Source organism: Hyla sarda, chromosome 4, assembly GCF_029499605.1.
Source record: "Hyla sarda isolate aHylSar1 chromosome 4, aHylSar1.hap1, whole genome shotgun sequence".
NCBI lineage: Eukaryota > Metazoa > Chordata > Amphibia > Anura > Hylidae > Hyla > Hyla sarda.
Genome location: NC_079192.1, coordinates 76,764,041 through 76,836,129, shown reverse-complemented (window position 1 = coordinate 76,836,129; position 72,089 = coordinate 76,764,041). Strand labels below are relative to the sequence as shown.

Here is a 72,089-nt window from a genome sequence, read left to right as displayed (position 1 = left end):
GTCGACCACCGCACGATGCAGCGGCCGACACGCCCCCTCAATACATCTCTATGGCAGTGCCGGAGATTGCCGAAGGCAGCACTTCGGCTCTGCCTTAGAGTTGTATTGAGGGGGCGTGTCGGCCGCCGCTTCGTGCGGAGGTCGGCACACCCCCTTCCCGCGGGCTGTCGGGTCCCCTTACAGGAAATCGCAGGGGGCCCCAGCGGTCAGACCCCCCGCCATTTCAAACTTATCCCCTATCCTTAGGATAGGGGATAAGTTGTTCACCACTGGGTTCACCACTGGACTACTCCTTTAAATGAGTACTGGGCCCCCCCGCGATCTCCTGAACAGGACCCAGTCAGGAGTGCGTGCCGTCTAGAGGTAGCTCCATTAAAATGAATAGAAAGGGGATAGGGATACGTTAATTTTGGCCACAGTACTCCTTTAAGTAAAGACATATGCCCAACCTACACAACGTGTGACTATAATTGCCAGGAGTCTTATATGTTCTGCTTTCTTACAAGATGTTCAGAGCTACCCTTAGTTATGTCAGGCATTTACCAGTACTAATTCTTCATAACTCATACATAAAAATATGCTGGGAAAATGTATGCCCTATACAGAATCTAGCATACTTTGTTTTTCTTTTTCAAAAACGGATTGGATTGGTATATTTTTATCCATTCTTCATAAAACTTTGAGTGCTTATTTATGTTCCCCAGAGGATGTAAAGAAATATGCAAAGTGTATAAACACTGTGATGGGTGACTCTTTTATAGCTTGCTTGTATCCAGGGCAATGACAACTTTCAACTTAATTTATTGGTCAATAAATGTGTTTGTTTTTTTCTGAATTTTCTGTCATTTTCTTGATGTAAACCACCTAAAACAACATAAGGAAACCTAAGAAGGTATACTAAATAGCCATACTTTATCAAGAGTTTCGACTACTCAAATTCAGACTGGTGTAAATGTGGGATCCTGCCACTGGCATCACCACGGTCAGTAGGTATACATGTAAAGAACTGGTGGCCCTGTTTTCAAATAGTCCTGGAACCCTGTGCATGCTTGCCAAGTACCGTATTTTTCGCCGTATAAGACGCACTTTTTCTTCCCGAATACGGGGAATACACACCTATTGCGGCGGTCCCTGGGGCGGTTACCTGCCTCCTCGGTGTCTGCTCCATGCCGGGATCCCCTGCATGGCCGGCGCTCTCCTTCGACGTCATCACGTCGCCGCGCACGCCGTCCTGTCATCCAATAGGAGCGGCGTGCGTAGCGACGTGATGACGGCGACGTGATGACGGTGAAGGAGAGCGTGTATCCCGGGGAAGAAGATGTCTGGAGCGTCGGGGACACCACGGGGACGCGGCGACAGTGATGGAGCGACATCCAGGGCAGTGGTGACGATCGGTGACGGGTCCGGAGTGGCGGGGACACATGAGTATTGCCTCCTATACTAGTGGTCTTCAACCTGCAGATGTTGCAAAACTACAACTCCCAGCATGCCCGGACATCCAACGGTTGTCCAGGCATGCTGGGAGTTGTAGTTTAACAACATCTGGAAGTCTGCAGGTTGAAGATAACTGTTGGGTTCAGAATCTTTTTTTTTTCTAGATTTTGCACCTTTAAAATTGGGTACGTCTTATATGCCGGTGCGTCCTACAGTTTTTCATTTGTTTGGTTTAACCCCTTAACGACGCAGGACGTATATTTACGTCCTGCACCGGCTCCCGCGATATGAAGCGGGATCGCGCCGCGATCCCGCATCATATCGCTTCGGTCCCGGCGCTCATCAACGGCCGGGACCCGCGGCTAATACCACACATCGCCGATCGCGGCGATGTGCGGTATTAACCCTTTAGAAGCGGCGGTCAAAGCTGACCGCCGCTTCTAAAGTGAAAGTGACCCGGCTGCTCAGTCGGGCTGTTCGGGACCGCCGCAGTGAAATCGCGGCGTCCCGAACAGCTGACCGGACACCGGGAGGGCTCTTACCTGCCTCCTCGGTGTCCGATCGGCGAATGACTGCTCTGTGCCTGAGATCCAGGCAGGAGCAGTCAAGCGCTGATAACACTGATCACAGGCGTGTTAATACACGCCAGTGATCTGTGTAAGAGATCAGTGTGTGCAGTGTTATAGGTCCCTATGGGTCCTATAACACTGCAAAAAAATGTAAAAAAAAAGTGTTAATAAAGGTCATTTAACCCCTTCCCTAATAAAAGTTTGAATCACCCCCCTTTTCCCATAAAAAAAAAATAAAACAGTGTAAAAAAATAATTAAATAAACATATATGGTATCGCCGCGTGCGTAAATGTCCGAACTATAAAAATATATCAATCATTATTTAAATGATTGAGTTCTGTAGTAAACGTTTTACAGCTGTCATTTTAGGGCCATAAAAATAAGTGCAAGGTCCTTATTTTCCGCCAAATAAGGGTAAAAAATAATAATAATAATAATTTCATGTTTTTCATGTGTCTTTTGGGTCACTTTCATAAAGTCTGGTTTACAAATAGCATTTGCTGTATCGAAAGAGAAAATAAAACAACAACAAAAAAAGAATTAAAAAAATGTCTGGAAAAAAACACTTCAGCAAATGACAAATATGACCCAGAAAGACCGACTGAAATGTTCTGCCCCATTGACACTGCTGAATTTCCCTTGCAGCAGACTCCCAGTGTTTTTCATTGGATTCTGCTGCACTGTGCACACGGCAGAATTTTCATGGCAGAAACATCTGCTGCAAAACTTCAAATTCCAGACTCCACAGAAAGAATGAACATATCAATACTTTCTGCGGAATCTGCTTGGAAATGCTTTGCATATACCGTATTTTTCGTCCTATAGGACGCACCGGCGTATAAGACGCACCCAATTTATAGGTGCAAAATCTAAAAAAAATTAAGATTTTGAACCCAATAGTGGTCTTCAACCTGCGGACCTCCAGATGTTGCAAAACTACAACTCCCAGCATGCCCGGACAGCCGTTGGCTGTCCGGGCATGCTGGGAGTTGTAGTTTTGCAACATCTGGAGGTCCGCAGATTGAAGACCACTGCAGGAGGAGGTAATACTCACATGTCCCCGCCGCTCCGGACCCGTCACCGCTGCCCTGGATGTCGCTCCATCCCTGTCGCCGTGTCCCCGTCGCTCCGGAACGTCTCTGCTGCCGGCCGGGTATCCTCGCTCTCCGTCACCGCCATCACATCGTTACGCACGCCGATGCACGTACGCGACGACGTGATGATGAGGAAGGAGAGCGTCAGCCATACAGGGGATCCCTGAACGGAGAAGACACCGAGGAGGCAGGTAAGGTCCCCCCCGGTGTCCTGTAAGCACTAACCAGGCTATTCAGTCGGGCTGTTCGGGACCGCCGTGGTCAAATCGCGGCGGTCCCGAACAGCCCGACTGAACAGCCGGGTTAGTGTCACTTTCCCTTCAGACGTGGCGGTCAGCTTTGATCGCCGCGTCTGAAGGGTTTATACAGGGCATCACCGCGATCGGTGATGTCCTGTATTAGCCGCGGGTCCCGGCCATTGATGGCCGCAGGGACCGCCGCGATAGGGGTGTATTCGCTGTATAAGACGCACCGACTTTTTCCCCCCCAGTTTTGGGGAAGAAAAAGTGCGACTTATACGGCGAAAAATACGGTATATGTGGAGATGTCCTTTCCGAGCGGTCCTAGCGCTGACCTCCTGCTACCTGCGGAATGTCCAGCCGGAAATATTTCTGCACCAATTCTGCACAAAACTGACCATCCCACTGATGCTTGTACTAACCCACATTATTTGTATAAATATGCCCCTTATGCCAAAGGCATGGCCGTTCCTCAACCTAGAATAAAAAATAAAAAACATGCACAGATGAAACATCATACAGGGCTAAAGTTCACACAAACATGAGGAAAAAAACCACACATACATACAGGGCTGTGCATGCAAATGTATTCAAACAGCAGTTTTAAGGCACACTGCCAAACAAAACACGTGGCCATATTTAAAGAGAACCTGTCATGATCTTGTTATATTTTATAATCCACCCAGGTCACTGCCCCCATCATGATAAACCATCCCCTTCCTTTATTTTTATTATTTGTTAGTTTTCTACCTTGATATTGCTCTGTATTTTCTGCTCAGTCTCAGCCAGTTTCATAGACTGGCTGAGACTGAAGCCATACAGGGGAGAACTTCCTCTAGCCCAGAGCAGTTAAGTGTGAGATGAGCAATGATTGGCTAAGGCTGCACATATCCCCCTCAGCACTCCAGACTGCATTTCCTGATTTTGGACTTCTGCCAGGTCAGCCGGAATCCAAATTCTGTGCAAGAGATGGGGGGAAAATGGGCTCTGGACAAGTAGGGAGACACCTAGTGGCATCTTTTTTAAACACAAATAAAACATAGAAAACGTCATTTTTGTTAATCAAAGTACATTAGAAAGATTTTTTTTATTAACCATAAGGAGTGCAATAGCAAAAATTAGTTTTTTTCATCCATTTTTGCGTCCATTTAACCCCTACCCTCTCGAGCCATTTTTCATTTTTGCACTTCATTTTTTTCCTCCTCCCCTTCTAAAATTCATAACACTATCAATTTTCTACCTACAGACCCATATGAGGGCTTGTTTTTTGCACCACCAATTTTACTTTGTAATACCATTAATCATTTCACCACAAAATCAATGGTGAAACCAGAATAAAAATATTTGTGGTGCAAAATTGAAAAACAAACGCCATTTTGTAAATTTCAGAGGCTTCCGATTCTATCTAGTGCACTTTTCAGTACAAATGACACCTTATCTTTATTCTGTAGCTCCATACGGTTACAAAAATACCTATTTTATATAGGTTTTATTTTAATTACTACTTTAAAAAATTATAACTACATGCACCAAAATTAGTATGTTTAAAATTGTCCAGTTCTGAGCCCTGTAACTTTTTTATTTTTTCATATATAGGGATGTATTAGGGCAATTTTTTTGCACCGTGATCTGAAGTTTTTATCTGGACCATTTTTATTTTTATGGCACCTTTTGATCACGTTTTATTCATTTTTGCTAGTATATGAAGTGACCATAAATACACATTTCTGGACTTTGGAATTTTTGTACGCTTGCGTTTAATTAACATTATATTCTAATAGTTCAGACAATTACGCACATGGCCATACCACATATGTTTAGGTTTTATTTTTTTTTACATTTTTATATTTGAAAAATGGGAAAAGGGGGGTGATTTCAACTTTTATTGGGGAAGGGGTTAAAGGGGTATTCCAGGGGAAAACTTTTTTTTATATATCAACTGGCTCCAGAAAGTTAAACAGATTTGTAAATTACTTCTATTAAAAAATCTTAATCTTTTAAGTACTTATGAGCTTCTGAAGTTAAGGTTGTTCTTTTCTGTTTAAATCCTCTCTGATGACACCTGTCTCGGGAAATGCCCCGTTTAGAAGCAAATCCCCATAGCAAACCTCTTCTAAACTGGGCGTTTCCCGAGACAGGTGTCATCAGAGAGGATTTAGACAGAAAAGAACAACCTTAACTTCAGAAGCTCATAAGTACTGAAAGGATTAAGATTTTTTAATAGAAGTAATTTACAAATCTGTTTAACTTTCTGGAGCCAGTTGATATATATATATAAAAAATTTTTTTCCTGGAATACCCCTTTAATGCATCAATGCTTCTCCATAGGAGAGCATTGATCAGTGTTATCGGTGCTGTGCTGCTCCAGACTTGGAGCAATTGAACACCGATCGGACAACAAGGAGCAAGGCAAGAAGCCTCCCGTTGTTCTCTCAGCTGTGTTTCTAGCCAAATCCACAAGTAATAGCCCAATAAAGTCAATGGGACTTTATATTTCCTGACAAAACGAGTTTTGAGTTGAATTGGCACAGAATTGACGTTGGATTTTCTCCTGATCACACCACCAATTTTGCACTGAAAATACGCCCAGAATTCTGTTAAAATAAAACTTCTGTGAGAAGGTCACCCGAAATTGCATTGAAAAGTGATCTTCTATGGGAGTGGTCTTCTCAAAGAAAATGGTGACTGTGCATAACATATGGTGGATGTAAAATCTGTCAGAGAAAAGTCTAGTGTAGAGAAATAGATTGTCTTCTATGGCAGGATTGTTAAGATATCATTACGTTTATGGACAGCTAAACAATAGAGCTTAGTATAATTTCTATTCAACCTTTTGAAATGTAAGTTCTTCTTTTGTATTCCACTGAATTGCTCAAAAATAGATAAAATGCTATATTGTTAAAAAAAATCCAGTTATAGTGATTGTACTTTGAGGATAATTAGGAAAAGCCAGGACACACAATTACCACACAAGGAAAAGCCGAATAAAGGGGAGTTCTTCATTTACATATGATTGTGGCTCCAAGTTGTCTTGATTGGGGACTGGACCTTTATCCAAGAAACCAAATGTCATTCCACTTAGTAATGCACAGGTGTGAATTGTTCCTTTTATCTGTACTCGGATCATTTACTGATGCTACTTCACAGAGTCTCTCACAGCAGGAGACTTTAATGGAAGCTATTCGCTATACTTAAGGTGTCCATACACATTAATAAACGTAGGCTGAAGGTTGAACTGTTGAACGAATGATCATCTGATGAACAGTCAATTCAAAGACACAGCCGTACACATTTTTTGTCCTCATTGGACATTACAAAAGGTCAAATCTGATCATTGGCATTGAGCGAAGTATGAATGATCTTTCTGGGAATAGCCTGAGAATATTCTTTTCTGAAAAATTGTTCATGAATGAACTTTTGTCCAACTATCAGCTGAAAATTCCGAACATGTCCGCCTTCTTTTCAGATGATAACAGTCTGCCATCGGTCTTCTATTTAACTCCCTCTAAACCTGATAGATTTAATATGGCGGCGCCAATTACTGATGATGAAACTCACTGTGCTTGTGGTGGTGAAGGCAAAAGTGGGCCAAATGGTTACTCCAGGTTCCCCATATGTTTGCCGGGACTGGATGCATGTGGTCAGTATTGGTGGCATAAAATCATAAGTGGATCTGGCTTTGGCTCAGTGGAGGTGGAAAAACATAAGAAAGGAAAAAGAAGAATGGCAAGTTGTCAACAGGAACATGAGGATGAAGGTTTAGAACCGTTTTCACATGTGGGTAACATGGATGTGTGTTTGCGTCCATAGTACAGATGCAAATCTCAGATCAACCAAGGGTCTAGAGACCTGGACTAAAATAGTGCTGACTGTATGTACCATTGTTCATTTTAATGGCTCCCAGTTCACAGTTGTCCTTGGTAGGAGATGTTATTACCTCTTACATAATTAGCAACAGGATAGACAACTTGTGTTTAGTTTTATGCCGACTTATTACCCAGTGGCGCACCTACTGTTTGGCTGCAGGCTGCCAAATTGTAGGTATGGTAGAGGGAAGAAAAAGACGGCCAATCAGAGACAACGTCAATTGGGAGTCACTTGATTTTACTGTATGGGAAGCGGGAGATAGGGCATCAACACATGCCTGCAGGGTGGGAGGGGAGTGGTCTTTGAGTGCTAATACAGCACTCCCAAGGGGCACTAGGTTAGCGTTTGCATGCAGTAAATTTGTCTGTAGTATGTTGCCCTGAGCTGCAATCAGTACAAGAATGCTGCCCAGGTACTTTTGAAAACAGAGATGAATTCTCCACTACGACAACCCAGCTAGAATTTGAGTTTTATCCTATTATGTCCAAGTCTAAAATGCAGCCGGTTGTTTACATGACCAATCTGTTGATATGCCTATGTTTGTTATAGTAACATCAAACCTTAAAGGGGTACTCGGCTGCTCAGCGTTTGGAACAAACTGTTACGAATGCTGGAGCCGGCGCTGCGAGCTCGTGACCTCATCATAGCCTGCCCCCTCATAACATCACACCCCGCCCACTCTACACAAGTCTATGGGAGGGGGCGTGACAGCTGTCACGCCCCCTCCCATAGACTTGCATTGAGGGGGCGGGGTGGGACATAATAAGGGGGTGGGGCTATGAAGTCACAAGCTCCCAGCACCGGCTTTAGTGTTTGGAACAGTTTGTTCCAAACGCTGAGCAGCGGAGTACCCCTTTAACATTCATATGGGTTTACAAAGCATTGGAGGAAAGGCATTGCTGACATGTTTCCTTCTGGCTGCACAGGCGGTGTGAAGTTCAGAATCCTGTAATATAAGAGTAAGGCTTCTTTCACACTGCCGTTAGGACATGGCAGTGTGATGGCCATCAGGGGAGAATAGCATGAGAAAAATTACTGCATGTGCCGTCTTTTTCTCCTGCAACTCCCACTACAAAATAGCGCAGCCCGACGGACCCCATTATAGTAAAAGGGATCCACCGGGACCCGTTATTGCCCATTATGTCCGATAATGCCCGTTTAAGCCTGAAAAAAAAAGAGCCTAATGGCTGTTTAAATAAGGGGCACAACGGCAGTGTAAAAGTGGCCTAAATAGCTTATCCACAGCCATTAAACATTAAAATACTAGAACCACAAAATTAAAGTGTAATGGCGGATGAGAGGATACTGTCTTGTGGGAGTGTAGGGTATTTAGAGTGTTGCTGTTCAGAATAGTTAAGGGCACTGTTAACCCTTGTCACTCGTGATGCCAGGGTGAGGGTTAAATGCTGTGTTTCTTGATAGGCCTATTTCCACTCTTCCCAAGAGCAATAGGTGATGCAGTAATAAAGGATTGTCCACAACCGCTGTTAAATGAAAACTTGCAGGAACTTTTACTGAAGAATTTCTGTACATGTAGTAATAGTAACAGTCCAGATAACAGAGTTTCTATGCATATTCATATAGCTGAGCAGCGATTGACAGTCGGTTGGGATCAGATAAGCTCAATTTAGCTTCTTAAGGATTGTATAGCAGAGATCCGCTGGATTTAGGGGAGTATTTAGGTCCAGTGATCTTGCGATGAGTAGCGGGGAATTGCTTAGTCTATCCGCTATGTTAGAGGCCTAGGCCGCAAGGCTTTGGCCTAGTAATTTGTCTTGTAAGCTCCGGAGGTCCTACCTCTTCCAGAGTCAGCCAGCCAAGAGAGCGATCATGGCGCAGGTCCCTTATATGGGCAAGGGCCGGCCGTTTTCGATTGGTCCGTAACAACTGTCACTCTCCGTTACAGTGCATTGTGGGTGAACACGTCACGGGAACCTCCAAAGGTCGTGTAGCAAAACCATAGAGTTCTAACCTAATCACGTGACCCGCAGGTCCTGCTACTCTCCGAACAAGTAGATAACTAAATATATACATATATATACTTATACTTATATTTATATTAATAAGAACTGCTATATAGTCATCGACTAAGTGTGAGGTGACAAGGGGAAAACTACAAAAGAGGGACCCGGACATCCTAGGGACTCTGACTATGGGGAGCTCTATACAGGTAACGTATAAAATATGGTACCGGGACACCACAAAAGCATTATATTGTGTAGGTCTCCCTTGTGCCAAAACAATCAAGGCATGGGCTTCACAAGACTTTTAAAGTTGTCCTGTGGTACCTGGCACCAATATGTTATATGCAAATACTTAAAGTCCTGTCACATAGGGAAAATGAATGCTACAAAGTGGTGTACTTGGTCCAATGATGTTGAGGTACCCAAAGATTCCAAGCAGAACATTACCCCAGACCATCCAACTGCTTCCACCAAGTTGTTTTTTTCCTATAGTACATGCTGGTGCCATCTTTTCCTCATGTAAGTGACACACACATATCTGGTTGTCCAAGCAACGTAAAAGAATACATCCTTCATAAGATCAGGTGGTCTTCTTCCATTGCACCATCATCCAGTTCTGATGTTCACAGGCCCACTTTTGGTAGTGGTAAATGGTAAGTCTTGACACTGACTCCAGCAATGCCATCCCATATATAGTAAGGTGAAATGCCGTGTGTTACGACACCTATCAAAGTAGTCATTTTCTTACCAAGCTACAGTTTATTTTCTGTGGGATCATACCAGACAGGATACCCTCCACTCCCCATGAGCATCATTGAGCCTTGAGCACCCATGATCCTGTTACCAGTTCATCTGTTGTCCTTTTTTGAACCAAATACTGATAGCATCTCACAAGACCAGCAGTTTTGGAAATGCTTTGACCAAGTCAGCTAGTTTACCAATTTTACTGCTTTCAACTCCAAGAACTATCCAGACCATTGACCATTGTCAGAAGATCATTTCTAATTACTTCTCCTGTCAATGGTTATATTATGGCTGATCGTGTATATTAGTGTGAGATAATGGCTTCTGCATCTGTAGAGAAGGTCAAGAGATTAATGCCCATGTGTCCGTTGTCCAATAGTTTGGTGTCCTGGTCTCAGGAGTCCATTACTGGTCGTCTTTCAAGCATTGTTTTCTTTCCACCTTACAGACATGTGAAGCTTATGAAATGGAGCTACTGTCTTTCCTCATGATGTTCTGTTTCGAGAAGCGCGTTTCACTTCACTTCTGCCAAATGACATTCTGGCTCCAGTTTGATGGAACCTATTCCATCATCTCAGTAGGCATCTGCCCCTGCTGCCCACAATCAAAACAGACATCGTAGCCACTTGATATTAACACTTGATATGTTGAAACCCAATGATTTTTTTTTTTTTTTGCTGCTGTTTACATGGTAATGATAACAAAACATTGCAATCCAGACGCTCCGGCATATAAGACGCTCCTAATTTTATAGGATAAAAATCTAGAAAATAAAGATTCTGAACCAAATACAATGTAAAGTATAGGACAGTGATCTTCAACCTGCGGACCTTCAGATGTTGCAAAACTATAACTCCCAGCATGCCCGGACAGCCAACGGCTGTCCGGGCATGCTGGGAGTTGTAGTTTTAGAACATCTGGAGGTCCGCAGGTTGAAGACCACTGGTATAGGAGGTAGTACTCACGTGTCCCCGCCGCTCTGGACCCGTCACCGCTGCACAAGATGTCGCCCTCCATCGCTGTCGCCGCGTCCCCGGGGTGCCCCGTTGCTCTGGAACGTCTCTGCTGCCTGTATCCTCGCTCTCCGTCGCCGCCATGACATCGCTATGCATGCCGCTCCTAATGGATGACGGGAAGACGTGCGCGACGACGTGATGATGACGAAGGAGAGCGCCGGCCATGCACGGAGCAGACACCGAGGAGGCAGGTAAGGTCCCTCCCGGTGTCCTGTAAGCTGTTCGGGACACCATGATTTCACTGCGGTGGTCCCGAACAGCCCGACTGAACAGCCGGGTTTGTGTTATTTTCGCTTCAGATAGGGTGGTCCGCTTTGATCGCTGCATCTGAAGGGTTAATACAGGGCATCACCGCGATCGGTGATGTCCTGTATGGGCCGCGGGTCCCGGCCGTTGATGGCCGCAGGGACCGCCTCGATTAGCTGTGTATTCGCCTTATAAGACGCACCAACTTTCCCCCCCCCCCAGTTTTGGGGAAGAAAAAGTGCGTCTTATACGGCAAAAAATACGGTAATTCCTGAAGACTGCACATCACAGATGATTCAGAGATTAATCACTATCTTGTATTGTTCATAGTTTCTACCAATGCTAAGGAACATCTAAGCTTACTAATATAAGGTGCACTTTCTGACTGAGGAGGCTTTGTTTATTGTGAACTGCTTGGTGAACCAATATTGGATGAGAAGATGTCTCGTGTAATATACTTTATGTACAAGAAGATAGCTGTCAGGATTCGGCAGGCTGGAGGTGGATCCTCTGTGTCAGAGAGGGATTGGCGTGGACCGTGTCGGTGGACCGGTTCTAAGTTGCTACTGGTATTTGCCAGAGCCCGCCGCAAAGCGGGATGGTCTTGCAGCGGTGGTAGTAACCAGGTCGTATCCACCGGCAACGGCTCAACCTCTCTGACTGCTGAGATAGGCGCGGTACAAGGGATTAGGCAAGAGCAAGGTCGGACGTAGCAGAAGGTCAGGGCAGGCAGCAAGGATCGTAGTCAGGGGCAACGGCAAGAGGTCTGGAACACTGGCTTGGGATACACAAGGAACGCTTTCACTGGCACAATGGCAACAAGATCCGGCGAGGAAGGAAAGGGGAAGTGAGGTTATATAGGGAAGTGCACAGGTGAACACACTAATTAGAACCAGGCGCCAATCAGTGGCGCACTGGCCCTTTAAATCGCAGAGAGCGGGTGCGCGCGCGCGCCGGGACAGAACAGACAGGGAGCGAGTCTGGTAAGCGGGGTGGGATGCGAACCGCGAGCGGGCGCGTCCCGCATCGCGAATCGCATCCTGGCTAGGGACATTATCGTCAGCGGGTCTGACCGGGGCGCTGCAAACAGGAGAACACTGCGAGCACTCCGGGGAGGAGTGGGGACCCGGAGTGCTCGGCGTAACAATAGCCTTAGGATATAAAGTACAGAAATCTCCTGCAGTGTTGTAGTAAAATTCTAACTGATTAGATGTTTCCCAACCAGTGGGCCTCCAGCTTTGGATAGGGGATGAGATGCTTAGGGGTGGAGTACCACTTTATGGTTACAAACAGGGAGATATCTGCTTCTCACACTACAGATGATCCTACAATAGTATTCCGTCAGGTAGCACAGTAACTAAGGGGGAGATTTATCAAAACCTGTACAGAGGAAAACTTGCCCAGTTGCCCATAGCAACCAATCAGATTGCTTCTTTCATTTTTCACAGGCCTTCATAAAAAATGAAAGCAGCAAGCTGATTGGTTGCTATGGGCAACTGGGCAAGTTTTACTCTGCACAGGTTTTGATAAATCTCCCCCTATGTCCGCAAGCTTTAGCGTCAGATCACAGCTCCCACCCAATTTTCTTCTTCTTCAGCTTCCAGACACTGATGCAAGAAAAATGTCCTGGTATCTTTGTGTAGCCTTCAGGTGGTAAAATATAAAGGGGACACCATGCAAAATTCTGACCTCTCACTGGACCTAAAGCGCAAACATTATTCCCTTCTACTGTTATAGCAATCGAATACGCACAAAAACGCTTTGTATATATGATTATCAGATGTGATCCGGGATAAATCTTTGTATCTACAAAGAACATGGAATCTACACATGTATGTTGTGAATGTATTATGTATGTATAATGTACTGAAGTGCAACCCCTTCACGAGGGACTATAACACCAGTCCTACTCCTGGGATTATGGTGTGTGGTACCATAATGTTTGGTAGCCAGAACACACTAGCAGCTCGGTGTTACATTGATTTGGTTGTAAACCCAGTGGTACAGCCATTTCTCCAAAGTGTCCCAGGAGCCATCTTTCAACATGACAACGCCGCATGTTGCTGATGCTACTGTGAGCAGAATGCATATCCTAAATGTGCTATCATGGCCTGCAGTGTCTCCAGACGTGCCTGTGGTGTCCTATGGCTTCGGACTTGCTCAGGCAGACCAGCGGCACAGGTGTTGGGCCCACTGAGAGATTGATTATGGTTTCTACTGTGTTTTAGCAGTTTACCAAAAGTTAATATATTGTCATTATTATCACATTATGTTATTTCTATATATGTGATTTATATGTGTTATTGTACCTTTAAGAGAGGAGCAGAGCAATCCATGTGACCCTGTATGCCCAATGGGAACCCCTAAATTCTTGGCCATATAGTGTAGTGGGGGAGAGGAGTTGGCCCAGTTGAGAGTTCAGTTGTTCCTGGGCAGCAGTGAGGTAAATGTGTGAGGTGTGTGGAGAAGCTCTAAGGGAAGGCCCAGATCAAATCTATCTTATACAGTCATTCCGCAAGGATCACCCGCATGGTGGAAGTCTATACCCTGGCGGAGAAAGCTACAGGACCTTGACAGAACCTTAGCTACCTGGATCAATCTTCCATTCTCCCAAGTCTGTATCAATGTATTGGGAGAAAGCACCAGAAGTCCCAGCAATGCAACAGGGCTCCCAAGGGGTTACACTGCATCCTCTCCACTCTGCACCAAACTGTCTGTGTATCAAAATCTGCACCCTGCTCAGTAAAGACAGTTATCCGTAACCTGACGTCGGTGTGTTTCTTTACTCCATGTGTCTGGCCCAGGAGAAGCTGTGTCCAACCTCGGACCGTGTATAGGATAATGGTGCCCTGGTGTCATGAAGTGATAAAGGTATTTCCTAACCCCATGGCTACCACATGCCTCCCATTGAACACATCTGTGATGTTATTGGTTGGCAATTGCAAGGATCTGCCACCTGTGGATCTTGATGATTTATGTGCCCAAGTGCATTCAGCCTTGCGGAAAATTCCTCAACCATTGATAGCATGCCAAGGTGTGTATGCAGGTGTAGTTCTGTGCAACGCACACATTTATACATACACATGGGTTGTTGCCCTCCTACGGCCTCCTCCACATCTCCTGATGTACTGACCTGTCTCCTGGTAGCGCCTCCATGCTCTGGACACTACGCTGACACAAACCTTCTTGCCACAGATTGCATTGATGTGCCATCCTGGATGAGCTGCACTACCTGAGCCACTTGTGTGGGTTGTAGACTCCGTCTCATGCTACCACTAGAGTGAAAGCACCGCCAGCATTCAAAAGTGACAAAAACATCAGCCAGGAAGCATAGGAACTAAGAAGTGGTCTGTGATCACCATCTGTAGAACCACTCCTTTATTGGGGAGTCTTGCTAATTGCCTATAATTCTCACGTGTTGTCTGTTCCATTTGCACAACAGCATGTGAAATTAATTGTCAATCAGTGTTGCTTCCTGAGTGGACAGTGTGATTTCACAGAAGTGTCATTGACTTGGAGTTACAGTGTGTTGTTTAAGTGTTTCCTTTATTTTTTTGAGCAGTGCTTGTGTACACACACACCACACACACACACACATAGACGCACACACACACATAGACACACACACAGACACGCACACACACATAGACGCACACACACACACATACAGACACACACACACATAGACACACACGCACACCCACATAGACACACAGACACATAGACACCCACATAGACACACACACACATAGACACACACACACACACACACACACACAGACACACACATAGACACACAGACACACACACATAGACACACACATAGACACACAGACACACACATAGACACACACATAGACACACACATAGACACACAGACACACACACATAGACACACACACACATAGACACACACATAGACACACACATAGACACACACACACATAGACACACACGCACACCCACATAGACACACACATAGACACACAGACACACACACATAGACACACACATAGACACCCACACACACACAACACAACACACCCACATAGACACACACACATAGACACACACGCACACCCACATAGACACACACACATAGACACACACGCACACCCACATAGACACACACACATAGACACACACGCACACCCACATAGACACACACACATAGACACACATACACACAGACACGCACACCCACATAGACACACACACACACACTCCATCACAGATTTATAGACCATCTCTGATTCTGTCACCAAGCGGAGAACTCACATACCTACACCTCCATACTCTGAAAGGGTTAACACGTGACACCGCCCACGTCCGTGACGTAACCCTCCCCCCTTCTGTCCTTGTCGTCCCCCCCTCGGCCCCGCCCACTCTGCGGAGTCACCACTCGATCGGTGGCTACTAGGAGTTGGATCCGGCCACGTCACTCCTGCCAACAGAAAACCACGCCCTCCTCCGCTTTCACCAATCAGCGGATGATTACCCCGCCGGGGGTGGGCCGATCGCTAGGGGAGTGCCCAATAGCGACGCTCTCCGTGACTGACGGCCATGGAGGGGACCAATGGGAAGAGTCAGGTTGCTATGATGACGTCAGGTGCACGGTCTGTGGTCCTTATGTAGGCTCGGTGACGCGGGGACTGGCTGCAGACTGGATAGTGACATCTCACAGAGGAAGAGCAAGCATGTGCGGTGAGTATGAGGGCACGGGGGCACACACTGCACTTCCTGCCCGCCTGGCATGGAGCACTGACAGCTAGGGACTTACCGTCTTTACTGTGAATGGCTTCTCTGTGCTGTGACTTATGCTGATCATTCATGTGCTCCGGGTGATCTGATTCATTATAGGCGTGATCTACATCACTACAATGGCGATCTACTATAGTATGATGGCGATCTACTACAGTATAATGCTGAACTGCTTTATTATAATGGTGATCTACATCACTACAATGGCGATCTACTAAAGTATAATGGCGATCTACTACAGTATAATGGTGATCTACATCACTACAATGGCGATCTACTACTGTATAATGGCGATCTACTACTGTATAATGGTGAACTGCTTTATTATAATGGTGATCTACATCACTACAATGGCGATCTACTAAAGTATAATGGCGATCTACTACAGTATAATGGTGATCTACATCACTACAATGGCGATCTACTACTGTATAATGGCGATCTACTACTGTATAATGGTGAACTGCTTTATTATAATGGTGATCTACATCATTACTAATGATGTAGATCACCATTATACTGTAATAGATTGTCATTGTAATGATTCATTACAATGGTGATCTACATTAGTATTAGGGTGATCTGATTCTCTATAATGGTCTACATTAGTAGAAGGGTGATCTGATTCTCTAGAATGGTGATCTACATTAGTATTAGGGTGATCTGATTCTCTAGAATGGTGATCTACATTAGTATTAGGGTGATCTGATTCTCTAGAATGGTGATCTACATTAGTATTAGAGTGATCTGATTCTCTAGAATGGTGATCTACATTAGTATTAGGGTGATCTGATTCTCTAGAATGGTGATCTACATTAGTATAAGGGTGATCTGATTTTCTTCCATCTTCAAATGATTCTCCGTCCTTACAGTCACAATTATAGATGTATAAGTTCCCAAATATTTACATGATGTTTTGTTCAGGACACGTTCATATACTGGCCTGTAGACCAATTCATTGTATCTGTCAGTGTTCCCCAACCAGGGCGCCATTGGCTGTTGCAAAACTCCAGTTTCCAGCATGTGGAGCGCATATAGTTGGGTTTAATGCTCCAATTCTCTCTTTTCCATCTTACACTGGGTTCACTCTGCACTTTTGTATCTGTTTTACTGTTTCCATAACTGTAAGTTTAATTTTGCTTTACCCCTTAAGGACCAGGCCCATTTTATTTTTGCATTTTTCCTCCTCGTCTTCTAAAAATCACAACTCTATTATATTTTCATCCACAGACCAGTATGAGGGCTTGTTTTTTGTGTGATCAGTTGTCCTCCGTAAATCAATCATTTTACCATAAAATGTATGGCGCAAGCCAAAAAATACTATTTGTGTGGGGAAATTAAAAAGAAAAACGCAATTTTGCTAATTTCTTTTCACGCCGTACAATTTACGGTAAAAATGACGTGTTCTTTATTCTGTGGGTCAGTACGATTAAAATGATAAACATGATAACATACTTTTCTATTATTGTTGTACTTAAAAAAAAAATTGCAAACTTTTTTGACGACCTATAACCTTTTCATTTTTCCATATAAGTGTCGTTATGAAGGCTCATTTTTAGCGCCATGATCTGTACTTTTTATTGATACCACAATTGTGGTTATAACACTTTTATTATTTTTTTTATTAATAAATATATATATATATATATATATATATATATATATATATATATATTTTTTTTTTTTATGAAATGTGACAAAAAAGTAGCAATTTTGTGCTTTTTTATTTTTACGTTCATGCCGTTCACCGTACAGGATCAATAACATTATATTTTAATAGTTCGGACATTTACGCACGTGGCGATACCAAATGTGTATTTTTTTTTATTTTTTACACTTTATTGGGGGGAAAATGGGGGGGGGGGGAGGAAATTTTTATTGGGGGAGGGGATTTTTCACATTTTTATTAAACCTTTTTTTTTTTTACTTTCATTATTACACTTTAATAGTCAACATAGGGGACTATCTATAGCAATCATTTGATTGCTAATACTGTTCAGTGCTATGTGTAGGACATAGCACTGATCAGTGTTATCACTCATCTTCTGCTCTGCTCGATCTCAGACCAGAGCAGAAGACCCCGGGAGACGGACGGATGCAGGTGAGGGGACCTCCGGCCGCCATGCTGGAAGATCGGATCGCTGCGGGCGATCCGATCATCCATTGAAACTACCGCACCTCTGCAGATGCCATAATCTGTATTGATCACGGCATCTGAGGGGTTAATGGCGGACATCCGCCCGACCGCGGATGTCGCCATTACCAGCAGGTCCCCGGCTGCTGATAGCTGCCGGGTCCGGCCGCACATGACGCGTGCGTTAAGTACCACGGCACCATGATGTACATTTATGTCCATTGTCGTTAAAGGAGTACTCCAGTGGAATTTATTTTTTTTTTTTTAAATCAACTGGTGCCAGAAAGTTAAACAGATTTGTAAATTACTTCTATTTAATAATCTTAATCCTTCCAGTACTTATCAGCTGCTTTATACTACAGAGAAATTTGTGAAGTTCCTTCCAGTCTGACCACAGTGTTCTCTGCTGACACCTCTGTCCATGTCATGAACTGTCCAGAGCAGAAGAGGTTTTCTATGGGGAATTGCTCCTACTCTGGACAGTTCCTGACATGGACAGAGGTGTCAGCAGAGAGCACTGTGGTCAGACAGAAAAGATATATTTAAAAAGAAAATTACTTCCTCTGTAGTAAACAGCAGCTGATAAATACTGGAAGGATTAAGATTTTTAAATAGAAGTAATTTACAGATCTGTTTAACTTTCTGGCACCGGTTGATTTAAAAAAAAAAAAAAAAAATCGTTTTCCACCGGAGTACCCCTTAAAAGGAGTACTATGATGCATTTTATTATTATTATTATTTTTTGTTAACTCTCTGTGCCTGGGCTGCAAAACCAAACAAAACAAACTCTAACTCACCTTCCTGCATTCCCCCCGTTGCGACGATATCGGCATGTTTATCAATAAAATAATCCTCTTTTATAAAAACAAAAGGTGAGCAAAGCTCCCAGGCTTCGTTTCGGGTCTGATTTGGTGAAGGAGTCAGACTGTGAAATTCAGAAAGTGCCCCGATTGCCCATGCAAAGTATATAGAAGAGCAGGGACTCCTATCAAAGGCTGGTGTACAGTACACTGAACGGATGTGCACATACAGCAGTAGTCTCCAAACTGTGTACCTCCAGCTGTTGCAAAACTACATCTCTAAGCATACTTGTAGTTTTGCATCAGTTGGAGGTCCACAGTTCGGAGACCTTGGCCATATAGCAATGTTTCCCAACCAGGGTGCCTCCAGCTGTTGCAAAACTACAACTCCCAGCATGCCCGGCATGCTGGAAGTTGAAGTTTTGCAACAGCTGGAGGCACCCTGGTTGGGAAACCCTGCCATACAGCATTGCTGCTTACTGATCAGTATACAGGAGCAAGGAAAAACCAAAACAAAACTTACTTTATTTGTTTGCTTTTGTTTTTATTTCCCTTTGGGGGGCCTATTAACTAACCCTATTACTATAATAGACATATAATTATATTGGATCATTATAACATAAGTGGATACAATTATGTGTAAACTTAAGGTCCAAAAATTGTGTTTTATGACCGACATAGATGTAACAAAGATGGCCTGCTTCAAAGTGTACTGAACTGCTACCCCTCAATGCAATACAGTTAAAAGGTAACAGATGGGAGTCATTTTCCATATGTAACCTAGACATCAATGTCCTTTTGCAGAGTACCACTTTGGGTTTCTATAGGTTGTATATACATTTTGTCTCCTTCATCACGACTATTGTGGTTCTAGAATGGACACATCTTCTCTACTTAAAGGGGTATTCAGAGTTGCTTTTTTTTTTTTTTTTTTTTTAATGGGAAAAACATAAAAAAAAAAAAAAAAAAAAAGAAACATACCTACTCACTCCTGCCACTGCTTTTCTCTTGGAGTCGGTCCCATTACACAGCGCTTGCAGTGTTTAGGGTTGGTGTGTGTGTACTGCCTGCTAGCCAATCAGCGGCTAAGATGGGACACTGCTGCAGTTTCTTATTGGGTACAGCACATATACTGCCAGCTCAGCCAAACACTGCCATTGCTGTGCATCAGGAGCGGCTCTGAAAGTACTGTGGTGGGAGTGAAGAAGGTAAGTATATCTTTTTTTTTTTTTTTTTTTATTATTATTTTTTTCTTGCATTAAAAAACTAATGGGTTAGTTGTTGGATTTAAAAATAAAAAAAAAACTTTAATGGGTTAGTTGTCAGCTGAATAGACTGAATGTTGCCCTGTGCAAGAGATCCAGCAATCGCTCATTCTTTGGTCGCTGGCCCTAACAAATATGCTTGGTCGGTTACATATCTCTGTGTGTGAACAGGAAATGTGCGACTGAGGCCCCATTCACACTACAGGTATCATCCTGCTTTTTTACTGCCGTTGTTTTACAATAACGGATGAAAAAAAATGGATGATAACTGATGACCATCATCCGTTATTTTTAATGTTTTTTTTTTTTCCTTAAAAAACCTGATGTTGTTCATGTTACATCCGTTTTTTTTAAATCAGGTTTTTAACCCTTTTTTTGTAAAGCTGTACTGAACATGCTCAGTAAAAAAAAACGGATGTAAAAAAAACCTGACTATAACGGATGTGTATTTATTTTTTTGGAACATCCAGTTCCCATAGACTTCAATGGTAAATTTTAACTTCCGGTTTTTCACAATTTTTTTTTTTTTTTTTTGCCAGACCAAAAATATGTGCATGCACCGTCTTTTGTGCCGGCAAAAATAATAGACATTAGTAAAAACGGACATACCTGATGCAAAAGGATGGCCAAAAAATTCCATTGACATGAATGGGATTTTTTGATGGCCGTTTTCAGGACTTTTTGCCGGGAGTAATAACAGAGGTTTTGTACAGGATGATACCTGTAGTGTGAGAGGGGTCTGACAATGGTGTAAGTGAAGGGCCATATCCTACAATCATTGAGCCCTGGGGAATGCTTATTAAGGGTCTGTTCACACATACGGTGCTTATATTTTATGTGCAGGATTTGAAGCTGTGTTCGGCCATTTGGTTTACATTAAAATCTGCAGCTTCAAATCCTGTGCAGGATACTCTACGTGTGAATATACTCTAAGCAAGCGTCAATTTGCTAGATCGACTCTGGCATTGGTCTGCCCGTCTAGGGCTACATGACTACTTTGGTTGCGCAACGTGATTGCATTTTGGCACCACATCTAGTGATTGTGTGCCGACACCGACCTGATGCGGTTTAATCCTGTTGAATTTTTCACGAATCACAAGCAACTTTGCCAAAATTAATCTCCATGTAAGTCACATGTGACTGCGATCTGACCATTTTTTTTTTTTAATAGCCATAAGTAGGTTGCAGATAAATATTTTGCTTTAAAGGGGTATTCCAGGAAAAAACATTTATTTTTTATTTTTATTTTTTTTTTAATATCAACTGACTCCAGAAAGTAAAACAGATTTGTAAATTACTTCTATTAAAAAAATCTTAATCCTTTCAATAATTATCAGCTGCTGAAGTTGAGTTGTTTTCTGTCTGGCAACAGTGCTCTCTGCTGACACCTCTGCTTGTCTCGGGAACTGCACAGAGTAGAAGAGGTTTGCTATGGGGATTTGCTTCTAAACTGGGCGGTTGCCGAGACACGTGTCATCAGAGAGCACTTAGACAGAAAAGAACAACTCAACTTCAGCAGCTCATAAGTACTGAAAGGATGAAGATTTTTTTTTATAGAAGTAATTTACAAATCTCACAAAGGAGGTAGTGCGGCACTGCGTGAGTGTGCTGGATTAGGAATGGCAGGTGGGAGTTGGTGTAGCTGTAATGCCTCTGGTGGTGCTCAGATACTATAATAAGCAAAGTTCATGATATCCGTGAAGAGAAATGAAAATATCGGCACTCACCAGTGTGGCTGCAGGGTCTTCTTTATTGAGACATACTCACATGCGGGGTATCAGACACGTGTCATCAGAGAGCACTTAGACAGAAAAGAACAACTCAACTTCAGCAGCTCATAAATGCTGAAAGGATTAAGATTTTTTAATAGAAGTAATTTACAAATCTGTTAACTTTCTGGAGCCAGTTGAGATATATATATTATATAAAAAAGTTTTTTTTTCCTGGATAACCCCTTTAACAACCAACGTGGCTGTGCATCCCTGTCCTGACCCCCAGTCGTTGCTGCTCTGGCCAGTTTTTGGGTGCAGGAAAGTGTAAAAAGAGCCACGTTGTAGACTTTGCTGGAAAGGCAGAGACGTAATTGCTCCTTTATCTAGATCCTGTTTCCCAGGATGTAGGGTTAGTTCTGTTTACCCTGCACAGACGCTCCCCTGTCCTACTTGCCTAAAGTCTCATGGACCTAAATGAGAAGGTTTAATAGGATTTTTGGGCAGCAGAGCACAGGGGTAAATAATATCCGGTGATATTGTAGTCCAGTGTTTTCCAACCAGCGTCCCTCCAGCTTTGTAAAACTACAACTCCCAGCATGCCCGGACAGCCGTTGGCTGTCCGGGCATGCTGGGAATTGTAGTTTTGCAACAGCTGGAGGCACTCTGGTTGGAAAACACTGTTGTAGTCTTTGCACTCGTTTATGCTATTCAGATCGGTTTTTGCATTTTACAGGTTTATTTGGTGTTTTCTGAATGTACATTTGCTGATAATGATGTTAATGGCGTCTAACTAGATTTGTCTCTGTTTGGTGAGAAGTCCCTGTAGGTGGTCTCCATAATTGGGCTCTGTTTACTATTTATTTTGTGTTGTTTGTTTGTGTTGACTGCTCATTGTCATTGAAATGGCTACATTGTATCCCACGATACAATGTTAATGACCGTGAAACCTTAGATCTATAAGGTACTTTTTGGAATACTTTGAAATAGTTTGTCTCTATCTGTATTTATTGTTTATTGGGAAGACATTTTATAGGTCTATGTATGCACCAACTTAAAAAAAAATAATTGAAATTAATAGCGACAGATGACAGTGATGGCTAAAATCCCCAGTCATGTTCAAGGTTCTTTAAAGGGGTACTCTGGTGGAAAACAACATTATATTTATATATATATATATATATATATATATATATATATATATATATATAAAATAAATTATATAATTTTTTTTTTTTTTTTAATCAACTGGTACCAGAAAGTTAAAAAACAGATTTGTAAATTACCTCTACATAAAAATCTTAATCCTTCCAGAACTTATCAGCTGCTGTATGCTCCAAAGGAAGTTCTTTTCTTTTTGAATTTCCTTTCTGTCTGACACCTCTGTCCATGTCAGGAGCTGTCAAAGCAGGATAGGTTTGCTATGGGGATTTGTTTCAACTCTGGACAGTTCCTGACACGGACAGAGGTGTCAGCAGAGAGCACTGTGGTCAGACAGAAAAGAACTACACAACTTCCTCTGGAGCATACAGCAGCTGATAAGTACGGGAAGGATTAAGATTTTTAAATAGAAGTAATTTACAAATCTGTTTTAACTGTCTGGCACCAGTTGATTTAAAAAAAAGTTTTCCACTGGAGTACCCCTTTAACTACCTTCTGGTGATGAGAGCTGGTTTACCTACCTTCTCCCAGGGGATATTGCCTGACCATCCCTCTGGGGGAGCCAAGAAGGGGGGGTTCCTCTCTCTTATTACGGCCCTGTGACCATAAATGATGGGGCAACCTCTTTCACTGTTATCGTTTTGTTTACGACCAGCCTAAAATGACTACCATCTGCAGGAATTTACGCTGTACCACCGTGGTATGGATGAGATGCTTGGATCCTTTAATATATGGGCGGGGGACTTGAGTCAGAATGGCATCTAAGTGCCTGGATTTTGTGTAAGTTTCCCTGATACTAGAACAAATATACGTGACTGTTGATAACCAGTGAATGCCACTGGGTGACTTTATATTATTATTCATCATTATTTTGTTAAGGGAGCCATAGACGCCATGTTCTGGTCTTGAGCGAAGCTACAGTGTCCGACTACAGAGCCATGGATCATTGTAGAACCCTATAGTTCAGTAAAACTACAGAATTTGCTGATTAAACATTTTACTTGCCCTAAATGAGATGATCTTTGCTGCTAGATGTAGTGGAGGGACAATGAGCCCTACTTAGGAGGTGGGAATGGCGCATAAAATTCATGAAAGTCAAAAGGACTACTGGGGATCTTATTAATAAAGTTCTGCCAGTCCCACTTTCTAAGTATTCTGATTTCCCAGAGAATCCGAAAATAGGAAAAAGTGAGAGTTAAAGAAAAATAAGTAGATAACTAAAATAGATAAAGCAAATCCTTACACATAAAAGTAAGAAAGATCTGCTGGGAGCTGTAAGTCACTCTCTATGTCAGTGTTTCCCAAGCAGGCAGCCTCCAGCTGTTGCAAAACTACAACTCCCAGCATGCCCGGACAGCCAAAGGCTGTCCGGGCATGCTGGGAGTTGTAGTTTTGCAACAGCTGGGGGCACCCTGCTTGGGAAACACTGGTCTATGTAGAGGACAGGAGCTTCTTCAGGGTCCTGTACAGTACATGCAATGTCCTAAAAATTTAAAATTGAGTCACCCTTACCTGGTGTCCAAAGGAGCAGGTAACCCTGGTACAGGTAAAGTGTACAGAACATGTAATACCTCCCTGTACTGTAGGGGGCGCTACCAGACACCAGTCAGTGCATACACTTCAGTAATACAGGTGTTTTACCAGTAAAATGCCCATTTTGATTGGTCCGTTCTTCCAGCCATTGACACTTTTCACAGATCTGGACTGTCTGTACATTGTATGTTGAGTCTGGTTTCAACTTACAATGGTCCAGAAAAGACCATTGTATGTTGAGGCCATTGTATGTTGAGGGATCACTGTACATTGAAATCTGCAGCAGAAAATCGTGCGCATCAAATCTGCACAGAATACTGTACGTGTGAATAGACCCTTAAAGAGAGTTCCTTTTAGAGTGTACTGTGCCGAGACCCCCACCGACCAGCAGAATGAACATAGATGAACACATGGTAGCGCAATTTTCTCCCAAGCTCTCAGTGAAGCAGTGAGACAAAAATCGAGAATCAGGGAATAAAGTTCACTACCGCACACTGATCCCCATTTGTTCTCTGTGGGGGCCTCAACACTGAGACCCTGACTGATAAAAACTTTCGACTTTTTTTTAATTAAATGACAGGGACACTATAAATTCCACAATGATAGCAGTAATGACCTGCAACCCACCATTTTCCAGTTATCAATACCCAGTCTTGAATGACCTGAATGATTTGCACATCTGTAGCCATCCTTAGTCATTCACCCTTTCCTGAATTCTTCCTAGTGTACTTTGGTCTTCAATGAGACCACGCAGTTCAAAAGGTGTGTTTAAGTATTCTGCACCGCAAACATCTGAAACCAGGAAGAGCATGTTGGAGATTTTTATGACACCTATTTCCGTCATACTGTGGAGAGGATACCAGGGCTGCCTTACAACCACGTCTTGTTGGCTATGTAATCTGACACGTCTTGGCCGGCCACATCAATCGGCTCTATTCAGCTTTGTTGCTGCATTTCTGCCTTTCATTATACAGGCACGTACATTCTTTTTCTGGACATTATTAAGTTTTGCACTGATACAGGGACCTCATTGTACCTCGTTGGTTTTAGGACCGATCACTCGGCACATATGAGAAATAAAAGGTGAACATGACTTAGACACCTATGAGTCCTGGCCACAGAGGTTTGGAAGTGCATGAAAATCACATGTAATGTCACGGGTTCCTATAGCAATACATTACATCCTATGTTATGTGGGTCCTATCCAACACATATAGTTTTGTGGTTAACGCATCAATCAATTTCCTTGTTGCAGTAGCGAAGCAAACATGAGTTGATTCGTTGCTCTGTAGCCCCAACCTTAGGCCTGATTCAGGCTATGCTCGCACATAATATTTAGTTCAGTCAGTATACAGTAGATCCCAACTTTCTATTATAATTTTTGTTCCTGCCAGTTTCACTGCTTTTGACTAATGTACTGTGTTTAAGCTCCGTCTTACACTACCTTTTCTCATCTGTATTTTGGAAAATGACGAAAACCTGAGGGACCCAATTAAAGTCATTGGGATCCCTTGGTGTCCCTCAGGCAGTGAACCGTCTTTTTCCGTTAATGGATAGAAAATTGTATCCCCTATTCTAAGAGTGGGGGATAAGTGTTAGATCACGGCAGGTCCGACCATTGGGACCCCCTGTGAGCTCCCGCCCGGCGCCCCAGCTCTCCTACTGAATGGGGCATATCGACCACCACGCGTTGGCCGACACACACCCTCCATGCATCTCTATGGGAGAGCCGGAGCGCTGCACTCGGGTATCTCCGGCTGTCCCATAGAGCTTCATGAAGGGGCCATGTTGGCTATAGCTTTGTGCGGTGGTCATCACTGCGCTTTTCATACAGAGAGCCGGAGAGCTGTGTTGGATGGGTTGGGTGGGGGAGGAAGAGTCCCAGGGGTCGGACCTTCAACGATCTGACACTTATCTCCTATTCTTAGGATAAGGGATACATTTTTCCATCCTGAAGTACCACAACTCCTCATGAATGGAATCTGCAATAGAGCCTATAGCCTTCTATATTGTCTCCATAGCCACTCTTAACGCCACCCACTGTATAGGTATCCATATACATGCCATGGCTGTCGGCTAGATGTTTAGTTGTCTGACGGCTTTCTTTCCCGATTACCTCTGCACCCATGGATGCTTAGCTCGTCCGAGTGTTCACGTGTTCTGAATGCCATAAGCCTCAGTTTGTATGTACTGTGCTGTCAAGCAAGGCCCGTTCTGTTTTGCCTACAGAAATCCAGTCCAGATTTCTCCAGCTGTTGGCTCCTTCAAGGTTTTCATTCAAGGAATTTAATTTTGCAGATGTAAATTTAATTATTTATTTATTTTTTTGGAAGACTCCATTCCATTCACATCTGTGTTTATGAAACTAACAAAAAATAAGTTCATAATGGATTTGTAACAGCAGTGATCTCCAAACAGTCAACCTCCAAGTGTTGCAGAACTACAACTCTCAACATGTTCGGACAGCAGTTGGCTGTCCAGTAAAGCTGGGAGTTGTAGTTTTGCAACATCCGGAGGTTCACGGTTTGGAGATCACTGGCCTACAGGCTTTATGAAAACATGTCTACAGTGAAATAATTACCCCCCAAAGTTACTTGTCGCTGATGTGATCTGTAAGGATACATCTTTGACAGATCACAAATGTCTAAGTTAAATATATCAATAATATATTTAGTAAGATTTAGCAGATTTGTAAATTACGTCAATGGAGAATCTGTGTGCAGACTTCCCGGACACTGGGGCACAATCTGCCAGTGCTAGGACCGCACGGTAATGCGCCCTCTTATAGACGGCTATGGATTCCATGCAGTCTCCGCACAAAGAATGAATGTGTTCATTCTTTGTGCAGTCACGTAAAATGGAATTTCCATGCCGGAAACAGCTGACACAGAAATTCGTCCGTGTGCATTGAATTCAATGGGACTCTGCTGCTGCAGAATCTCTGAGCCAGATTTCAATGCAGAATCCGGCCCGGAAATTCTGCCCTGTGAACCTAGCCTTTCGGTCTGACCACTGTGTTCTCTGCTGCCACCTCTGTCCGTGTCAGGAACTGTCCAGAGCAGGAGCATATCCCCATAGCAAACCTTTCCTTCTTCAGACAATTAGGGTATGTTCACACGAGCGGACCCACAGTGTATTTTGCGCTGCAGATCCGCCGCTGAAGGACCCCTGCATGGTGGCTTCACATGTGTCTGCTCAGAGCGGCAATACGCTTCTAGGAGCAGACACACTGTGATGTGCGAGTCGCAGTGCGCATGCGCAGTATACTCTCACATCGCGGAAGCTCTTGGCCCAGCTCATGGAGCAGGGGGAGCGACCCCAATGTGGCGAGTACACCGCGCACGCGCAGCAACTCGCACATAGCAATATGTCTGCTCGTAGTGGCATATTGCAGCTCCCAGCAGGCACATGTGAAGCCACCATGCAGCAGTCCTTCAGCAGCGGATCTGCAGCGTAAAATACGCTGTGGGTCCGCTCATATGAACGTACCCTAAGTCTTTGCGGCTAAGCAGCAGTACCCCAACTAATAACCACATCCGTTTTTATTGCCGCAAGTGGCTGAAATCTTGGAAAAGATGATGCAGTGTGCAAATCTTGATATTGGTCATTTCTGGTAAAACAATGACTCTTGTGGTAATTAGTTGCGCTATTGTTAATTATCCCCAAAGTGTGACCACAGCCATAAACTTGTAGCCAAGGATAAGAACATTAATGCTGTGGGAATGGTAGAGGGCGGTGTGACGGCAATGCCTCGATTATCAGCCGGGTAATCAGTATTTACTATAAGGAAGGAATGCGGAATCCTTGGACTGGCTCTGCCTAGGGACACACCTGTTATTGTCCTCGGGCATCCAGCTTCATGTCTTTATTTTTCGTTGCCTTGGTTGGTGTGGCAGGTATTTTTCCCCCAAGCTGTTGTGTTTGTGAGCACCTCTTATTGGCGTTAAAGGAAAGAGAAGTCAAAATTTGTACTTCTACAATATTAGTTTTCTGTTTAATAATCATTGCTACGTAGAATAGAAAATGCCTCTGTGAATGGCTCCCTAACTTTCCCCTCATGTGTCGCTATAATTAGTGTCCCCTCTTCTTCCTATGTCAGTCATTAGTGTCCCCTCATCTCCCCGTGTCCCAGTCATTACTGTCCCCTCAACAAAACAAAACAAAACTGTTTTACTTATCCCCCCTTTACTTATCCATTCTCTTTGGTAAATAAGCAGTGGACATCCCATGGCAGTCGTCACGCTTCGTACTTCTGAATATGGGGGTGTAACCATCGAGGCAGATGATTGGTTGAGGCGGTCACCTGACATCTGCTGCTTATGTAACGCCAAAACGGGAAAGGCAGAACGGGAAAGGGCTGACACAAACCCCAGCATCACCACTAGAGATGAGCGAACTTACAGTAAATTCGATTCATCACGAACTTCTCGGCTGGGCAGTGGATGACTTTTCCTGCATAAATTAGTTTAGCTTTCAGGTGCTCTGGTGGGCTGGAAAAGGTGGATACATTCCTAGGAAAGAGTCTCCTAGAACTGTATCCACCTTTTCCAGCCCACGGGAGCACCTGAAAGCTGAACTAATTTATGCAGGAAAAGTTATCAACTGCCGAGCCGAGAAGTTCGTGACGAATCAAATTTACTGTAAGTTCGCTCATCTCTAATCACCACGAAATTCTGGGTCGCTGTGGTACACGGCGCCTGATTTATAATTTTTTTTTTTAATCTTCTTTAGGGTATTTCCACACTTGGAAAATGTATTTCGGACATTTTTGCATGTTTTTTTTCATCCAGAATCTGATGTATGTTCCATTGCATGTCTTTATTATGGATTTTTTTTCTGTTTATAAGCATAGGTTCTCGGGAAGTGGTCTCCAAACTGTGGACTTCCAGATGTTGCAGAACTACAACTTCCAGCATGCCCGGACAGCCAACGGCTGTCCGGGCATGCTGGGTGTTGTAGTTTTGCAACAGCTGAAGGTACACAGTTTGGAGAGCACTGTTTTTTTCTGCATTCACATCTCGTTTTTACATTACAGTTCCCGTATCAGTTTAAAAAAACAAAACAAAAAAACGTATGTTTCAAAACTGGACCAAACCGTATACAACCGCATATACCTCTGTACAGTTTTAAACCGTATACGGTTTGAAAACGGATATCCGGTTGCATACGGTTCAATACGTTTTTTGAAGAAAAAAAAAACGGATATGGTTTTATGTTTGTCCTTAATTAAATAAAGTTCTTATTGTTCTATTTGTAGGAAGAACTTTCGGCATGCACTGCGCATGCGCAAACTGCAAAACCGTATTGTGCAAACCGGATGAAACCGTACGCACCACCACGGGCTGTATCCGTTTTTTCACCCGGACATAAAATCATAGTAGACTACGGTTTTGTGTATGGGAAAAAATGGATAAAACCGTAAATGATGCAAAATGTACATAACTGGATGCTACGTTTGGCATACGGTTTTCAATGACATGTCTATACATACGGTTTTCAATGACATGTCTATACATACAGTTTGCAATACGGTTCCATACGGTTTTTACACTGAAACCGGATACGGGAACTTTATTGCTAAAACGAGATTTGAATGCGGCCTCAGGGGAATTTATAAGGCACAAGCCGGAGAATTGTATGGCAGGACTTGGTCCCATACATTTCTACAGGCAAATTTGTCGCAAAAATTTCTGCTCGTGAAAATTTGTCCGTGCATCTGTAGCTCATTCTTTTGAGAGGGACAGTCACATGGAAATATCTGCCAGGTGTGAACAACCCCTTGAGAGCAATGTTGTCTTTATTAATCATACGGAAATGTAATTATTATGCGGTTACCCATTTAATCCCATGTTATCAGTGGAATCGAGGTCTACAGTCTCTATGGACAGATGGGAAGGGAGTGAAGTCATTATTTTGATAACTGGCCGCAATGTTAGTGTATTGGGAAACAGGGGCCCTGCCCGGAGATGGGGGTTCAGGGATCATGTGTGTGTTCCCATAACTTAGAAATAGCTCTTCTAGACTGGATTCAAATAAAATGGCTAAGATTAGAATGTGAATATTACCTTAGGGTACGTTCACACGTGCATATTTTGCTGCAGATTTTCCGCAGCTAATTTCACTACCCATTGATGTTTCTGTTTTTTAAGTTATCCAGAGGCTTCCTGTCATTTGCACAACTTCATGAAGTGACGCATGCTGAATAATGAATTTTGCGCCATGGCTGAGAAAAACGCACACTTTTGTGTAGCAGGTTTTGCATTGCGCAAAAATCTGCGCTTGTGATAAATTCATCCCCCCCCCCACTCGAGTCTAATTCACATGCTGCAGGTTTGTTGCATACGTTTCTGTCACTAATGTAGAATGCCTCATCCAGGCAAGGAATTGGCCGTAAGCATAACCATTTCTTTTATAGCTTCTGTTAATAAGCGCAATATTCCATTTAATCATTAACTTTTTATGACAGACCTTGGTCCTCAGATTGTCGGCGTGCAGCTATAAAGCAGTCCTCCGCATTCAGCTGTATAGCCGTCCGTCACCTGTAAATAGGAGTCTATGGAAATAGCTGTGTGGCAAAACCTTCACATAGCATTTAGGTAGTGAAAACACAAAAAACGTAAGTGACCTTTCAAGGGTATTGCTTCACCTTCTCAGACGCCTCTGCATCATCTCGCACCCTTTTATATGCGACTATACATTCCTGAGTAATAAAAGACAAAGCAATGTCACTATTAATACGTAATGGAAAAAAATAAAAATAAATCGAGAGCGGACAGGATCGATCTTCACGTATAACCCATTCATGTACCAATCAAGCAATTCAACTTACTTCAACCAGAGGGGTTTCTCCATCCTTAAACCCAAAGGAAATAACTTTTTAGCCCTCTTTCACACCACGATTTGTTCCTTTGAGGCACGAATACGTCAGAAAAATGTCAAAATGACATTCCGATGTATCCATGCAAAGACGGCACAGGCCCCATTGATTTCAATGGGCCGAGCATAGTCAGCTAGGGAATAGGTTCTGGTCTTATATAAGTTGTGGTTCGCACTGAGAAATGCTGCAAGCAACAATTTTTAGTCTGAGACAAAGCTCTGATACGTTGGGAAAAGGACCCGAATGTAGTCACTTGCTGACTACACTTGGACCATCCAGGTCCTGTGCCCGTCTGAGCGTGGACACGTCGGCATTTCACGTTGACATTTTCCTGATGTAGCACAAACCGTGGTGTGAACCTACCCTAATAAAAATTGTCACATTGTTTCCCAGAAAATGAAATAAGGGCTACTTAGAATTTGAACTTTTATCACAGAACTGAGTGACTCAAGTAATTTCTATATTTTTTTTCATATCATATGGGTGTATATATATATATATATATATATATATAGATAGATAGATAGATAGATAGATAGATAGATAGATAGATAGATAGATAGATAGATAGATAGATCTAGACTTTAGAACATAGAATCTCATGTAGTATAAGGAGCATTTGAAGGTGTTGGGAGAAGCCTAAGAATGTTCCTTGTATAAGGCGCCCTGTGTTCTGCGCCGCTCGGCCTTTCGTCAATAACGTTTTAGTCCGGGAAGTGGAGTGAACAGCCTAGGCCTGGCAGCCATCCACGCTTGCTTATAAAGATGACTTTTCATTTATTCAAACCACAGCTCCAGCACGGACAACAGTCCATAGAGCGATCCTGGGGTCTGCGCCCTGGCAGGATGACTACCTGGGATATGCCCTGAAGCCCACAGGCTAAATAGGTCCTGGCATTTATATAGTCTGATTTATGTGTGTAGCGCGTTCAGAATTTTCTTTATATGGCAATATACAAGTAAAATAGGTCTTAAAGTGCCTTGTCGCTTTTGCTGGGTGTATTAGATAGAAGCTATGTACATATATATATAATCTCTGACATTGTTTGAATACTTTCTATTTCGGTAGGCCAGAAACTCGCTAGAACATATCTTCATAGCGACGGAAAGCATTGCGCGTGTATAGTCTGCGACATTGTGCATTTTATCTGCTCAGGAGCTTCATGTTGCATCTGTAGCGTATGGTCTAGGTCTGCAGCATGGGGGGCTGCAATGTACGTTACTGTAGTGACCCTCAAACCATGTTGACATTTGGCTTCGGCCTAGTTTTATACATATGACTAAATCGCAGTTACTGAGTTGCCCATAGCAACCAATCAGATCGCTTCTTTCATTTTTCAGAGGCCTTTTCAGAAATGAAAGCAGCGATCTGATTGGTTGCTATGGGCAACTCAGCAAATTTTCCTCTGGACAGGTTTTGATAAATCTCCCCCCTTGAGTTCCCTAACAAGGCTATAGGGCCTGGTGGGAGTTGTAGTTTTGCAATAGCTGGAAAGCCACAGGATGGGGAACACTGGTTGCCCACAGCCGCCAATCGCATTGTACTTTTTGTTTCATACCCTAATTTAAAAAATAGTTGCCCATAGCAACCAGTCACAGTGCGGCTTTAATCTTGTCATCTGCTTTTGAAAACTGTTGTCCATAGCAACCAGCACAGCTCCACTTTCAGAAAGAGCTCCATCGTGAAAAATGGGGAAAATTCCCCTTAAATAACAAACGCCTGATGGACCCATTCAATTCAATGAGATCCGTGAGGACCTGGCTGTCAGTTGTGCTCTGAGAAAGCTGGGAGTTGCAGTTTTCCATTAGCTAGCTCAGTGGTCTTCAACCTGCGGACCTCCAGATGTTGCAAAACTACAACTCCCAGCATGCCCGGACAGCCGTTGGCTGTCCGGGCATGCTGGGAGTTGTAGTTTTGCAACATCTGGAGGTCCGCAGGTTGAAGACCACTGAGCTAGAGGCTCTCTGGATGAGAAACCCTGCCCAACACACTGGCACCCAACCAAGTGAATGGGTCTGGCTGCAGTTCCCTGCATCACCAGGAGGTGTCCCTATGATTGGGGCTACAGCACTAAGAGCTGTGGCCCATTCTTTCTTTCGCAGCATCTAAGTCGGGCTCTAAGTTATAAACTGGGAATACCCCTTTAACTGCTGTCATCGTACACAAAGTGACTTCACGTTGCATGTTAAGCTATGCCCCCTTTTTTGTTTGGCGCAAATTGCATAAGAATTACGGAGCGTTTACAGCAGTAATTCTGCCCTAGCTTACTATTTCCTATATATTTTCAAAATCACTGCTTGCAGTCATTTAATAGGACACCTTTATAGGGTAAATGTCTGTCCTGGTGTATGGCTTGTTAAAGTGCAATTATCAGATCTGTCTTGTAGTGTGCCATTTATATGGCCCGGACAGAATCTTAAGGGGGTACTCCGCTGCTCCGTTGTTCCAAACGCTGGAGCTGGCGCCGGGAGCTTGTGACGTCATAGCCCCTCCCCTCATGACTTCACGCCCCACCCACTCAATGCAAGTCTATGGGAGGGGGCGTGACAGCTGTCACGCCCCCTCCCATAGACTTGCATTGAAGGCGCGGGGCGTGAAGTTCTTCAGGGGGCGGGGTTATGACATCACACGCTCCCGACTCCAGCGTTTGGAACACTTTGTTCCAAACGCTGAACAACGGAATACCCCTTTAATGTTGAGTGACAGCAAGCAGAGATCTTGAATATACAATACAATGTATTAGTATTATAAATTTTATTACCAACTATAATAATATTACTAATATATTTGTTAAAACTATAATGCCCTTTTTAAGCCCAGTATAAACATCAGATAAATGTTAGCCAATTTTTTTTGACTATTTAATTTTTCTAAATGTATCTCCAGTAACTTACTATATAATAGTGCCATAGCACCCCTAGTGCTGACACGTTATATCTGCAACCTGTAATAGAAATGTATTAAAGGGATACTCCGGTGAAAACCTTTTTTCTTTTAAATCAACTGGTGGCAGAAAGTTAAACATATTTGTAAATTACTTCTATTAAAAAAATCTTAATCCTTCCAGTACTTATTAGCTGCTGAATGCTACAGAGGAAATTCCTTTCTTTTTGGAACACTGATGACATCACGAGCACAGTGCTCTCTGCTGACATATCTGTCCATTTTAGCAACCATGCATAGCAGATGTAAGCTAAGGGCAGCATGGTGGCTCAGTGGTTAGCACTGCTGCCTTGCAGTGCTGGGGACTTGGGTTCAAATCTTACTAAGAACAATAAATAAAGCATTATTACTATTATAACGTCAGCAGAGAGAACTGTGTTCGTGATGTCATCAGAGAGCATTCCAAAAAGAAAAGAATTTCCTCTGTAGTATTCTGCAGCTAATAAGTACAGGAAGGATTAAGATTTTTTAATAGAAGTAACTTACAAATATGTTTAACTTTCTGACACCAGTTGATTTAAAAGAAAAAAGGTTTTCACCGGAGTACCCCTTTAAGTAGTTGACATCAGATGGAATATGCATATACAAAAAATGGAGTCATTTGCAAAAGCAGTTTTTTTTAAATACATATAAATCTTTATTGAACACTATAAATGAAAAAGTAGGAAGGATTCCACCCAGAGGGGGAAGAGGAAACAATAGGTGTCGCTCAGGTTGCCATAAAAATGTCTACGCAAAAATTCATACTGACATCATAGATTGCTAAAAGTACTGTGAAACAAAATCCCAAGGTATAAAATACATATAACCTATACAGACAACAGTACAGAGCATAGGGTATGATACATTACTACAGGATAGACACCGGAGCGACGCTCCGGTGCCTATCCCCTTTTTGTAGATCTAACATTAGGAAAACTCAGCATAATATCAAAAACTAACAGGTTGTTATTATACATTTTTGATCAAAAAGTACAAACCCACTCGCCACGTCAAGGCCACCTATTAAGAGTGGGTCCCTAACGTCCCTAGCATAAAATGGCGTAGCACCGGGCGGCGACCACCACCGCTGCGACACAATATTTAATATTGTTAATTACGTTTTCTCATTTATGTGGGTCAGTTTCGACAATCGCTTTTGATCATTCACATCTTGCAAAATCTTAATAAATTAATCTTAATAAATAATCGTAGTTGTCTTACTGGTTATAGATTGTGCAAGATGTGATTGTCATAACTAAAATGATTAATAAAAAATATTATATGTAGATTTAGTTCATCAGTCGTCCTGTTAAAAAAAAAAAATAAATAAATAAATAAATAAAAAAAATGTACTTGTTGGGTGCAGACACCTTCAAGCATCGACATGACTGCAGTGTGTACACGTGTCTATGCTGCAGTCTTGATATTCAAGTTTTTTATTCTTGGCTATAATTTGGGCCTGGCCGGTTCTACAAGGCTGATTGTTTCTGCTGGGCCTGCTTATCTTGATATTTGACCTGTTTACTATTTTTTACTAAGAAGCCGTAGCTAAAGGTGACGTCATGTTAGCCGCTGTCGGTGAATAAAGAATGAGGAAGTACCGTATATACTTGAGTATAAGCCGACCCGAATATTAGCCGAGGCTCCAAATTTCACCCCAAAAACCCAGGAAAATGTATTGACTCGACTATAAGCCTAGGGTGGGAAATACATCATCCCCCCCCCCCATGTCATCATCCAGACCCCCGTCATCATCCCCCCCCCCCTTTCATCATCACTGCCTGTCAACCCCTTCATCTGTGGTCTTCAACCTGCGGACCTCCAGATATTGCAAAACTACAACTCCCAGCATGCCCATCTGCTTTTGAAAACTGTTGTCCATAGCAACCAGCACAGCTCCACTTTCAGAAAGAGCTCCATCGTGAAAAATGGGGAAAATTCCCCTTAAATAACAAACGCCTGATGGACCCATTCAATTCAATGAGATCCGTGAGGACCTGGCTGTCAGTTGTGCTCTGAGAAAGCTGGGAGTTGCAGTTTTCCATTAGCTAGCTCAGTGGTCTTCAACCTGCGGACCTCCAGATGTTGCAAAACTACAACTCCCAGCATGCCCGGACAGCCAACGGCTGTCCGGGCATGCTGGGAGTTGTAGTTTTGCAACATCTGGAGGTCCGCAGGTTGAAGACCACTGGGATTGACAGGCGGAGAGTTCACTCGAGTATAAGCCGAGGGGGGGGGGGGCGTTTTCAGCACAAAAAATTGTGCGGAAAAACTCGGCTTATACTCGAGTATATGTGGTATTTGCTTTGGTGGCAAGGAAGGGTTTCCATGATCTGTGCTATCATTACTGATCCTTTAATTCCAGCAGGTAAAGCATCCACATCTGCTGTCATGTAGTAATGGTATATTTTCTTTCCTAGGAATATTTGCATACCTCAACTACCACGTGCCTCGCACCAGGCGTGAAATCCTTGAGAGACTTATCAAAGGTCTTCAGAGATTGGAGTACAGAGGATATGACTCTGCAGGTAAGCTGTATACCCAAGCCTAAGACTATCCTTACCCTGATATATTTCGCTTGGCGTAACTAAATTACATTATTGCTCTTATCCTTAAGGATGGACATTCCCTAATAGAGTCTATTGCCCTATGGTATATGATCATGGCCTGTTAGCTCTTTTCAGGAAGAGTCCCCCCCCCCCCCCCCCCCCCATACACATAAGCTTAAAATCAACAGGTTCGACCGGCAACTGTCTAATGTATATGGCCGACACAAATTAATTTTATGGTCAGCTCTTCACTTCCTTTTTTATTTCTATTTTGTACATAGAATTAAAGGGGTACTCTGCCCCTAGACATCTTATCCCCTATTCAAAGGATAGGGGATAAGATGTCTGATTGTGGGGGTCCCGCCGCTGGGGACCCTCACGATCTCCCTGCTGCACCCGACTTTTGTTTAGAGCGTCGGGAGCAGCGCCGGAGGCTCGTGAGTTCACTGCCACGCCCTGCTCGTGATGTCACGGCCGTGCCCCCTCAATGCAAGTCTATGGGAGGGGGCGTGACGCCCCCTCCCATAGACATGTATTGAAGGGGCACGGTCGTGATGTCAGGAGCAGGGCACGGCCGTGACCTCACGAGCCTCCGCATCGCCAGTCATCCGGCATGGAGCAAAGTTCGCTCCGTGGACCAGATGTTTGGGGTTCCACAGCTGAGATCGGAGGTGGGGGGGGGGACCCCCCGCGATCAGACATCTTTTCCCATATGCTTTTTGGATAGGTGATAAGATGTCTGGGGGCGGAGTACCCCTTTAAGTCTAAACGAGCAGAACTGCAGTGTAAAGAACAAGCTTACTGATAAGTACATGCATTGAGAGCTGATTTCCATTATAGCATTGACTTCACAGCAAAATTCATGTGTGACCCTACCCTAAATGTGTTTTGCCACCATAAACCACAGCATAGGGGATAAGTGTATGATCATACACGTTGTCCCTGATTTATCAAAATGTGTGCAAGAAAAACTGGAGAGATTTTGTTGAGGATGCACTGCCCCTCCACTCCAAATGGATGGGAGCTTAGGGAGTTCTGTCCCTGATAAGGCTGGAGGTTCCAGCACTAGGACCTCCAATCCCCTTGTAATCCTGTATTTAGCCCCTATCCTATAGATTTGGGATAAGTATTCCTGGTGACAACCCCCCCCCCCCTTTTAAGCTCTTTGTAGTTTTCTTTGATGTGGTATACAGAGCCGTACCGTTGGACACTTGGCGTATCTGGCTTCGCTTCTAAATAATCAGTTAGTTGTCTGATTATAAGGCCAAGAATGTCGTAGTCTAACACTGTTCGATTCTACATTTATTAGGTTGCATAACTTCACAGAAGTATTATTGTGAGTATATTTCAGTTTGGTTCCTCCATGCAGTGAGGATCGGGGACCAATAGCAGTTCAATACATTGTTTTGTATGTTGTAGGTGTCGGAATTGACGGCGGCAATGAAAAGAACTGGGAGAACAACGCTAACCAGATCCAGCTCATCAAACAGAAGGGGAAAGTCAAGGTCTTGGATGAAGAGATTAACAGTATGTAGCTCCTACATTCTTCAGTAGTTTCCTGCATGTAGATGGCTGGAGGGCTGACTGTGGTTTGGTCAGTGCCAGTCCTGGCTTTGATCTTCTCTGCTCTGTATTTCTGAAGTGTAATCTCTTTAGCTCAGAGTACTGAACAGCAAACACTTAAAGGGGTACTCTACTTGCCATAGAGATATATTACATCTATATAGTGACCCCCCCCCCCCCCCGACCTACGATGGCCCCGACATACGATCATTTCAGCATACGATCACTCTCAGAGGCAATCGCATGTTGAAGGCAGCATCAACATACGATGCTCTTGTATGTCGGGGCCATCGCATAAACTATAGCGCTGACTGCTTCAGCTGCCACCGGATAACCGTTTACGGTGACTATCACTTACCTGTCCTCGCGGCTCCGGCGCGTCCTCTTCAGGATCCCCTGCATTGTCGGCGCTCTCCATCGTCGTCATCACGTCGCTGCGCACGCCGTCCCGTCATCCAATAGGAGCGGCGAGCGTAAAGACGTGATGGCGGCGACGGAGAGTGGGGAAGCACAGGCCTTGCCGGAGCGTCGGGGACACCCTGGGGATGTGGCGACAGCGATGGAGGGCGACATCCAGGGCAGCAGTGACGATCCGGAGTGGCGGGGACACGTCAGTATAACCTCCAATACCAGTGGTCTTCAACCTGCAGACCTCCAGATGTTGCTAAACTACAACTCCCAGCATGCCTGGACAGCCTGCCGACCTCCAGATGTTGCAAAACTACAACACCCAGCATGCCCGGACAGCCGTTGGCTGTCCGGGCATGCTGGGAGTTGTAGTTTTGCAACATTTGGAGGGCCGCAGGTTGTAGACCACTGTCCTATACTTTACATTGCACGGATCCCTCAACATACGATGGTTTCAACAAACGATGGTCCATTTGGAACGGATTACCATCGTATGTTGAGGGACCACTGTACTGGTTCAGCCTTTAGATTTATAGGAATATTCCTATCGTGCTTGAATAGGGGTTGTCCCAAGGTTAAAGGGGTTATCCAGGGAAAAAGCTTTTTTTTTTTTTTTTTTTTTTTTTTTTATTAATATATATATCAACTGGCTCCAGAAAGTTAAACAGATTTGTAAATTACTTCTATTAAAAAGTCCTCTCTGATGACACGTGTCTCGGGAACCGCCCAGTTTAGAAGCAAATCCCCATAGCAAACCTCTTCTAAACTGGGCGGTTCCCGAGACACGTGTCATCAGAGAGCACTTAGACAGAAAAGAACAACCTTAACTTCAGAAGCTCATAAGTACTGAAAGGATTAAGATTTTTTTAATAGAAGTAATTTACAAATCTGTTTAACTTTCTGGAGCCAGTTGATATATATAAAAAAATTTTTTCCCTGGATAACCCCTTTAAAGTTCATCTTTAAATGGTATGGTTGGTGAGGGTACGACTGCTGGAAGGAGAACATTGGGCAGTTGTCCTGGAAGTGTATGAAGTGGCGGCTCCTTTACGCCACTGCCGCTTCATTCATTCATTCATTCTTTATGTGACTTCTGAACATTGCTGAACTCTTCTAGGTTTGGAAGTCCCATAGATAGAGACTGGAGCGGTGGTTGATCATGTATTCTGCCGATCCATTCACTTCATGGACAATTGACCTCTGCCCTCATGATAAATGGGATAAGCCTTACTGTTGTGCTTTAGTTCTCCTCCACATTCCTCCTTCCATGATGCGGATAGAAGATGGCACCAGTGTTGCCAACATGGTGTCCTTGTTAGTTCATGCCAGTGACTATGTGGCCACCTTACAGGCTGTAGAGCGGGAAGTTGTGGGAGAGAAAACTGCCTAAATAAAATCCAAACATTCGAACAACCCTTTTTAAATCCAGTCATGAATGTATACTTCTGCAGGTAGGTCATATTCCTCTGCCGCCAGCTTCCTGAAGGGATAAAGTATACAGCAGAGTAGTCTTAAGACTTCTTTCTTCTACTGTCCTTCCCGAAATTGTGTAATTTATTCTCCGGGAGACCCACAAAATAGAAGAGCTTACACATGTCTTTAATAAGAACCTTTCCTCCTTGTAGCCCTCTAGGGATTTTATAATTTTTTTTTTTTTTTTTCCTCGAATACCTTTTTCAGGAAACATGAGCACCTGGGAGGTAATATGGCTGTGCCCCAAAGCCATTTGCTATTTTCAGCTCTTAGGAAATAGAATTTTTTCTTTTTAACTCTGTGTAATAAATCCAGCAGGGGTTAATGTTAACTTATTTTCAAAAAGTGTAAAATCCATTTTTATTTTTTATTTTTTGCAGCTGGTAAAGGGTTACAGACCCGGGTGGGATACTTAACAGTGTATTCTGCATACGTGGAGCCTTAATGGATGTAGAGTGGCAAGGTTTCTGTCGAGTCTCCTAATGACGTGAAACCTAACACGTTCTAAGTTTTTTTTTTTTGCTGGGTCCAAGCCTTGCGCCAGATATTTATTTTCCAACAAAAACAGTTTCAGGAAAATGTTATTTAGTCACATTACAGTCCCCCCTCCAGCTCCCCTGCTGCTTTGGCCCTCCCCCCCTTTAAGCATAGGGACTGCCAGAGGATTTCATAATGGAATCAGACATTTAAGTAAAGCCAGATCCATAGAGAACTTGAGAAAATGCAACATATACAGGGTATATAACACAGCTTAATAATCCCTTTATTTAGCCTTGCAGAGTTGGATTCTTATCAGTTCCTAGTTTCTGAATGATATTTTGGCTTTTTCTAGTTTAATTCCTCCTGGCATTTCCCCCAGAATAAAAGTAAAGTCCAATAAATATTCCGCTTATTCTGAGGAAAAATAAAATATATGCTGCCATTTCTGCATCAGCTGTACCAACATTAAAGGTGCCCATGCACGTTATATTAAATCAGCCAAACTCTTTCGCTGGCAGGTTCAGTCAGGGACGTAGCTCTTTCGCCGGCAGGTTCAGTCAGGGACGTAGCTAAGCAAAAGTTCAGCTTAAAGAGGTTCTCCAGTGAACAACAATTTTTTTTCATATCGACTGTCTCCAGAAAGTTAAACAGATTTGTTACTTACTTCTATTAAAAAACATGAATCCTTCCAGTACTTATCAGCTGCTGTATACTACAGAGGAAGTTTAGTTGTTCTTTTCTGTCTGACCACAGCGCTCTTTAACACCTCTGTCCATGTTAGGAACTGTTCAGAGTAGGAGAAAATCCCTATAGCAAACCTATCCTACTCTGGACAGTTCCTGACATGGACAGAGGTGTTAGCAGAGAGCACTGTGGTCAGACAGAAAAGAACTCAACTTCCTCTAGAGCAGTGGTCTTCAACCTGCGGACCTCCAGATGTTGCAAAACTACAACTCCCAGCATGCCCGGACAGCCGTTGGCTGTCCGGGCATGTTGGGAGTTGTAGTTTTGCAACATCTGGAGGTCTGCAGGTTGAAGACCACTGCTCTAGAGCATACTGGAAGAATTCAAATTTTTTAATAGAAGTAATTTACAAATCTATTTAACGTTCTGGCACCAGTTGATTTTAAAGAAATAGTTTTCCACCAGAGTACTCCTTTTAAGCACTCCTTGCCCCATGACCATAATGATCGATGCCAACATGCCACTAATGAATTTATGCTTCCTAACCCTAATTTGGAGAGCTACAGATTAGGGAACACTGACCCTAAAATAACCTGTCCTCCTGGTAAAAACAATCTGTCCTTGCTCCCACGCTTCTTTGGGCTCCTCTGGTCAGGTCTAACTGCTGTGGATGCGGACAGTGCTACATGCTCCTGTACCACACAGCAAGCGCTCAACTGTTCAATTGTATTGGTCTCTTAAAGGGGTTATCCAGGAAAAAACTTTTTTTTTTTTTTATATATCAACTGGCTCCAAAAAGTTAAACAGATTTGTAAATTACTTTTATATTTTTTTTTTAATCCTTTCAGTACTTATGAGCTTCTGAAGTTAAGGTTGTTCTTTTCTGTCTAAATGACACGTGTCTCGGGAACCGCCCAGTTTAGAAGAGGTTTGCTATGGGGATTTGCTTCTAAACTGGGCGTTTCCCGAGACAGGTGTCATCAGAGAGCACTTAGACAGAAAAGAACAACCTTAACTTCAGAAGCTCATAAGTAATGAAAGGATTAAGATTTTTTAATCGAAGTAATTTACAAATCTGTTTAACTTTCTGGGGCCAGTTGAGATATATATATATATACAATGACCCCCCGACTTATGATGGCCCCGACATATGATCATTTCAACATATCTTGGCCTCTCAGAGCCCATCGTATGTTGAAGGCAGCATCGACATATGATGCTGCTGTGTGTCGGGGCCATCGTACAAACAACTATCTGACAGCGCTGACAACTTCAGCAACTGACAAATAGTTGTTTAATGTGCCCCGTGTGTCCCCTACTGCCTCCTGTTACTCACATGCTGTCCTGCTAACTCACGCAGGCTTCCACTGTGAGCTCCGTGTAAGCCCCCCCCCCCCCCAGTGCAGCCATAGCTAATAGCCTGCAGCATCTTGCTGCAGGCATCCAATGAGCTGCTCCCCTTCCTTTCCTATAGAGCTGTAGTCGGCAGGATCGTAATGGAGGACATTCTGTCCCCCCTGAAGGTATTTAAAGAACTGTACAGTACTGTATGCGATGTCACACATCACATACAATACATATACACACTATACACCCCATACATCAATGTTTCCCTATCAGTGTGCCTCCAGCTGTTGCAAAACTATAACTCCCAGCATGCCCAGACAGTCAGTGGCTGTACATGCATGCTGGGAGTTGTAGTTGTGCAACAGCTGGAGGCACCCTGGTTTGTTAAACACTCCCCATATACTCCACATACAATGGTCATCCCAGAACCAATTAGCAGTTTCCCATAGGGATATGTATTCAACATACAATGGTTCCGAGGCCCCAGAACCAATTACCATTTTTACATAGACATATGTACTCGACATATGATGGTTTCAACATATGATGGTTCTCCTGGAACCAATTAATATCATATGTTGAGGGACCACTGTATGTATATATATATATATATATATATATATATATTATATAAAAAAATTTAAGGAAGGACGATGCAATTGAATTTATGGACTGGATGGCACGTCCATCTTGTGGCAAGAGGGGCCCGTGGACCCTGCTAGCTAGTTAGCCAAGCTGCAGTTGCGACCCCTGTTGCTAGGTCACTGCTTTTAGGTGACTTTCTAAGGTGTATAGCAGCCTCCTGACTCTCTACTGAAGCGGCTTGCCACTTCTCTATGCATTGTGAACACATGAACATTGGGCCACGACATGAAGGTTCATGTGTATGGGGAGATCAGGAGAGCCAAAAGCTATTGAAAGAGTATGATCGCCTGGGGCCTGAATACAAGGACTACTGTGATCTACAGAACAAGTGTCCCAAATAACTAATTGGTAGTCACAAGGGTGCACCGCCTCTCCGGTTACTGTCTGTAGAATTGCCTGGGATAGCGGAGTACAGTGCTCCCCTATCTCCAGTAGCTCCCATACAGCTGCACACGTGACTATTGCTCTATTCTAACATTTTTAAGATTGCTGTGACCTCCGTGATCACATGCTTATTCCCTGTTCTGTGAATAAGGAGAGAAGTGCTAGTGGTGGGACAACCCCTTTTAATACGGCACCTTTTTGACCATTACGATAAGATAAAAACCGGTTGGAAATTCGTGTTGCAGTCAGTGATCACCCAGACAGATATGTGTACTAGTGATATAAAGCTGAGGGGTGTGACTACATTTCTAAGACCTTTTTATAAAAAAAACTAATAGCCAGCCCTAGTGGTGGCTCCCATATTGGGTTCTCATCCAACATTCTCAGAAATGGATGTTCATATGATTTGTGTTGGAGGCTACGTCCGCATTATTCTGCCGTCCTAGTGATCAAAAATACAGTGGTCCCTCAAGTTACAATATTAATTGGTTCTGGGACGACCATTGTATGTTGAAACCATCGTATGTTGAGACCATAACTCTATGGAAACCTGGTAATTGGTTCTAAAGGCACCAAAATGTCATCCAAAAATAGGAAAAAGTGAGAATAAGTAGATAACTAATAAAGATATAGCAAGTCCTTACATATAAAAGTAATAAAGATCTGCTGGGAGCTATAAATCACGGTCTATGTCAGTGTTTCCCAAGCAGGGAGTCGCCAACTGTTGCAAAACTACAACTCCCAGCATGCCCGGACAGCCAAAGGCTGTCCGGGCATGCTGGGAGTTGTAGTTTTGCAACAGCTGGGGCCACCCTGCTTGGGAAACACTGGTCTATGTAGAGGACAGGAGCTTCTTCGGGGTCCTGTACATCCAACGCAATGTCCTAAAAAAAAAAAAAAAAAAGTTACATGGAGCTGCCCTCACCTGGTGTCCAAAGGAGCACCTAACCCTGGTACAGGTAAATAGTACAGAACATGTAATACCTCCCTGTACTGTAGGGGGTGCTACCAGACACCAGTCAGTGCATGCACTTCAGTAATACAGGAGTTTTACCAGTGAAATGTCCATTCTCATTGGTCAGTTCATTGACACGTTTCACAGATCTGGACTGTCCATAGCATTGTATGTTGAGTCTGGTTTCAACTTACTATGGTCCAGAAAAGACCATTGTATGTTGAAACAATTGTAGGTTGAGGCCATTGTAAGTTGAGGAATCACTGTACGTGAGAACCCTAATAAACTTCATTATAATTCAGTGGGGCTCATCATGTGACATTGGGATCTGTCACACAATGGACCTTGCACAACATTCTGAGTGAACGCCATGACACACGTGAACAGTCTGAGTAACACCATTGTAAAGGGTTTTTACCTACTTTACTGAGAAAAGAACCACTGGGACCTGGTATGAAGCCCCTGCCTCATGACCACAATGGGGTCATTTCCTATAGTAAGTGCTCCTGATTGGAAGTAATTATGGACCTTAGATGTGGCTATTTTATAAAGTTGACTTTTCCTCCCTCACATTATTGCTGACTGAAAGAGAATCATTCATACCCCCTGTGCAGGCAGAGGAGTACCTCCCCATTAGAAAATGTTAACACATGAATGTATCCCCCACACTGTAACAGTGACCTATACTTAACCCTTCTTTCCTGTCTTCTGTTCTCCTCCCTAACCTCCTTGGCTCTGGGGGGGTTTAAAATGCCAACAGATCATTTTGGTTTGTTAAATTAAAACCATTCATGAACACAATGACTTCACCGGGAAAAGAGAATCCGTATGTGAGAGAAGCTTTACCCATGGAGCCTCAGGAAGGAATAAACCATTCTTCTATACCAATCCCATAGAATACTATTGGGTTGTCTTGCGGTACCAATCTGCTACCATCTAGACTAAATTGATATTTTACAATAGGGAATTGCTTTTCTGGCACATCCTTAGGATGGGTTCTAACTCTTATTGAAAAGACCAGGGGTATGGAGGCTTATTTTTCAGATCGGGCTCTTTGGTGAAGTATGCAAATTTTCCTCTGGAAGGACAACAACTATCTTGTACTACTCATATAGGTCCCTGCCTAAGGCGGCATTCACATCTCGGTTTTACACTACGGCTGGGGGAGGGGCAAATGGAAAAAGGAGACTTTTCCTTTATAGGCGGAAACTGATTTAGGGCTTCAGAGGAAACAAAAAATAAATAAAATCGCCATAATACTGATCTGATTCAAAAAGTGTCAGTACTGCCCCCGAGCTCTCCTCTAGAAGGACGGCGACTATCTCATTTTAGTCAAATCAGTCTCCTCTTAAAGGAAGAGTCATCTTTTTTATTTATTAATTTTTTTACTCCTGGAGGAACGTAAATATGCATACTGCCTGCCTGGCAAATAAGTTCCCATTCCCCTGATCTCTTTAAAGGGGTACTCCGGCGCTAAGACATCTTATCCCCTATCCAAAGGATAGGGGATAAGATGCCTGATCACGGGGGTCCTGTCTGATTACTGGTGATCATGGGGGGGCTGGAGCATTGTGACGTCACGGCCCCGCCACGTGTGACATCACGCCCCGCCTCCTCAACGCAAGGGCAATGGGAGGAGGCGTGACAGCTGTCACGCCCCCTCCCATAGCCTTGCATTGCATTCCTTCCAGTACTTATCAGCTACTGTATAATACAGAGGAAGTTCTTTTCTTTTTTGAATTTCTTTTGTCTGACCACAGTTCTCTCTGCTGACACCTCTGTCAGTAATTGTCCAGAGCAGGAGCAAATCCCCATAGCAAACCTCTCCTGCATCGGACAGTTCCTGACATGGACAGAGGTGTCAGCAGGGAGCACTGTGGTCAGACATAAAAGAAAAGAACTTCCTCTGTATTATACAGCAGCTGATAAGTACAGGAAGGATTAAGATTTTTAAATAGAAGTAATTTACATATCTGTTTAACTTTCCGGCACCAGTTGATTTAAAACTAAATGTTTTCCACCGGAGTACCCCTTTAACCCTTGACACAGCAGGGTACTGAATAGTCATGCCCTCAATTTTGCACCATAATTTAATTTTGAATTATTTTTTCTTTTTACAGAGCAAGAAAACCTGGATTTAGATATTGAATTTGAGGTTCACTTGGGAATTGCACACACCCGTTGGGCCACTCATGGAGAGCCCAGCCCTACAAACAGTCACCCGCAACGCTCTGACAAGAACAATGGTATGTAACCTACCCACTATATACTGTCAACATGGCAAATCAAGTTTAACATTATTTATAAGCTAAGCTGCATGCACATAACACTCCACCTAAATGTTACACCTTTCTGAAAGGCTCAACTACATTCCTATATTAGTAATACTTGTATACTGCCTCTATATCCTGGCCAGTAGTAACTTACATGCTATGGTTATACTGGTCAGATGAACACCAGCCATTATTCCACTGGTTTCTGTTGAGAATAGTCGGCAAGCTTGTTGTCAGACACACAGCTAGCTGTTTAGCTGAGCTCTTATAATGTAATGGAAGAATTAGATTTAGGGTCTATTCACACGGCGGAAATGGGCTTTCATTTCAGGCGGAACTCCGCCCTTAGAGACCTTTTTCAGAGCACAAGCATTGATCTAGCAAGAAATGCTGGGTGATCTTGTCTTTGAAGCTTGCAAATCTATTAAAAAATCTTAATCCTTTCTGTACTTATGACCTGCTGAAGTTGAGTTGTTCTTTTCTGTCTAAGTGCTCTCCGATGACACGTGTCTCGGGAACTGTCCAGAGTAGAAACAAATCCCCATAGCAAACCTCTTCTACTCTGTGCAGTACCCGAGACAAGCAGAGATGTCAGCAGAGAGCACTGTTGCCAGACAGAAAAGAACAACTCAACTTCAGCAGCTGATAATTATTGGAAGGATTAAGATTTTTTTAATAGAAGAAATTTACAAATCTGTTTAATTTTCTGGAGCCAGTGGATATATAAAAAAAAGTTTTTTCCCCCTGGAATACCCCTTTTAATACAGCCTGCAGCTATGTAGTATAGCAGGCTGTAACTTGAGAGTCATGCAATGTATTTTAACAGTCACTGCACTCTATATGGCCTGCCTACGCTACTATACTTGTAGTGGATGTATATTTTATAGATGTATATTTTAGAGATGTCTATACTTGTAGTAGATGTATATTTTATAGATGTATATTTTATAGATGTCTATACTTGTAGTAGATGTATATTTTATAGATGTCTATACTTGTAGTAGATGTATATTTTATAGATGTATATTTTATAGATGTCTATACTTGTAGTAGATGTATATTTTATAGATGTCTATACTTGTAGTAGATGTATATTTTATAGATGTCTATACTTGTAGTAGATGTATATTTTATAGATGCCTATACTTGTAGTGGATGTATATTTTATAGATGCCTATACTTGTAGTAGATGTATATTTTATAGATTCCTATACTTGTAGTGGATGTATATTTTATAGATGCCTATACTTGTAGTAGATGTATATTTTATAGATGCCTATACTTGTAGTAGATGTATATTTTATAGATGTCTATACTTGTAGTAGATGTATATTTTATAGATGCCTATACTTGTAGTAGATGTATATTTTATAGATTCCTATACTTGTAGTGGATGTATATTTTATAGATGCCTATACTTGTAGTAGATGTATATTTTATAGATTCCTATACTTGTAGTGGATGTATATTTTAGAGATGTCTATACTTGTAGTAAATGTATATTTTATAGATGCCTATACTTGTAGTAGATGTATATTTTATAGATGCCTATACTTGTAGTAGATGTATATTTTATAGATGCCTATACTTGTAGTAGATGTATATTTTATAGATTCCTATACTTGTAGTGGATGTATATTTTATAGATGCCTATACTTGTAGTAGATGTATATTTTATAGATTCCTATACTTGTAGTGGATGTATATTTTAGAGATGTCTATACTTGTAGTAAATGTATATTTTATAGATGCCTATACTTGTAGTAGATGTATATTTTATAGATGCCTATACTTGTAGTAGATGTATATTTTATAGATGTCTATACTTGTAGTAGATGTATATTTTATAGATTCCTATACTTGTAGTAGATGTATATTTTATAGATGCCTATACTTGTAGTGGATGTATATTTTATAGATGCCTATACTTGTAGTAGATGTATATTTTAGAGATGTCTATACTTGTAGTAGATGTATATTTTATAGATGCCTATACTTGTAGTAGATGTATATTTTATAGATGCCTATACTTGTAGTGGATGTATATTTTATAGATGTATATTTTATAGATGCCTATACTTGTAGTAGATGTATATTTTATAGATGCCTATACTTGTAGTGGATGTATATTTTATAGATGTATATTTTATAGATGCCTATACTTGTAGTGGATGTATATTTTAGAGATGTCTATACTTGTAGTGGATGTATATTTTATAGATGTCTATACTTGTAGTAGATGTATATTTTATAGATGCCTATACTTGTAGTAGATGTATATTTTATATATTTTATAGATGTCTATGTCTAAATAGTTTATTCCAGATTGGGGTAATAACGTTCAGGGATTTATGGCTTCCAGTCATGCTACTTTCTCCTTTTTGCCATGTTTTCTGGCATCAATTACATGACCTGCCTCCCTGCAGGGGTGAACAGATGTGTTCAGTGTGTAGTATCGGGGCCCTCCGTTCTGCATACACAGAGGATTTGTGGCTTTCGTACGTGAAATGAGCAGGAACATAAATATACAGACTTGTATGTACCTCACATGTGGCCTCCAGATTTCTCTGCTTCACATCGTTCATCATGAAGTGTTTTTTTAAGCTAAAGTAAATGACGTCCTATTTCTTCCCCCTTCTTGTAGAGTTCATCGTCATCCACAATGGAATCATCACAAACTATAAGGACCTGAAGAAGTTTTTGGTAAGTTGTTTCATCCTGGGCCCAAGGATCTCTAGTACCATAAAATGTTCCAAACTCCTAGTTCCATGGAAGGAGTGCTCGCTTAAAAGAGAATTTAGTGTGTATTCACAACTAAGGTTAAACCCTATCAAAAACTTTCGGGCTATCCTTCATATAACATAGAGATAGGCATAAGGCTATCCTTCTTATAAGATAGGGATAGGCATAAGGCTATCCTTCATATAACATAGAGATAGGCATAAGGCTATCCTTCTTATAAGATAGTGATAGGCATAAGGCTATCCTTCATATAAGATAGAGATAGGCATAAGGCTATCCTTCATATAAGATAGTGATAGGCATAAGGCTATCCTTCATATAAGATAGTGATAGGCATAAGGCTATCCTTCATATAAGATAGGGATAGGTATAAGGCTATCCTTCATATAAGATAGAGATAGGCATAAGGCTATCCTTCATATAAGATAGTGATAGGCATAAGGCTATCCTTCATATAAGATAGTGATAGGCATAAGGCTATCCTTCATATAAGATAGTGATAGGCATAAGGCTATCCTTCATATAAGATAGAGATAGGCATAAGGCTATCCTTCATATAAGATAGTGATAGGCATAAGGCTATCCTTCATATAAGATAGTGATAGGCATAAGGCTATCCTTCATATAAGATAGGGATAGGTATAAGGCTATCCTTCATATAAGATAGAGATAGGCATAAGGCTATCCTTCATATAAGATAGTGATAGGCATAAGGCTATCCTTCATATAAGATAGTGATAGGCATAAGGCTATCCTTCATATAAGATAGTGATAGGCATAAGGCTATCCTTCATATAAGATAGTGATAGGCATAAGGCTATCCTTCATATAAGATAGTGATAGGTATAAGGCTATCCTTCATATAAGATAGAGATAGGTATAAGGTTATCCTTCATATAAGATAGGGATAGGCATAAGGCTATCCTTCATATAAGATAGGGATAGGCATAAGGCTATCCTTCATATAAGATAGTGATAGGCATAAGGCTATCCTTCATATAAGATAGTGATAGGCATAAGGCTATCCTTCATATAAGATAGTGATAGGCATAAGGCTATCCTTCATATAAGATAGTGATAGGCATAAAGCTATCCTTCATATAAGATAGTGATAGGCATAAGGCTATCCTTCATATAAGATAGAGATAGGTATAAGGTTATCCTTCATATAAGATAGGGATAGGCATAAGGCTATCCTTCATATAAGATAGGGATAGGCATAAGGCTATCCTTCATATAAGATAGGGATAGGCATAAGGCTATGCTTCATATAAGATAGAGATAGGCATAAGACTATCCTTCATATAAGATAGAGATAGGTATAAGGTTATCCTTCATATAAGATAGTGATAGGCATAAGGTTATCCTTCATATAAGATAGGGATAGGTATAAGGTTATCCTTCATATAAGATAGGGTCAGAGGCTATTCATATTATTCAGGATATTGAGCAGACTAGATGGGCCAAAAAGTGTTTCCCAACCATCGAGCCTCCAGCTTTTGCAAAACTACACCTCCCAGCATGCCCAGACGGCAAACAGCTGGAAGTCCACTCTCTGTAGACTACTGCCTTCATACTGAATGCTCCCACGGAGAAGATCAGTGACGATTCCCCACATGAACAGTAAGTTAGAAGTGATGTATGCATTGTATTGCCATGAACTATACCTGGTATCATTGTTTTGCAGGAGAGCAAAGGCTACGAGTTTGAATCTGAGACTGACACAGAAACTATAGCTAAACTTGCCAAGTATATGTACGACAATCGTGAGAATGATGGCATCAGCTTCGCCACCCTTGTAGAGCGAGTCATCCAGCAGCTGGTAAGCATAGCCTCCACTTACTGTAGATCTGCTGGGGAGAAAGTAAGGGCACATTCACATTGCCGCCATGCTCCGCTAAAGGGAGAACCATCGCTGAGGCCATCAGGACTGCGTGTCCTATGACAGTGTGAACAGGGTCTAAATATGTCATTTGTCCTTTCTTACTGGCCATACATGAGATCGATATTGAACAAGCTCTTTGAGTTCAGTTAATTGTGTATACGTGTGGCCTCTGCACTGTCCCCTGATAGCAGAAGGCCAGATCTCCGGAAAGCTGGGTGACAATCATTACAAATACCACAGGGGTTGTTTCCCAGCTTTTTCTTTCTTTTTAAAGCAAATCTGATTATTTATTAATGAACTGACATATCCATGACTAGAATTGAGCATATTTGAATGAATCTCAGTCTAATGGATCGCCCATTGATTAACTCAATATTTTAAGTTTTCATGTACAGTGGTCCCTCAAGTTACAATATTAATTGGTTCTGGGAAGACCATTGTATGTTGAGACCAGAACTCTATGGAAACCTGGTACTTGGTTCTAAAGGCACCAAAATGTCATCCAAAAATAGGAAAAAGTGATGACTAAAGAAAAATAAGTAGATAAGTAATATAGATAAAGCAAATCCTTACATATAAAAGTAATAAAGATCTGCTGGGAGCTGTAATCACTGTCTATGTCAGTGTTTCCCAACCAGGTGCCTCCAGCTGTTGCAAAACTACAACTCCCAGCATGCCCGGACAGCCAAAGGCTGTCCGGGCATGCTGGGAGTTGTAGTTTTGCAACAGCTGGGGACACCCTGCTTGGGGAAACACTGGTCTATGTAGAGGACAGGAGCTTCTTCGGGGTCCTGTACAGTACGCACAATGGGGGAGATTTATCAAAATCTGTCCAAAGGAAAAGTTGCTGGGTTACCCATAGCAACCAATCAGATCGCTTCTTTCATTTTTGAAAAGGCCTGTGAAAAATGAAAGAAGTGATCTGATTGGTTGCTATGGGCAACTGGACAACACTTTCTCTGCACTGGTTTTGATAAATCTCCCCCAATGTCCTTAAAAAGTAATAGAGCCGCCCTTACCTGGTGTCCTAAGGAGCAGCTAACCCTGGTACAGGTAAAGTGTACAGAACATGTAATACCTCCCTGTACTGTAGGGGGCGCTACCAGACACCAGTCAGTGCATACACTTCAGTAATACAGGTGTTTTACCAGTGAAATGTCCATTCTGATTGGTCAGTTCTTCCAGCCATTGACACGTTTCACAGATCTGGACTGTCTGTACATTGTATGTTGAGTCTGGTTTTAACTTACGATGGTCCAGAATAGACCATTGTATGTTGAAACTATTGTATGTTGAGGCCATTGTAATTTGAGGGATCACTGTATATTGATCTCCTATGCCTTTATTCTGACCGCCATCCTCTTGCTCTATCTAACAGGAAGGTGCCTTTGCTCTAGTATTTAAGAGTGTGCACTATCCCGGCCAGGCTGTTGGAACCAGGTAACCTTTTTTGTTTTTGTTTTAATTACATAAGTCTATTTGTCATCTCCTTGTCATCCTAATGCTAATCCTGTAATTGCTTTCTAGGAGGGGTAGCCCACTTTTGATGGGTGTACGGAGCGAGCACAAGCTTTCTACTGATCACATCCCGATCCTGTACCGCTCAGGTAAATATACATTGCTGAACCCAAGCCAGGCTATAAAGGCACCTACCGCACTGGCTTTATTAACTTCAGTGCAAGTACTGTGCGGCCTTGGCACTAATACCATGGGGCATGGACATCACTTATAGGCACCATTAAAGGGGTATTCCAGGCAAAAACTTTTTTTATATATATCAACTGGCTCCAGAAAGTTAAACAGATTTGTAAATTACTCCTATTAAAAAATCTTAATCCTTTCAGTACTTATGAGCTTCTGAAGTTAAGGTTGTTCTTTTCTTTCTAAGTGCTCTCTGATGACACCTGTCTCGGGAAACGCCCAGTTTAGAAGCAAATCCCCATAGCAAACCTCTTCTAAACTGGGCGTTTCCCGAGACACGTGTCATCAGAGAACACGTAGACAGAAAAGAACAACCTTAAAGGGTAGCTCCCACCATCCTATTTTTTTTTTCTGTCCCTGCCTATTGCACATCTATCCCTAACCCCCTCCCTGCTTTAAATTTTTATTTTTACTATATTAAAAATGCTTTTTGTCTGCCTGGCAATATGCTCACTACCAGGCAGACTTCCCCAGCAGGCACCGCGTCACTGATGCCTGCTGGGGGGGACTTCCGCCCTTAGTTCATCTACACAGGGTGCCTCCAGATGTTTCATCACTACAACTCCCAGCTTGCCCTGACATCTATTGGCTGTCAGGGCATGCTGGGAGTTGTAGTATTGAAACAGCTGGAGGCACCTTGTGTAGATAAACTATTAGTTACATGCGGCGCTAGCCCGGCCGCATCGGTCCTTTTTCAGGCGTGATGTCACGCCAGGCTGCAGCCGGCCACTAGGAGGGAGACCCCTAGTGGCCGGTTTTCAAATGTAAATTAAACTATTTTAATTAAAAAAAAAATAATAAAAGTATATTAGAGATATGTTGTAGTACATAAGTACTACAACATATCAAAAAATAAAGTTGGTGACAGTGCCCATTTAACTTCAGAAGCTCATAAGTACTGAAAGGATTAAGATTTTTTTAATAGAAGTAATTTACAAATCTGTTTCACTTTCTGGAGCCAGTTGAGATATATATATATATATATATATATATATATATATATATATATATATATAAAAATTTTTTTTTTGCCTGGAATACCCCTTTAACACAATGGCTGCCTCCATGGGCTTTGGAAAACAATACAGGGAAAATATCTTGCGTTTATTTTTATTTTTTTTTATTAACAAAAAGGCTGCCATCGGCTAAGCATGTCTAGATATTGCTTTCTATTGACCCCTGATATCAAGTAGAGCACCATTGAAAATGTATGATTTTGGGTGGGGGAGGGGGGATTATATAAGTGTATGTTGTCTTTATTAATTATTGCTAATTTTTCATAATTGATGCTTAGTTACAATCGCCATTGTGTCATTGTAACCCGTACTATTACCGTCCTCTGTCAGTCTTCTGCTGTTGTGTTTAGGTGGCTGTGCATACCGGCGTATGTGACATATGCATTCAGAGGGCTGCAATGCATAGTTTGCCTGTGTGTCTTTGATGTGTTGTCTGATTCGTGCTGTCGCATTTCTCATTGTCATTTTCAGTGTCACAAAGCAGCGATTATCCTCTAGAGGGACTCTCCATTGTATTGGATGAAGGTGCCCGTCCAGTCTCGTATTATAAACCTTCTCTTAGAAAGAGACTATATTCATATTATCGGTTTCTGGTACTGTTCTCCATGCAGGTTAATCCATGTGATATAGATTATAGACCTTACTGTCTAACATCAATTACCCCCATGAAGAATAAAACTTACATTGAAAAGATTAATACATTTACACTCTGTGCTCATGTCTTGTCCTGAGCAGAGTTGAATCCTATTTATGCTTGGTGCAGTTCCCATTTTGAACACTAGGTGCTGCTCTTGCCTCACAAACTGGGTTAATTTACTCAATTAGTCCAAAACTTTGGAAATTGACAGTAACCACTATGAATTGCTCCCTTTTCTCCCTGTAGATCCCAGATTTTTTTCAACTGGTTACAGAAAAATATCCCTAGAAACTGAAATTTTAAGGGATAAAGTGTTTCAGAGAATAGTTGGTGGCACACTGCTAGGGTTACCTATTGCAGGAAGAACATGTTACGTAGCATACATTCTGCCCTTACATTGTTGGAAACCGTACCAGAACAAAAACCAAAAACCAAAAAGTTCTTTGCCTTTTCTATTCCTCTCGGGGCATGTGAATCAGATCATGATATTTTTCTTCTTTATTGCTTTTCAGGGTATTTTTTGCATTTGCTAAATTAATGGAAGGACCTATATATGAGTAAACTAATCACGTAATGCTATGAACTGCAAGCTCTTATAACCCCTCCGTTTCTTATGTCGTGGAATTGGCTAGGCAGTCGCACGTAGACTGCCTGGCACCCAGCTGGTACATTGTGGGTATAGTAACACATCTGCCAGTCCCTCATAGAGGATGCTGTATATATGTATAGAACGATTTCCAATCAAATTATTAGTCTTGCATCTTGCATTGACAACATGGTACAGTATATACCTAACCTAAAAGACTATCGGAATTATGAGCGAGTAACCGTTCATCCTGAACTTACTAGAATGTAAAACAAAAGTAGGTTCATTGCAGACCATTCTAACTATGGCAGCCAATTTATAGCCATCCATGCCCTGTGTACCAGTCTGGGGTAGAAGTCTTTACCACAACATAACTTGAATGCCCGAACGCTTTCCATTCCAGCCTCTGCTATGTTTCCTGCTACAAGCTGCATTTCTTCCAGTTGCGCTGAATTTTTCAGGACTCTTCTTGCCCTTCTATTACTATCTCTTCTTCAACATAACTAACAGCAAAAACAACTTTGTTTTTTCTTTTCTTCACTTTTGCAGGCATGGATAAGAAAGGAAGCTGCTCCATGACCAGAGTGGACAGCACAACCTGCCTGTTCCCTGTGGATGAGAAAGCTGTGGAGTATTACTTTGCATCAGATGCCAGGTTAGAGCAGTGTCATGTTTTTAAGTGGGGGCTCATTCTGGGTCGGTGACCTCATGTAGTCTGTCATAACTTTTGGGTTTATGACTGTGTATACATGGTGTAGTTTAAAGAGGTACTCTGCCCCTAGACTTAGCCAAAGGATAGGCGATAAGATGTCTGATCGTGGGGGTCCCGTCACTGGGGACCCCCACCATTTCCCTGCAGCACACGGCGTTCGTTTAGAGCTTCGGGTGGAGCGCCGGAGGCTTGTGATGTCAAGGCCACGCCCCCTCAATGCAAGTCTATGGGAGGGGGCGTGAGGTCTGTCATTTGCTCCGTGCACTGGATGTCTGGGGAGCCGCAGCAGAGATCATGGGGGTTCCCAGATGCGGGACCCCCACGATCAGACATCTTATCCCCTATCCTTTGATAGGGGATAAGATGTCTAGGGGAGGAGTACCCCTTTAAGCAACCCGATTTGGTAAGCTGGAGTTGTACACACATGCCATGCTTGGTATCTGCCATCCTCAAGTTAGTTCACATGCCAAACAAACCACTATTCCTGTGGATCCCATTGTTAACATGTTGCGTAACTACATTGTCTATGTGAAACAAAAACCCACACATTGCTTGTTTTGCAGCGCGGTCATTGAACACACCAACAGAGTGATCTACCTTGAAGACGATGATGTGGCTGCTGTTGTGGAGGGACGTCTCTCTATCCACCGCATTAAGAGAAGTGCAGGAGATCACCCAGCGCGTGCCATTCAGACTCTGCAGATGGAGCTGCAGCAGATCATGAAGGGTAAGGTTCAGACGGGCAATGTTTGGGTGGATAACATTGATCAATGATTCTGGAGCTTGACTGCACATGCCTGGATCTCAGGCACAGAGCAGTCATATGGCGATCGGACACCAGGAGGCAGATAGAGGTACCCTCCTTGTGTCCTCCAGCTCTTTGGGACGCATTTGTCCCGAACAGCCCACTGAGCTAGCCGGGAGTAGTTTACTTTAATTTTAGATGCGGCTATCAACTTTGAACGCCGTTGTCTAAAGGGTTAATAGCGCGTGGAAACGCGATCAGTGCCGCACGCTATTAGCCACAGGTCCCGGCCGTTCTTGACTCGCATTAAAGAAAGAGAGAGGACTCAGTGCGTGCAGGTACTCCCTGGGTCCTTAAGTGGTTAAAGTGTTTGCGGGGGGGGTTGTCCAAATTGAAAGTCCTTAGAACATGACTGAGAACATATGTCAAGCCAGAAAGATCCCCAAAAGGAAAGATTTCTGGTTTGGCATACATTCTCAGGCATACACTAAGGAGAAGCTACCTTTTTAAAAGGTGGCATCAGAGAGCTGCTTTGCTTATTGTTTCTGACCTAAAGGTTAACTAATTGTTTATTACTAATTACATTTAGACACTAGAATTTTTTCCGTAGAACAATTATAAGACTAATAATAAAGAATTACTTATTGGGGAACCTTAATGATATAGGTTATAGGTATAGGTTAGGGAGGGTCTGCAGGGGAGAGGTCAGAATGAAGAATGAGGTGCAGCATGATGGGGTGTGATGTTAGGCTATAAGACAAAGAGAACAGAAGAGACGACTTAGTGTCAGTTTATAGGTCGGGAGGAGTGATTTGTGACTTTGAATGTGAGTGCAGGATACATGAGTGTAGCACTCTGCTGCTCTCCATTATAAGCTTTTCTTGCAGGGCCGTGAATACTTATGGCTTACTTTCTCTTGTTTGACTTACAGGCAACTTCAGCTCCTTCATGCAGAAAGAAATCTTCGAGCAGCCGGAGTCAGTTGTCAACACCATGAGAGGACGCGTGAACTTTGATGACCTAACAGGTAAAATCATCCGACTGTTGTTTTACAGGGGCCTTCTACATATTTAGCCTAAATAAGGGATCAAGGGAAAAACTGGTTTCCGAATCTTTATCTTAGTTACTACTTTAGTGATGTATATTATTGTTGTTATTGATATTATTATTTTGTTATACCGTATATACTCGAGTATAAGCCGACCCGAATATAAGCCGAGGCCCCTAATTTTACCCCAAAAACCCAGGAAAATGTATTGATTCGACTATAAGCCTAGGGTGGGAAATACATCATGCCCCCCCCCCTTCATCATCACTGCCTGTCAATCCCTTCATCAGTGGTCTTCAACCTGCGGACCTCCAGATGTTGCAAAACTACAACTTCCACCATGCCCGGACAGCTGGTCCGGGCCACCTATGCTGCAGGGACCGTCCAGTGGGGATGGTTAGTCGTCCGTGCTGTCCATTTTCACCGGGGGGGGGGCTCTTCTCCGCGCTTCGGGTCCGGACCAGTGACGTTGTCTTGACGACGACGCACAGGGACGTTGCGCATGAACGTCCCTGTGCGTCGTCGTCAAGGCAATTTCAGTACTCTGGGGCCGAGCCCGAAGCGTGGAGAAGAGGGCCCCCATGGTGAAAATGGACAGCCCGGAACGACTAACCATCCCCACCGGACGGTCCCTGCAGCATAGGTGGCCCGGACCAGCTCGCCCTAACTTCCCGCTGAGGGGAGGGGAGTACAAAACAAAAGGGGGGTCTGGATGATGACGAAGGCCGCAGTGGTCTTCAACCTGCGGACCTCCAGAGGTTTCAAAACTACAACTCCCAGCATGCATGCTGGGAGTTGTAGTTTTGCAACATCTGGAGGTCCGCAGGTTGAAGACCACTGATGAAAGGATTGACAGGCAGAGAGTTCACTCGAGTATAAGCTGAGGGGGGGGGGGGCGTTTTCAGCACGAAAAATCGTGCTGAAAAGCTCTGCTTATACTCGAGAGTGTGTGTGTGTGTGTATGTATGCGTGTGTATGTGTATATATATTTATATTTATATTTGTTTATTAATTTTTTTACAGTGATTTTGGGAGGTCTGAAGGATCACCTAAAAGAAATCCAGAGATGTCGGCGACTGATACTCATTGCCTGTGGTACTAGTTACCATGCTGGAGTGGCTGTACGTATTCGGCTTTTTTGTTTTATGGGCTAAACACTGTGTAACTAATTTCTTATTAAGGTAGGATCATATGTGCTGTATTTTGCTGCATATTTGTTGCTGCTTTTTTTTCCCTACTCATTAAAGTCAATGGGTAGCAAAATCAACTGCAGAAAATGTGCAGCAATATACGGCATGCGTGCCTCTACCCTAACGGTGAATTATATTAAAATGCAATTCATTGTAGATGTCTCGGCAGGGGAAACAGTGGCTTAAGATAGAAAAGCTGAGCACTGATTTCTGGTATATCCCCTTTATCGTAAATATTGTTATGCTAGTAGGAATATGGTATGTCTACAGATTAATACATTGAAAAAAGGGTTAATGTTGGTTGATTTAAATGAAAAAATTCTGTTGAATTTTGGGGTTTACTTCCACACTTTGCTAATTCTTTTAGCTCCATGTTCTGTAATGTGTGTTTTTTGGTGTGTGGAGTTTGGTGGTTTTTATTTTTATTTTATTTTTTATTTTTTTATTTCTCTTGTGTTTTTTGAGTTTATTTTGCACTAGTTAGTTATTTTTATTCTTCGTTTCTAAATGAAAATGTTTGTCGTTACTGCATTTTACACTGTATTCATGATAAATTGGGTTGTATTAAAACTACTCCTAAAGGGGCTTGTGCTCAATGTAGCACCACAAAGTACACACAATTTTGTGGTAATTTTAAGGTAAACTGCGCGTTTCTGGGCTGTATAACAACTATTGCAGCTCTGCCTCCTCATGTACGAGTATCCTAAGGACTAATTCACATTACCAAATGTTCACCTGGAGATAGAGTAAGCTGATGCTGGGACCACTCGGAGACATGTTCATTTTTCCGGCAGAGTCTGAGGTCCGCTGGGAAATTCCATAATGTGAATGGTGTGGCAAAATCCCATTGAAAATGGGAGGCTGCTGCACCTTTAGGAAAATACATAATTTGAATGGTTCCTAACTAGTAAAAGGCAAGTGTACCATCTAGAAGGTGTAGACCAGTGTTTCCCAACCAGGGTGCCTCAAGCTGTTGCAAAATTACAACTCCCAGCGTTCCCGGACAGCCGAAGGCTGTCCGGGCATGCTGGGAGTTGTAGTTTTGCAACAGCTGGAGGCACCCTGGTTGGGGAAACACAGGTGTAAAACACTATTAAAAGTGATATAACCGGTAACGCCACATTGTGAACAATCCCCATGTGTTTCGACTACTAGCCTATGATCTCATTTGCGCCATGATTAAGATCATGAACTAATGGCTGAAATGCGTTGGCATTCACAAAGGGGTGTTACTACTTGTTCTGATTTGTATTCTGTCCATCTGTCTTTAAAAAAAAACAAAAAAAAAAAAAAAACCCTATACCTCGCTGGAATAATCATTGCTGACAGCGTGTCTCCTCTTCCACAGACCCGCCAGATTTTAGAAGAGCTGACAGAACTGCCAGTCATGGTGGAGCTGGCTAGTGACTTTTTGGACAGGAACACCCCTGTCTTCAGAGATGACGTGTGCTTTTTCATTAGCCAGTCAGGTAAGCCGGTCATGGAATATTGGTCGTTCTCTTACTTGAAAGGCCCTTGCCCAGTCTTTTGTCTAGTCAGTGGTCTCCAAACTGTGGACCTCCAGCTGCTGGGAGTTGTAGTTTTACAAAAACTGGAGCTCCATAGTTTGGAGACCACTGGTCTAGGTAATCTCAATTGTGCTATGGGATTTACCATATATTGTTTCCACAGGAGAAACAGCAGACACCTTACTTGCCCTGCGTTACTGCAAAGAACGTGGTGCCCTGACTGTAGGAATCACCAACACTGTTGGCAGCTCCATCTCACGAGAGACCGACTGTGGGGTTCACATTAATGCCGGACCTGAGATTGGTGTGGCCAGCACAAAGGTGAGCACTGACCTGACGGTTATGGAGTAAGATGGGATAGAGTGCCTGCTCGGATTTACCAGATGTGATCAGTGTGGCACATTACATCATAGATCTCTATATTTATGTGGGAAGTCAAGGCAGTAACTATGTAACTAAAGAATTACTTTTGGCACACCAGATCTTTCTGTTGATGTAGGACAGTGTTTCCCAACCAGGGTGCCTCCAGCTGTTGTGAAACTACAACTCCCAGCATGCCCGGACAGCCTTCGGCTGTCCGGGCATCCTGGGAGTTGTAGTTTCGCAACAGCTGGAGGCACCCTGGTTGGGAAACACTGATGTAGGAGATGGTGCGGTAGTGTGCATAGTACAGTGTCTCTATACGTATAGTCCTCCATAAATTGTTTAACCTGTATCTGTTAGATTATCACGTACATGCTTTTTAATACTGATGCGTTCTCTTTTCCAGGCATATACTAGTCAGTTTGTGTCTCTTGTCATGTTTGCACTCATGGTTTGTGATGACCGCATATCTATGCAGGGCAGACGCAAAGAGATTATGAATGGTCTGAAGATCTTACCAGGTAAGATGGTCCCTCCTGTGCTGGATATTACTTTTTGCACTTTTAGTATGTCTTTTTACTATTGCTTTTCTTTGGTGCGTTTTATATACTAAAGCTGGTCATATACAGCTATGTCTTCCGATCCCTGCTCCCAATACCTGCGCGTTCATCCAAGTAAAGGTTTGTGGGGGAGGGCATGTTGTAATTCAACTACCCCATCCAGAAAAGTAGGGAGGCCACCCTACACATAAGATGGTCAGCCACTAATAATCTAATCTATATGGCCATCTTAAAGGGGTACTCTGCCCTTAGACATCTTATCCCCTATCCAAAGGATCTGGAATAAGATGTCTGATCGCAGGGATCCCACCGCTGGCTACCCCCTGCTGCACCCGGGCGTTCGTTTAGTGTTGGGTGCAGCGCCAGAGGCTAGTAACGTCATGCCCGTGCCCCATCAATGCAAGTCTATGGGAGGGGGCGTGACGGCCATCACGCCCCCTCTCATAGACTTGCATTGAGGGGACATGGTCGTGACATCACAAGTGAGGCGTTACCATGATGCCACGAGCCTCCGCCCCGCATCCCCAGTCATCTGGCACGGAGCGAACTTCGTATGTCTGGGGCGCCGCAGCTGAGATCGCGGGGGTCCTCAGCGGCGGGACCCCCGCAATCATACATCTTATCCCCTATCCAGAGGATAAGATGTCTAGGGACAGAGTACTCCTTTAAGTCCATACAGCTTCTCTTTTGGCTGGTGTGGAGAGCCTACCACAGGGATAGGATAAGGAGAAAAAAAAAACTTAAAGGGATTGTCTTCTTCAGGTCATCCCTTTTTGTTAGAGGGGCTCCTGGAGTTTTTTGCTATGGAGACCTCCATTGATTAACTGTTATTTGCGGGGAATCCTGACAGCAAGTACTCATGCAGGTAATACTTAAAGGTCCTCTTGTAACCCTTCATGTCCTACTAGAGTACTGGAAAATGGCTTCTCTATCTAGCCAGGTATGAACATTAGGTATTATACAGGGTTTTGAGGTGAGTAGGGTGATGACACATTGGCCCAGATTTATCAAAGGATATCTACAGTAGAGCTATTTTCCCACAATTATTTGGGTGGTGGGTTTGACTAGCGTGCATCTTATTTATCAAGAAGGTGAAGCAGGATGATGAATTTTGGGCAGCTCTTCTGTGGTGGGAAAAGCTCTACCACATACACTTTTTCTAGACGCTTGTGAGGGAGGGGAGTAGACACTTTCCTGGTCCTGAATTTGGCAGGTTAGGTGTTTTTACTTTCACAGAGCTGCCGGGACATTTTTACTTGCATTCTAGACGCTACAATCAAATTTGATTGCGGTGTCTAAGGGGTTAAAGCCGGGGATGACCGTGATTGGTGATGTCTGGCATTAGAGATGGGTCCTGGTGGCAGATAGCCGCCAGAACAACCCAGCTATGACCCGTGTCATAGAAGGGGAGTGGGATGCTGTTGTCCACAAGAGGTTAAAGGTTGAATTGTGGAAGGTAGAAGTGATTCTCATGCCTACTGGTAGGTGGTGTAGCTTTGCGCCTAAGAAAAAGTACCTTTGCGCACAAAATAGCAACTTTTGACAAAATTCGCAAACGATGAATACGTGACCACTGCATGGTCAAAAAGAAAATGTTCTACGGGCAGTGAAACTGTCTATATCAAAAGGCGCATAAAAGTCTCAAAATATTCTGCTTGCGCCTGAACTGCGCCAAAACATAGACAAAAAAATGCTCTAAAAGCAATGATAAATCTCCCCCATTGTTTTTTCTGGTATTAACTTTTTAGTTTTTTTGGACAGATAATATTAAAGAAGTCCTGAGCCTTGATGATGAGATTCAGAAGCTGGCAGAAGAGCTGTATCAGCAGAAATCTGTCCTTATTATGGGTCGTGGCTATCACTATGCAACCTGCTTGGAAGGAGCCCTGGTATGTGGAGTGTGTGTGTTTTTTTTTTTTTTACTCTGCCCTTAGACAACTTATCCTATCCAGCGACCGGACCCCCGTGATCTCCCTGCTGTACTTGGCATTCGTTTAACGTCAGGTGCAGCACCGGAGCTCCGGAAGCTCGTGATTTCAGGGCAACACCCCCTCAATGCAAGTCTATGGGAGGGGGCGTGACGCCTCCGTAGCTCCGGCGCTGCACCCAACGCTCTAAACGCCAGGTGCAGCAGGGAGATCACGGGGGTCCGGCCGCTGGATAGGGGATAAGATGTTTAGGGGCGGAGTACCCCTTTAACTTTGTTCTCCTCATAGAACTTGGTTTCATGCATGAAGCTAATGACCCTGATTTTGTCTTGTGAGACAATATAATAATTTTTTTTTTTTTTTTTTGCAGAAAATTAAGGAAATCACATACATGCATTCAGAAGGGATCTTGGCCGGAGAACTAAAGCACGGTCCTCTGGCTCTGGTAGATAAACTTATGCCAGTCATAATGATCATCATGAGAGATCACGCCTACAACAAGTGCCAAAATGCACTGCAGCAAGTGGTGGCAAGACAGGTAGGTCTAAAACCCTGGCATTGTAGGAGTGACCTGCATATTACCAAGAGGTTTTTACATGGTGGTTTCATTCTCTTTTCCAGGGTCGACCAGTAGTAATCTGTGACAAGGCAGATACAGAAACCATTAACTCAATCAAACGTACAATAAAGGTGCCTCACACAGTGGATTGTCTGCAAGGAATCCTGAGTGTCATCCCCTTGCAGCTCCTTGCCTTCCATCTTGCTGTGCTTAGAGGATATGATGTAAGTTACATTTCTTAGTCTGATATTGTTCTCTGTTAGGGCAATAGGTTTACACAAAGGAGAGGGGTGCCATATGAAAAGCAAAAGTGGAGGGGACCGTCTGTTGCAGACTTCTACCCCCCATTAATGGGACCTGATGGCCGGTACATGGGGGACATTTATCAATAGTGGTGCAGGTGAACAATTATTATTTGTGCGAAGGAAATGTGTATGGGCATCAAATTTATAATATGGTCGCATGGCATGTCATAAATATGGTGCTAGTACACATTGTTTAGAAATTACACTTCAGTACACCACTTTGTAAGGTTCCTCCTGTGCCTAATTTTAACCTGTTGCGCCACAATATGCCTGAGACCTTGTAACACTAACGAGTCACATGCCACCAGGGAGGGGAAATGGCTAATCGGGCCCAATTTGGACATTTCTGCTTAGGGGTGTACTCTTTTTGTTGCCGAGGTTTAATGGCTGTGTGTTGAGTTATTTTGCAGGGACACAATGTTAACCTCTTAACCTCTATCTAAAGGATAGGGGATAAGTTGCCTGATCGCGCGGGGTCCTGCCGCTGGAGACCCCCGCGATCTCGCACGCAGCACCCCGCTTTCATCAGGCTCCGGGTCTGATGACTGCCGATCATGGGGACGGAGTATCGTGACGTCACGCTCCGCCCCCTCAATGTAAGTCTATGGCAGCCGTCTCGCCCCTGCCATAGACTTGCATTGAGGGCGCGGAGCGTGACGTCACACGGGGGCGGAGCTGTGACGTCACGATCATCGGCCCCGTCATCAGACCCGGAGCGGATGTTCGCTCCGGGGCCTGACGAGAGTGGGGTGCTGCGTGCGAGATCGCGGCGGGACCCCGCATGATCAGGCAACTTATCCCCTATCCTTTAGATAGGGGATAAGTTGTCAGCACGGTAGTACTCATTTAAGGACGCAGGGCGTACCTGTACGCCCGGTCCCGGTTTATAACACGGGGTCACGCCGTGACCCTGCGTCATAGCGGGTTGGTCCCGGCAGCTAATGAAAGCCGGAACCCTGGGCTAATAGCGTGCGGCACCGATCGTTGTGCTGCACGCTATTAACCCTTTAGACGCGGCATTCAAAGTTGATCGCCGTGTCTAAAGTAACAAAAATACACTCCCGGCAGCTCAGTGGGGCTGATTGGGACCATTGTGGTGAAATCACGATGTCACGATCAGCTAGAACGCGAGCGGAGGGTCTGTTATCTGCCTCCGGCGTGTCCGATTGAAATCCAGGCTTGAGCAATCGACCACCCATAACACTGATCATTGCCATGTTAATGCATGGCAGTGATCTGCGTATCAGATCAGTGTGTGCAGTGTTATTGCCACTAGAGGGGCTATAACATTGCAAAAAAAAAAAAAGTGTGAAAAAAACGTTAATAAAGATCATTTAACCCCTTCCCTAATAAAAGTAAGAATCACCCCCCATTTTCCCATTTAAAAAAAGAAATAACAAATCAGTAAATAAAAATAAACATGTGTGGAAATGTCCGAACTATAAAAATATATTGTTAATTAAACCACACGGTCAATGACGTACGCGCAAAAACAATTCCAGAGTCCAAAATTGCGTATTTTTGGTCACTTTTTATATCATGAAAAAATGAATAAAAAGCGATCAAAAAGTTCGATCAATACAAAAAATGACACCGCAAAAACTTCAGATCACGGCACAAAACAATGAGCCCTCATACCACCCCGTACGCGGAAAAATAAAGTTATAGGGGTCAGAAGAAAATTTTAAACGTATTAATTTTCGTGCATGTAGTTATGATTTTTTCCAGAAGTCCGACAAAATCAAACCTATATAAGTAGTGGATCATTTTAACCGTATGGACCTACAGAATAATGATATGGTGTCATTTTTACCGAAAAATTAACTGCATAGAAACGGAAGCCCCCAAAAACTTCCATAATATGGAATTTTAGGTGCAAAATTGAAAGGGTTATGATTTTTAAAAGGTGAGGAGAAAAAAAACAAAAGTGCAAAAACTGAAAAACCCTGAGTACTGGGTTAAACACTGTTATACAGGTTGTGCACTCACTACTTTATATGGTAGCAGAGGCTCATTTCTTCAGTGTTTTTCATGTGAAAACTTTTTAATAAAATATTTCCAAAAATGTGAGGGGTGGACTTGTGAGATAAGAATATATAAATGTAATATAGATAGATAGATATTATACACAGTCTGTTGATCATATCACTTGAGTTGAAGCCACACGTGCTGCATGCCACATAAGCTTTTAGGGGTGTACACTACTGCCACTACTATAATGGGAGATCAAAAAGAATGGGGCACCATTATTAATGTATTATCACTAAATCTATTTTTTTTTTCCCCACCAGGTGGATTGTCCTAGAAACTTGGCCAAGTCAGTGACAGTAGAATAAGCTGAAGCAATCACACCAGAAGACACTATTTCTACAATATATATATATTTTTTTTTTATCCCAATTTTTACTTTTGTATTTATGTTTCTGTGTTTGTTTTTCTTTTTGTTTAGATCCATTTGCAGTTCTTTTTTTTTTGCTGCACCTTGTAAATGATGAAGGGCAGAATATTGTACAATCGTAGATTCTATTGTAATTGCATACCATTGTAGCCTAGCCATTCCCATGTTCCTTCTAAGTTGCAGTAACCCGGACAGAGGTCTAGTGATTTGGAATGACTCCCATCATGCCAAGTCCCAGCACTTTATAACTCTGCCCGTTTTATGCTCCGGCCACCCCCGATTATAGACGTAGCCTGTCCGCTTCTAGAAACATGTGCCAAGTGGCTGCACGCAGCCAGGCTATGTCCCGCGGGTCTCTTATTTCTTTGTAAATACCTGACAATGCATTGAAGCAATGAGGTTAAGACTCGGTATCAGTAACCCAGACACAAGCACAAGTGGTTATGTCAGATGCCAGGTCATGTATGGAAGAAAGTTAAGGCAACCTGTGCATCAGGCTAGAGCAGTGTTTTCCGACAAGGGTGCCTTCAGCTGTTGCAAAACTAAAACTTCCAGCATGCCCGGACAGCCAACGGCTGTCCGGGCATGCTGTAAGTTGTAGTTTTGCAACAGCTGGAGGCACCCTGGTTTGGAAATACTGGACTGTATTCAGCCTTCAATACATCTAGGATGGGTTGATTTCTGTTAGTAAATCATAGAGAATACTGGAACATGTCGCCGTGCTACAGTAATAATAAAGCTCATCCTCCTGATTTTCCAGGAGGCCGGGACTTCACATTCCATATCGGTTTACACAATTGGTCTGGTTCATATTCCTGCCATATTGATGATTTTTTTTTTTTTATTTTTTTTTTTTTTGTGTGATCTGTCTCACGTTCTTCCTTACTGTGCAGTTGTGTGGCTTCTAAAGTGGAGCAAACTTACAGTAAACTGGCTTGTAGAGAACCTTGCAGCTCGGTTGTTGATTACTTTAGTCTGCATAAATTAGTTTTAGCTTTCCAAGGGCTCCAGTTGCCTGTAAAAGGTGGATACAGACCTAGGAGACCTAAGACTGTCATCCCGGACTTTTCCAGGAAACCAAAACCCTTGGAAAGCTGAACTAATTTACGCAGACTAAAGTAATCAACAACCGAGCTGCAAGGTTCTCTACAAGCCAGTTTACTGTAAGTTCACTCAACTCTAGTGGTTTCCTCCAGGACTCCCTTAGTCTTGCTAGGACGGTTGCTACACTATATACTACTTTATTGCCTGGTGACATAGGATATATAGATGGTTTTTTTTCTATACTTTTTGCAGGCAGGTACTAGATTTCCTTTATATTTTAGCAAAGGCAGCAGGGTCCGGTCCTCATCTGTTTTTTAAGAGTCTCCCATAACGATTGGCATTTTATCTTGACCTTTATGGTTCCTATTTATATGCATATATGTATTATAAAAAATACTACCTTTATACATCTTAACTTTGTGTTGCATTAAGGGCTTTTGTTTAAGTAACTATAGAAATTTGTAATGGAGTAACTGTGAAATTATTCTTTTTTTTGCCAGCCTCATCTTTCTGTAGCCATCTGTAAGGGCACAGTCAGACTCCTAAGGAGTGGCAGTACTGGGCAGCATCTTGCAAAGGCTTATTCTAGAACCCTCTCAATACTCTCACATGTGTAATATGGCTTTGCCTCTCAGACACTAAGGGCTTGTATTTGAATATTTCAAAGGATTTTTTTTTCCCATGAAAGGGTCTAAGCCGTAACAATAGACACTGCACACAGGCCACAGTGGCACTGTTCCTGGTAAAAAAAAAAAATAAAAAAAAATACCCTTTTTTACCCAACCTGGCATCTTCTAAAAAATACTGTTCTCATCCCCCCATAGCCTTCCCTATAGGAATTGAAAATGCATGTCACAATTATCAGATTTGATGGGGGGGGGGGGGGGGGGGGAAGCTTGTAAAAGGAAAAAAGATGTATTGAAAAAGTTTAAAGTTTTTAACCAAATTAAAAACACAGAAAAAAAAGCACGTGTTGAAGAGGCCTCACACTTTTCCATGCACTCACAACAGACTCCCTGAGATTTAAAATGAAGACTTTTCAAGATTTACACATGCACTACTAAAGATGAAGAGTTATAGGAAATACAATGTGACCTTTTTGTTGTTTTTGTTTTTTTAGTTTATGTCCCTCCCTTTTTTTTTTTGTTTCCTCATTTTTTTTGTATTCATTATAAGATGTTGGTACTTTTATGTTTAAACATGTATTGTCTATTTTATGTTTTAACTGGAAAGAAAAATACGTTTCCATTAGATGGAAAGATGCTGTAATCATATTAATGTAAAAGAAGTTTACAAAGGACCAAAGATGCGTACAGTGCTTGTAAAAACACTTGGATTCTGTGAAACAATAAACATTTGGACATGTACATGAGTTTATTTATCTTTTTAGAGTGGACTGAATTATTAAAGGTATTGGGGTGCAAGGAATAATATAAAAATCAAGTATCTGACAAGACCACCAATCGCGAGTTTTCAATGAAAAATGGTCTTTAATATGGGATGATCCTTTAAATTAAGACCATACAGGATGCATATTAAAATGTATAATGGAATCAGAAAACATGTTCAACACATGTCTTTTATTATGTCAAATTACTAGTCCCCATCATGGCTCCCTCGTCATTCCTAGACCATGGCTTCCCTTCTCATTTCGTCCCCCCACCTTGGCTCACCTCACATTCCTAGTCTTCATAATGACGCCCCTCCTACTTCTTGTCTCCAGCCTGGCTCCCCCTCCTTTCAAGTCTCTATCCTTGAGCCACCTTGTTCCTAGTTTCTAGCATGGCTCCCCTCTCTTTCCTAGTGACCAGCATGGCTCACCTCTCTTTCCTAGTGAGCAGCATGGCTCACCTTTCTTTCCTAGTGAACAGCATTGCTCCCCTCTCTTTCCTAGTGACCAGCATGGCTCCCCTCTCTTTCCTAGTGAGCAGCATGGCTCCCCTCTATTTCCAAGTGAGCAGCATGGTTCACTTTTCTTTCCTAGTGAAAAGCAGGGCTCCCCTCTCTTTCCTAGTGAACAGCCTTGCTCCCCTCTCTTTCCTAGTGAGCAGCATGGCTCACTTTTCTTTCCTAGTGAAAAGCAGGGCTCCCCTCTCTTTCCTAGTGAACAGCCTTGCTCCCCTCTCTTTACCAGTGAACAGCATGGCTCACTTTTCTTTCCTGGTGAACAGCATGGCTCCCCTCTCTTTCCTAGTGAACAGGATGGCTCCCCTCTCTTTCCTAGTGAACAGCATTGCTCCCCTCTTACCTAGTGAACAGCATGGCTCCCCTCTCTTTCCTAGTGAACAGCATTGCTCCCCTCTCTTTCCTAGTGAACAGCATTGCTCCCCTCTCTTTCCTAGTGAACAGCATGGCTCCCCTCTCTTTCCTAGTAAACAGCATGGCTCCCCTCTCTTTACCAGTGAACAGCATGGCTCCCCTCTCTTTCCTAGTGAACAGCATTGCTCCCCTCTATTTACCAGTGAACAGCATGGCTCCCCTCTCTTTCCTAGTTAACAGCATGGCTACCTCAGTGTTGATCTTATGCTGTACAGTACACTTGCATGGCAACCCCCCCCCCCCCCCCCCCCCATTTTCTAGTCTTCAGAATGGATCTCCTCTCCTTCCTGGTTCTGAACATGGATTCCTTTATTATTCCTGCTCCCCAGCATAGATCTCCTCATTCCGAGTCCCCAACCTGGCTCCCACCACTAATGCTTGTCTCCAGCCGGCTTTCCCTATCGTTTTTGTAGTTTCCATCTTTGCTCCCCTTCTCCTTCATGTTTCTAGCATGGCTTTTCCTCTTTCCTAGTGCACAGCATACCCCCCCCCCCCCCCCTTATTCATTTACTGTACAGTAAGTACACTGGCATGGCTACCCTTATTCTTAACCTTCAACAACACTCCATTGCCCATTTTATCCCCTCATTGCTGACCTGAGCCACCTCAGTGGTAGTGTGCAGGCGCCACCTCCTCTTCTAAAAGCCTTTACCCATTTTTTGACATTTGCTGAAAATACCTCTCCCCCTCCTCCTTTTTCTATCTCAATGATGCTGGCAGCTTGTCTACCCTGATGTCCCTTACACATCTCCTCTTCATACAATGGGGGTAATCTTCTCAAAGTGGTAGCCGTCCTGAGGGTTTCATTGTAATTAAATTAGTTTTTACATGATTTCTAAATAAGCTATAACCCAAATCAAAGATTTAAAATCTGGTTTGCAGGCTGTAGGTGGCGCTGTTGCTTTTTTATGTTTATGTATAAGTTCAGAACATTTTGCTGGCAGCAAATGACATATTGCATCATATTATATGCATAATAAATGGACCTGAATCTAGGCCAGTGTTACCAAACCAGGGTGCCTCTAGCTGTTGCAAAACTACAATTAACAGCATGCTGGGAGTTGTAGTTTTGCAACAGCTGGAGGCACCCTGGTTGGGCAACACTGATCTAGGCAAATAGATGAGGCAGCGAAGCAAGGTAAAGTCCGCTATGGGGAACTTCTACTACCTTGACATAGACTAGGAAGCAACACCCTGCAGCTCCAGAAAATGAAACAGGTCTTTGGCACTAATAAAAGACAATTTTCTTTTACAATTAGTGCAGGATCCAACAAGGATTGGGGGGGGCGGGGTCACTTATGGACCTAATTTTAATGGATAAGACACACAGGATATTCACCCCTACCCTTCAATTCCCTGGTTGAACTTGATGGACATATGTCTTTTTTCGACCGTACTAACTATGTAAAGTAGAGGTGGAAGGCCACAACATAATTAGTTTTCAGTTATTCTTTACTAAAACATTTCGTAGTGGAACTACAAAACATTAAACTTCAGGAAGGTCATTTTTCAATAAACACTGGCATAAACTGCTATAATGCTATACTAAATAAAACCATAAGGGATGTGATAAAATAAGAGCAAAGTAGCAAAATAAGATAGTGAAAAGGTATAAAAATATGGATTACTTACCGGTAATCTGTTTTTTTGAGAACCCATGACAGCACCCCTTGAGAGGACCTTCCACCATGGGACAGGAAACCTGGAGATAAATTTGGACCTCCTTCCTCTCCACCCTCAGT

At 42.9% G+C, this 72,089-nt stretch overlaps 1 protein-coding gene across 2 annotated transcripts; it reads left to right on the top strand.

The window, feature by feature from the left end:
* Positions 1-15,528: 15,528 nt before the first annotated feature.
* On the top strand, positions 15,529-67,903 carry LOC130368114 (glutamine--fructose-6-phosphate aminotransferase [isomerizing] 1). Of its 2 annotated transcripts, XM_056571415.1 has the most exons (20): positions 15,529-15,878; positions 36,761-36,868; positions 38,309-38,416; positions 46,949-47,074; positions 49,746-49,804; positions 51,531-51,665; positions 53,107-53,168; positions 53,256-53,335; positions 54,917-54,970; positions 56,218-56,323; positions 56,944-57,107; positions 58,057-58,152; positions 59,197-59,294; positions 60,712-60,832; positions 61,035-61,192; positions 61,641-61,755; positions 63,556-63,683; positions 64,093-64,260; positions 64,344-64,505; positions 66,878-67,903. In XM_056571415.1, exons 1-20 carry the CDS (start codon positions 15,665-15,667, stop codon positions 66,920-66,922), a joined length of 2,307 nt encoding a protein of 768 aa, XP_056427390.1. In that variant the 5' UTR covers positions 15,529-15,664; the 3' UTR covers positions 66,923-67,903. The 2 variants fall into 2 exon arrangements, with proteins under 2 accessions (XP_056427390.1, XP_056427391.1); XM_056571416.1 differs by lacking the exon at positions 54,917-54,970 and having other exon boundaries at positions 15,531-15,878.
* Positions 67,904-72,089: the final 4,186 nt, after the last annotated feature.

What these genes read in the sequence shown, in the direction of transcription:
- LOC130368114 (XM_056571415.1), top strand. Translation starts at nt 15,665, where the DNA reads ATGATTACCCCGCCGGGGGTGGGCCGATCGCTAGGGGAGTGCCCAATA. An exon ending in CTTGGATGAAGAGATTAACA is followed by an intron (nt 38,417 to 46,948) that starts GTATGTAGCTCC and finishes TTCTTTTTACAG; the next exon opens with AGCAAGAAAACCTGGATTTA. An exon ending in CTTTTTCATTAGCCAGTCAG is followed by an intron (nt 60,833 to 61,034) that starts GTAAGCCGGTCA and finishes TTGTTTCCACAG; the next exon opens with GAGAAACAGCAGACACCTTA.